Here is a 72,089-nt window from a genome sequence, read left to right on the forward strand (position 1 = left end):
TGTATTTTTCATAAGTCACTCAATAGTTCTAAAAATTAATAGGTTAAAAATAATAAAACAAAGCTTGAATTAAAATGGCTACAGACCTAAATGCCATAGAATCAGTTCATGAATTTCTATTGTTGCATGAAAAAAAAAAAAAGAATTTTTTTCCAGTTGAGCACCTGTTTATTTCAATCACCAGAGCACGGGAGACTATATCTGAAAACTTTGCTTCTGAGCTCAGCATCTAAACTTACTCCACAGATGGTTTTTATGCTATTTCTAGACAGGAAATACAAACTGTTCATAGAAGTATTAAATATTCTTATAGTTGTTATTGAGAATGTTTTATGTTTGCAAATGTAACTTCAATTATAACCGTGTAGGGCTTTAAAAAGCCAAAGGCAGAGGGCCATTCGTGGGGATTATGCCACCGACATTTTCTACAATGATCATTTGTAGATCCCCATGAGTGTGTTTTCATCTGCATGTGCAAAGATGCTGAGAGTTGTTGAGAGTTCCGAGTATTCTGTTAATTTTGAGTTACCAAAGCCAGGACCTCTCCCCTGGTCCAAGGAACTGACTGGGTCTTGGAAGTTGAGGAGTGAGTTTCCTTCCAAGTACCCAATGCCTCTTGTCCTTCTAAGGCATGATCCACACAAACCCGGGGAATAAGGACCCTGATCTCCCATAGCCATCACTGGCCATCTGACTTACCTTTTGCTTTACCTTGGCTTGTTGTTCTGCAACCAGACTCCTCAGTGCTCTGTCAGATAAATAGCAATCAAATGTGATTGTCAAAGTTCTACCTGCTGGTGTCAGTACTGAGGTTTATGACAGTGGTACATCTGACTGCTACTCTGAAAATGACCTAGAAATACCACATTTGGGGCTCTATCCTTCAAAATCAGAGTATTTGACACCAGATATTACAACACAAAAATTAGGTGTAGATAACGAGTAAAATCCTCCTATTGTGAAAAAAAAATTGCATTTTACCCTTTTTTGACATCCCCTAATTTGTAAAAATTTTTAGAGACAGGGTGTTGTTCTGTCACCCAGTCTGGAGTACAGTGGCATGTACCATCATAGTTCACTGCAGCCTCAAACTCCTGGGCTCAAGTGATCCTCCCACCTTAGCCTCCCAAGTAGCTAGGACTATAGGCATGTGTCACCATGCCCAGCTAATTATTTTATTTTTTTGTAGTGATAGGGTCTCACTATGTTGCACAGGCTGATCTGGAACACCTGGACTCAAGTAATCTTCCTGCCTTGGTCTCCCACAATGCTAGGATCACAGTCTGCGAGGCACTGTGCCTGAGCCATCCCCCAATTTTAAAAATACTTTATGGGGGTACAATTTACATACCATAAAATATACTCATTTTAAATGTGTAATTCAATTACTTTTTGTAAATTTACCCACATTTGCAACTATCACCATTCAGTTTTAGAACATTTTGGATTGTTCATTGCTAGTATATTGAAATACAATTGATTTTTGTATATTGATCTTGTATACTGCAATTTTGCCAAACTTTTCAAAAGTAGTTCTAATCGTTTTTTTTCTATGTGTGTGTTCCTTAGGATTTTCTATATACAAATTCCTGTTGTCTGTGAATAAAGACAGTTTTACTTCTCCCCTAATTTTTAACAGATTTCAAATCCAGTCACTTCCTGAGAAGGAGATATTGGGAGAAGATGCTGGTCTTGGCCATAGAGCTCTTGCAGGGTGTCTGGCTGGCAAGTCTGGCAAGAATCAAGAACCTATTCCTTGTTTTCAGGAACAGGACCCCTCTTCGGAGTTCTTTGTTTTCTTATAACTGTGGTTGTAATTACACATATGTTTTTATATATTTATAACTGTGATTATTTAGCACAGTTAATGAGAGTGTTTTCCTTCTTAGGTTAAAAAAGAAAAGAAATGCAAGACTGGTAATTCAAATGCTTTTGGGTGGCATTTATGGACACAACTATACATATGTACTGGAATTTCTACTAGGCGTTTATTGCCATTGCTTCTTATTCAGCTGAGCAATGAAAGAATTACCCCTCACAAAAAAAATTGTCTCCTTTATTTTCCTTTTTTTCTGCACAATTTGTCAATAGCACTTGATTTTGACATCTTCATAAACTCCCTTCAACTTCATATCCATGACCCATTTATTGCTAAATTCTACTCCTCTCTTATCATATTGCCACAAAAGGCTTAACTTTTTAAATTGTCCTTCTCCCTTTCTCTCCTTGGCCACCTGAAAAGCCAAATATATTTTCTCCATTGTTAAAGCTATTTAATATTCTTCCAGATAAAATATCAATCTATACATTTACCATTCCTCATCTTGATTAATGTAAACTTCTCCTGTTGGCCTTACTTATAAATCACTTTCATTTGCCAAAAATTATTTTCCATCTTTGTTCTTGTAAAAGTGTTATCATTACCAGACTCTTTTGTTAACTGCATTCCCCCTTAGGATTTCTGTTATATTATGAATCTTGTTTGTGTTCTATGTGTTCTGCTTCCTGTCATCTTGGCTAATCTTTCAACTTTGAGGACTTTAGTCTCCAGGCAGCTATCCTTTTGAAACGTAACTCCTCTACCCGTTTCAGAGGCTAGCACTCACATCCACACATTTACCAAGCTGGGGGTTTGGAAGTCAGGAAATGTGCTTTGTTTTAGTCATCTGTGTGCCCCCAGCACTTAGCACAGGCCTCTGCGTAAAGAGGCCTCTTCATGTTCCCTGATGACTGAGCATCTTCTAGGCACCCGATGCCCTGCTGCACTCTGGGGACAGAAAGAGGGATTAGAAGCTGTCCAGGGCTTTGATGAGCTCACACTCTAACTTTGAGCATTGTGAAAAGGGCAACTTATTATTCATTGTGATGAGGGCTATGATGGAAGCACAGAAAAATGGCTGTGAAAACATATAGAAAGGACCTGCCCAGGGGTGAAGTTTCATGAAGAAGGGTGCCGCTGGAACAAGGCCTTGAGGGAGTTTTTACCAGAAGAGAATCTAAGCAAAATGGTTCCATAACTGTTGAAGTAAAATTGAAAAAAACAAAAACAAAAAAACGGTATATTAGGAGCAAACATTCTGGGCTCCATTTCTATCTTTGCTATTTTCTAGTAATGTGGTCTTGGGCACAACATTTATCTGTGTTCTGATTTCCTTATCTTTTGAATAGGAATGATATGACAACACACCTGTCAATAATTCTGTGAGGATCACATGAAATCATACATGTGCAAATCTAAAACATTGTATGAAAATAGCTTAATTTCAATATATGCTATACATATGGTATGAAAGTTTATACTCCCTATTGGGAGGCCAATCAATAGTATTTGTGGTTAAAAGTTATTTTATAATATATATTAGCATATATAATATATAATTATTAAAAATTATGATTTAAAAAAATCAACTGAGAAGAGAAAAGCATATTATTTAGAATTTTGGAAGCAAAATCCCAGGGGAATATCTGAAAGTGTTTGCTTTTGGGGAGCGAGCTTTGGAGGGCAAGTTTGTAGTAGCCAGATGTTTGTGTATCAGTTGACTTGTAAAACATTTGGCTTTAAAAAAGGTAAAAGTAAATTAAAAAGAGTGGAGATCCATAGAGAAGGAAGTTTATTTGTGACCTGGAATCCCCTGTTCCCATCATATCCCCAAAGAAGAGCACAGACCCTGCCCCTTGAAACCTGACCTTGTACCCAGACGCTCACTCTGACTTCAGGATGGGAGATTACTGAAGTTCTAGAGCAGTAGCTCCTAATGGGGGATGTATTGTGTCCTCAGAAAAGTTTTCATCTTCTGCTGAGTCATTATTAATTGTCACAGTGACAAGGGGTGGTGAGGTGGGTGAGGGAGGGTCTGGAGTGGGTCACTGGCATCTCCTGGGCAGGAACCAGGGATGCTAGACATCTCGCGAGGTGTGAACAGGTCCACACAGTGTAAGACTGTCCTGACTCTCTAATGACTTTCACATATTCCACTGTACATTCATGTAGTTAAAAAGAAGTCACCTTGTTTATAAGTATCCAAGCCTAGAATCTAACTGTTTTTATGTATTCACACTGAATTTTCTGAAATTTTCTTGCAGTTTTAAACATGTTTAGTTTAGACCTTTATTAAGTATTGTCTGCACCATTTCAGAAACTCACATCACCAATAGTAACACCATTTGAAGACTTTGAGACTTCAGTGCAACTGCAGCTGTTGCATCACAGTGATTCCAAGCATATATAGAAACATATTTATTCTCTATTTCAAAGTTTCGAGTATAAAAGAAGTATGTTGATAATCCACTGAATAGGTTTTATTTTTCTTACATTGTGCATCTGTCTCTTCCATTATGTCTTCTTATGAAGTCATGCCTAAACATCTACATATTAAAATATACAGTTTATTATAAATTACTTAAAAATTTATATTCACTTTACAGGTAGAGCAGTATGTGTTGATTTTGAAATTATGTCTATAGATAGGTTATATTATCTATGAACTTTATTTCAAGATAGTAAAAGAGTTTTGAACACTGCCTAATCAAAAAAAAGTGAAAAGTATACACCCTGTATCTAGTCACTTCAGGATCCACTAACCAAGCCCAGCGTTCCACTGAAAAGACTCCTAGTAATCTTTTCTGATCATTTTCAAGTCTTGGACAATGTTTTCCACCTTAGATTATGGGCGGTACTACCCAGAGTACTGCAAAAATCATGATGTGGGAGTGAAAAAAGCAGCAGCAGCTATAATCCATGAGTATTTCCATCCAGAGTTGCAGAGCATCCACTGCCAGCAAGGACATACTGAAGCGACACGCTAGTGTGCTGATACTGCCACATAACCTGCTACAGCCTTTCTGGAAAGCCACCTAGGAACATGTACTGGAAACCCTAGAGGCTCATAACTTTGATTATTTAATTCTACTCCCAGAATTATACACTCCGCATACAATCAGAAGTGGACTAAGGTACATAAACATCTCACGGTGTTAATCACAAAAATAAAAATTTTAAAACAATTAAAAAAAAAAAGAGTTTTGAACAAATATTTATTACATAAGACAGTAAGTCTGATAGGGCTTGAGTATAGTTATTTTAGGAATGCCTGGAAGTTCTTTTTTGTATTTGACCTGGATCCCTACTGTCACTGTTTAGGGCCATTTTCAATTTTCAGTCACCTTCTCTCTCCCTTTAGAGATGGAAAAGAGCTATTCAGAACCACCTTAAATTTTTCTTTCTCTTTTTAAGTCCAAAGGTGTCAATGATGTAATATTGCCCACTAGGCTTGGCACAGCAAAGCCTTTTCTGGTTATAAATATAATTTTGCATAGTTCACAGTTCAAAATCCATGTTTTTTTGTGGAATTAGCTGCAGGATGGCAGGAGCTTTTCTGCAGTCTTTCACTGCAGACTCTCTGGAGCTTCCCCGACTGGTTATACAGAACTGGTCCTGCTTCCTGATCTGTGGGGCCCCATGTGCCTCTACCCTAGAGCTAGGGCCTGCTCTGCATTCTACCCTTCACATTGCTAATTCACCAAGCTAATTAGGCTGGTTAAGGGTCTGTAAAGGCAGAAATCTGTTGGAGTTTAGTCTCATTCATTTCTTTCAGAGGAACTTGCAAGGAAGCTCCTGTCAGCTTTTGGAACAGGAACAGAATCTCAAAGGCTTGGCATGAGAAATAGCTGAAGGCGCCAACCTTCCAGGCCAAAGATTCTAGTCACAAAGAGTCCCAATTCAACTTTTTCCCTTGAGGCAAACTTCAAAGTATGCAGGAATCAAAAACTCATACAATGAAAATAAACCAAGGGATAACACACTTAGCTAAGACTTGCTGGAAACACTTTTCTCCCACTGTACCTCAGTTTTCTCTGCCTCCAGAAAGACCTCACGGTACTTAATTACTTGCAAGGTGGACAGAGCAGGTTTTCTGATGTTCACTTACTTTATTCCAGTTGCGCCAGTTTTATTAAATAAAGTTGTGTAGCTTACCACCTGCCAGGCACTGTTCTAAGCACTTTAAAAATGTTAATTCACGTAATCCTCATAATAACCCTATGAGATAGGCACTTTTATTATTCTTATTTTTCAGATGAGGAAACATGTACCCATTGTCTATTTTCCTTTGCTGGTAGATTTTTTTCTACCTCCCTTTTTTTTTTTTTTTTCCTTACATAAGGTTTTAGGACAATTCATAATTTTCTTGTAGAACTTTTTTAATGATTAAAAAAATCATAAAATGACTAGAGCAAAGCATAATCTCAAAACATGATGTTTAGAGTTGTGAGTTTTTTTGTTCGAGTGAAATATGAGCTACTTAAGGAATTCCATAGAAGGGCATAAACTAAAACCTCTTAGAGATTCTTTTGACCATTAGGCCTAATTTAGGAGAATGAAACAGCACCAGAGGTTTTAATCTCTTGAATTTCTCATGTTTTTTTTGTGCTCTTGGCATTGCCTAATTTTTTTCCCCACTAGTGAACCTCTAGGCTTTTGGGGGGTGGCAAGAGAAGAATAGCATCCTTACAACCTGTGTAAGGATGTTGTTCACACACCAACGCACATATTAAAAGAGCAAATGTCCAACTATGGTCATTCACACTTTTTGCTTGCACCTATATAGTACCATTTATCTGCAAGCTTTTGTGACAATTTGATTTAATGAATATCCAGCTAGTTGGTTTAAAAAACTATCATAGTGCTAGCAAAGTCTTGAGGCTTCTGGTCTGTTAATATTAGAACCCTCCTACTGGAGCATTTTGGATTTTGAAAAAGAAAAGTATATGGCAGCTTCACTTATTAGATAAATCTTTTGTAATATAATTTCCTTAGGGTATTGCAATTCTTACCACCCCTATTTTGGAATTCTGAAGCACATGCCATTTAAATTTGGATTATTTTCAACTATCAATTAGTGGGGAGAGGTGGGACTACTCTCCCCTTTAAAGCATTTTTCCATGCCACTGAAATTTTACAGGAAGCTTGGTATTAACTGGAATGGTCAGAGAATGTGGATGTCTGGCTACTTGGATAAGCAAAGAGTTAATGAGAAAGCCCATTCTGTTAGAACTCTTAGCCTTCTTTGTAAAACTAACTAGCCCTCCTAATGGCCTTAGAAAACAAAGTATGTAGTACTAAACATCACTGATTCTTTCTTTTAGAGAACAAGGTATTGTTATGCCTCAGGGTCCTCATTCAGGAGGACCATGATTGCTCTGCAGAACTGTAGTTAGAGAACAGGGGGGACAGGACTCAATTGCTTCCTGGACTTACCTACTCTGGAATTCTTTTCACTTGTATCTCTGATATGGTTTTTTTTTTTTTTTTTTCGTTCTTTCTTTTCTTAATCAGCTTCCCAGAGTTTAAATACTAGTTCTACCATTTACTCATTGCATGATGTTGAACAAATTAATTCCCTGTTCCCGAGTTTCCTTATCTGTAAAATAGGCAAAATAGTAGCACCTACAACAACCCATTACTACTCATGTTATGAGTATTAATATTCAAACTAAAACACTAAGGAGAATGTGTGTGTCTGAAATTAGGCAAACTGCAAAGTCTAACAGGACAGTCTCCAAGACTGTCCTCGCTTCTGACACTAACTGCAAGCCCAGGGTGGGTCTCTAAAACCATGCCTAGTTTTGGTAATTCACTGAAAGAGCTAACAGAACTTGCTGAAAGCCATTACACTGATAACTGTTACAGTTTACTACAGGATACACCTTAGAACCAGTTAAAGGAAGAGATACATAAGACCAAATCTAGGAGGGCTCCGAACACAAAGCTTCCATTATCCACAGGATATTCTACTCTCCTGGTATCAATGTGCAACAATACACATCGAATATTGCCAACCTGGGATGCTCACTTGAGCTTCGGTGTCCAGAGTATTTATTGGAGCTTCATTATGTAGGCATGATTGCTTGTTTGCCCATGTGGTTAAACTCAGTCTCTAGTCTCTCCCCTCACTCTCCAATGTCAAGCTAATACCACATGGCTCAAGGGCCACACCATGGGTAACCTTGTTAGCATAAACTACCAGGAGTTGTCTAGCCTGCCATGAATACCAAAGACATTCCTTTCACTTGGAAAATTCCAAGTGTTTAAAGGTTACCTCCCAGAAGCCAGGGACAGGACCAGACCTCTCTTTGGTTCAGGCCAATTTCTTTATTATGCAGAGTAAGCATTCTCCTGATATTTATGATTATCATAGTAATTGCCCTCTTTCTCTTGTAAGAAGATCAAAGAAAAACATTTTTCCCACTTCTCCAACTTTTTCTTATAAAAATACACAAACATACAGAAAAAAAACATTGTAAGAAACACCAATATGACCACCATTAGATCCTACAATTAACATGTTGCCATATGTATCTATCTAGATGAATACATGTATACATATGTGTGCATATATAATAGGTATATTATGTATGGGTAATATTTTTGGTAAATCATTTGAAAATACATTGCAGCGATCACAACCATTTATCCCTCAACACTTCAGCACACAGTCCCTATGAATAACTACAATACCACTGTTATAACTTATAAAACTAACAATAATTTCCTAATATGTAATATCCAGACTATATTCTAATTAAAGATAAAATATGAGTTAATTGAGGGATCCAGTTAGTTGCCAGATTCCTTTTCTCCAGACACCATGCTCATCCTGTATCTCCCTTGTGGAAGAATCTAGGGTGGCTTCATGTTTCTTGCTGATCAAGTCCAAACACTGGTGCCTGACTTTCAAAGCTTTCTATGATCTTGTGGGTCTTTTGTGCGTTGCCTATGTTCCCACATACATTTACATAACATTTCCTGAGTGCCTACTTTGCGCCAGGCATGGTGCTGATTGCTTTGTGTTCACAGTCAGTTCCTACTGCCTCGTACCATCAACCTTCTGCTCAGACATGGTGTCTCCTTATCTTTCTGCAAAAACTATGTGCATTGATCATTGAGAGGAGTTATTCTGTCCTCTCAGCCTTTAGAGTTTCCTGGTTCAGTAGTCTTCAAATTGTGTCCCACGGATTCAGTTGATGAGCCCCAGGAGTGGCCTTGAGGTTGAGGTGATGGCCAAGAGGGTGGGTCATAGATTCCCTATAGCTTCCCCTATTACCACTAAGAAAGAATTGTTAGTATTCTACCACTTTTAAAAAATGGCTTTACAATCCATTAATCTAATCCAACCAAATCCTTTTACAGAAGAATAGTGAATCAATTTGCTCAGATATCCAAAACTTGGGTTTGGGGAGAAGAACCTACTTCAGGGATATTTGAGTACCCATGTTTACCTTTAGCCTTTGGGAAGGTTGTCCACTTGTCTGAACAGTCACTCAAACTCCTCTCAGATCCATTCTGACCTCCTTAAAGCATTGGCAACATCTACCCTTTCTTTACCATTAAATCTCCCCACAAGTTGCCCAAGGTCATATCTTTCTCTGCTCTCCTAAAGCATTTTTAGTCTGAATTGCATACATTTAACATTTAATTCTGTGCTGTTGAAAATTGTTTTTCTTTTTTTGTGTGTTTTAGTTTTTTCTTCTTTCAAGGTCAATGGTACTTTGAACTCGGGAGAAGAACTTCGACTTTTTAGTTCGCCAAGCAAATAAACATTCACTGAATAATTACTGTGCACCAGGCACTAGTTGAGGTGCTTTGAAGCACACAAGGATGAATAACTCCTTGCTTCCAGAGGCTCAAATTCTATTTGTGAAAAGAGACAAGGAAATAATGTTCTACAGTGTGAATGAAGTAAGTACAAATATAGGTCAAGAAAGGTGCTGTGACAATGCAAGAGGAAATGCAGCTCATTGTAACAGAAAAGATCAATAAAGTTTCTATTTGTTTCCATCCATCATGGGGCACCCTGTAGACAAGTGCTGTTGATTAACAGAGGGTTTTATTCTATTTCAGTTTTGATGAATTAGTATTCAATTTTGATGGAAAAAAAAAATCCAGAAGTGGATATGGCCAAAGGCCTGTTTTGCCTTATAAGAACAAAGCCAAAAATTAAATCTCTTTTTGGGGTTGTGATTACTCTTGTAACACAGGGCTCAGACCACAGTAACTGCTTAACAGTTGCTTGTTAAAAGCAGCTTGTGGTGCTTTGTACATACTGAGTAAACCAGTTTTTAAGAGTACCATTCATTGTCAATTTCCTACATTGAATTCCATTAAAGAGCAAAAGCATATTTTAAAATCACCTTATTCTGATTCGATCCTACCTTCAGGAGAGTTCAAAAATTTCTCAGGAAAAAAAGCAATTCTTCTGAAATTCAAAGAAGACTCAGCTCCAAGCATAAAACTACATCAGCTAATTATTAAGGTCAAGCCCAGTTCTATGATTCCCAACTCTGAGGCTACCTTCCTCCTATCATTTATTCCCCCAAAACTCTATTTTACCTCAAATTCAAATTCCAAAGGCAATTTGTGTGCCATTCTAGGGTTTTCTAGTACAAAAATATATTAGTGGAAGAGCCACAAGAAATACTCAGGATGAATTATTTCCTGGAAGTACAACTAAACATTAATTACACCAAACCCAAATTGTCATTTTTGGCAGGCGCTCTCTGGCAACCAGATGAATAATACTCTTAAGATGTTATTCATTAAGTTAACTTATTTAATTTCTTGTGGGTTTGTTTATGGCTAACATCTGTTAAAGTCATGGAGATATAGTTCTCAAAATGAAATCCATTAGAGAAACTACATTAAAGGTGTACCATGAAAGAGGTTAGGATTCCATAATGGCTCTTGTAAATGTATGTTTATTTGTGTTACTATGTAATTAATGTTGGCTTCCCCACCCACTACACTCTAAGCACCATCAGAGCAGGGAAACTAACCTTTTCACTACTGCTTCCCCAGTACCTTGCAAAATGCCTGATACCTAGGAGTTCAATATATTTTTGATGAATTGGTGAACTTGGAAGACAGAGTTTGGTGCACTCCTGGATTACTCTTTGCCCAGTAAAACATACTTCTTAGAGATCAGGATGAACTCACAGAAGACATACTAATCAAATTTGCAGAGAGGGGAACAGCTAGGGAAAGCGTAGGTTGAGCCATAGGAAAATGCTGTTTTTGCAGGTCCAAATGAGAAGATAAATGTTTATTTTGGTTCAACCTAATGTGACAGTTTTGAATATTCCTGCTCCCATTTCTCAACCATCTGAGTTTATAAGACTCATTTAAATGCATCACACTTTTAAGAGACATCTGGCCGGGCGTGGTGGCTCACACCTGTAATCCCAGCACTTTGGGAGGCCGAGGCGGGTGGATCACGAAGTCAAGAGATTGAGATCATCCTGGCCAACATGTGAAACCCTGTCTCTAATAAAAATACAAAAATTAGGTGGGCGTGGTGGCATGCACCTATAGTCCCAGCTACTCAGGAGGCTGAGGTAGGAGAACTGCTTGAACCCAGGAGGCAGAAGTTACAGTGAGCTGAGATCGTGCCACTGCACTTCAGCCTGGCGACAGAGTAAGACTCCATCTCAATAAAATAAAATAAAATAAAAAGACATTTATGTCCTATGACCATAATCTGGAAGGGTAAGAGAAACAGAGTTGTTTTAGGGTGTGATAGACATCTTTAGATATTTGAGCAGCTGTTGGGGGAAGGATCAAATTAGCTTATATGTGCCTGATCCTAGTTTAACTGGAATCAATAATTGGAAGCTTCAAGGAGATAGTTCTTAATTCAGCAATAAGGATGAACTTTCTTTCAGAGCTGTTTGGATGATACTTCTTCAAACTGGATGTATTTAATCAGTCTGAGTAACTCTTTGCTTGATCCTATTGTAAAGAGAAATCTAAGCCACATCAAGGAGGGACTAGATGACCTCAGAGGCTCTTCTCAGCTTCAGAGTTTATGATTTGGCTTCAAGGAACCCAGTGAGACCCATTAATGTAGGTCTAGGTGTATTTATCTCTAAGGGGATATTCTGCATTTAATTGTTAAATATTATATGATTTAAAAAGAAAGGTATTACAGATCATGGTATAATTTTTCTAGAAAAGTGAACTTGGGTCTAGATTAAAAATAAATGTGCGTACACAAAGGTGACCAAGTATTATCACAAGAACAGGACCACAACCAACTGAAATATTTTCTTTTTCACTAATTAGTGGTATTAGTGTTTTAAAAGGCTTTAAATCCAAGCTAAATTAGATAAAGATTAATTTTTGCATTAATTCCAAGGAATACTTGCCAGAATCATGGTTTATATGTTTGGGTTACACCAAACATATAGCTTCCAATTAGCTTCAGTTGGAGATGGATATAGCAGTGGTAACAACCCTGAGCTTGGTTGTTTCCTGTCCATAAAAGACCAAATTCAGTTCCACAAGTATTTACTGAGTCTATTTAATTTGTCATGTCCTAGAGGCACAAGGGAGAATGAGACAATGCAACCACTCTTCAAGGAACTAATATGCTCCATGTTTTGGCTAGAAATATTAATATTCCCTATATTAGTCCATTCTCATGCTGCTAATAAAGACATACATGAGGCTGGGTAATTTATAAAGAAAAAGAGGTGTAATGGTCTCACAGTTTCACAAGGCTGGGAAGGCCTCACAATCATGGTGGAAGCCAAAGGAGGAACAAAGGCACATCTTGTATGGTGGCAGGCAAGAGAGGTCAGAAGCAAAGGCGGCGGGAAGGACCCTTATAAAACCATCAGATTTCATGAGAACTAATCCACCATCATGAGAACAGGATGGGGGAAACTGCCCCAGGATTCCGTTATCTCCACCTGGTCCCTCCCACAACAGTCGGGAATTATGGGAACTACAATTCAAGATAAGATTTGGGTGGGGACACAGCCAAACCACATCACTCCCTGAACACTTAAATCTGTGCCATTTAACACTTCTAAACAGCTTATAAAGTAAGTACCATTTTAAATCCCATTTATATATAAAAATACTAAAATATAAGTAACTGAGTAAACTCTTGTGGTCATACAGCTGGTAAGTAACCAAGACAAGTTTGAACCCAGTCTGGCTTCAGTTTTCACAAGTTTAACCATTATAATATATTGCCTTCTAAGAGGAGCACAATTCCTTTGCATTGTTCAAGGGATACCCACTGCCTCTGACAAAAATACATGGTATATACTCATCAGAAGATGGCTACATAGCCCGTTTGTATTCATCCAATGAGTTCAACTGTTATTTGTGGAAAACCTACTGTATTTTAGATACTGCAGCAGGTGATTTCACAGTGACTATCGCATTCAATCCTAACAGCGCTGTCAAACAGATACTATCTTTATTTTACAGAGAAAACTGAAAGCTAGAACTTAAATGACTTTTTCTGAGTTCACACAATTATTGAGAAATAGTACCAGGATTTAAGCTCAGGCCTCCTGATTCTAAGTCCTGTGCTCTCAGTAGGCTTATGAAAAGTCATTTTTTAAAAAGAATACAAGTCAGTAGTTGTTAGTATATTTATGAAGTTGTTCAAGCATCACCACTATTTAATTCCAGGACATTACAAAAGACACCCTGCACCCTTTAGTAGCCACCTGCCTTTCCTCCCTCCCCCGGCCCCTGGCAACCAATATTCTAGTTTGTGTCTCTATGGATTTGCCTATTCTGGACATTTCATACATGTGGCCTTTTACGTCTGGCTTCTTTTACTTAGCATTTTGTTTCCAAGGTTTATCTGTGTGGTAACATGCATCAATATTTCATTCCTGTTTATGGCTATTCCATTTTATGGACATACTATATTTGTTTACTCATCAGTTGATGACCATCTGGATTGGTTTCCACTTTTTCATTATTAGCAATAATGCTACTATGAACATTCATGTGCAAGTTTTTGTGTGAACATATGCTTTCAGTTCTCTTGAGTATGTACCTAGGAGTGGAACTGCTGGATCATATGGTAACCGTTTAACTTTTGAGGAGCCGCCAAACTGTTTTCTAAAGAGGCTTACCATTTTACAGTCCCACGAGAAGTGAACGAAGGCTCAAATCTCTATATCTTCTCCAGTACTCACTATTTTTCCTTTAAAATTATTATAATAGCCATCCCAGTGGGTATAAAGTGATTCCTCATTACAGTTTTCAGTTGCATTTCCCTACTAATGATGTTGACTATCCTCTCATATTTCATGTGCTTATTGGCCATTTGTATCCATTTTTGGAGCAATGTCTATTGAAATCTTTTGCTTTTTTTTTTTTCTTTGAGATGGAGTTTTGTTCCTGTCGCCCATGCTGGAGTGCAATGGCATGATCTCAGCTTACTGCAACTTCCACCTCCTGAGTTCAAGCAATTCTCCTGTCTCAGCCCCCCAGTAGCTGGGACTACAGTCACGCACCACTACACCTGGCTAATTTTGTATTTTTAGTAGACAGGGTTTCACCATGTTGGCCAGGATAATCTCGAACTCCTGACCTCAGGTGATCTGCCCTCGGCCTCCCAAAGTGCTAGGATTACAGATGTGAGCCACCACGCCCAGCCTAAGTTACTTATTTTTAATTTAGTTTCTTGTGCTTTTGATGTCAAACCTAAGAAATCACTGCCTAATTTAAAGTCATGAAGATATACATGTAAGCATCATTTTAAAACTGGGCTTTCAAAGACTTTCTCTTCTCCCATGAGGGAAGAGATGCATAATCACAAAGTTCCCTTTATGGCTTTAAGTGAGCCCAAGTCTCTATTTGGTGTTGTAAAATTGGGCTTGTTTTTACTAGGGGACAGGAACATTACATTTAGATAAATAATTAAACATTTTCTTCTAAATTAAAATTATTTATGTAAAGTGCTTATTACAGGACCTTAAACACTTTCTGGCTATTATTATCCTAATCATTATAACCATCCTAAGATTTTAAATCAATATTCTGCATAAAATAATAAATAGAAAATAATAAAAGTTTTGCACTCATGATAAAGGGAAACACATTCAAAAAAGAGACATGTTAGCATGTGATAGCTGAGGTGAGACAGTTTTTCTAAGCACACTATTTTTGGTCAACCTAAGGGATAGCATTTGTACCTCTAACCAAGTTATGTCCCCTAAAATCTGGGGATAGAAACCTTCATTTCATACCTGTTTCCAACTTCTTAATTATGTAAACATACATTTAAGATTTTATGGGATGGTTCACCTATTGTTTGACCATTGTATCTTGACTTTTGGTTCAGATTAATTTTTCACAGAACTTACAGTTGGGGATTCCAGGGCCACATGCCCACTCTTGCTGCACCAGAATCCATGGGGTAGCCTCCAGAGAGAATTTTAAGTGTGCAGTAAATTTCAAGTGTACAAATAGTGCAACTCAATTACAGGGGGCACCATTTGACTCAAAGCGATTGTAGATTCATAGGGCTTTTATAATTCTCCAGCAAATTAGCAGACAAGTGTCTTAGAGAAAGAGAACCTTTTCCTAATTTTCTATAAATTCACCAAAGGGGTAGCAGTGGGGCAGTGCATGGAGAGTCCCACAACTTCCATGTAGTTGAAGGTAGTGTGTCCTTATCTTTGGCAGTATATTCATCAAATCTTCAAGTTCTGGGGGACCAATTTGGGGATCCTGGGTTATTGTGGGTAGCTGGGGTCTCTATGCTATCTGCTCGTTTTGTCAATATGGCCATGATAATATATATTGTACTTAAGTAGACATCAATAGCCTATAGACCCCCCGATCTTTGTGTGTTTGATGCTATTACTAATAGTAATAATTGATGCTATTAATAAGAGTAATAGCATCAATGGTTGTTATAAGTAACAATGATTTAAAACACACTGACTCTCCAATAGAAAAAGACAAAATCAGAATTCACAGAAATTCAAATGACCATTAAACAGAAAAAGTTCAACTTTACTAGTAATAGAATACATTTAAAACTAAAAGTGAGGTATATTTTCATTTATTAGACTGACCAAAATGAGTGCTGGCAAAGGTGGAAAGAGATGGTATTCATATGTTGGTGATGGAAGGGGAAATTGGTACATCTTTTTTGGAGGCAGTCAAAATGTCAAATGCATATTCCCTTTGATTCAGACATTCCACTTCTGGGAAGTTATTTAGTTGAGCAGAAGAAATACATAGGTAGGCAAAGCTTTGTATACAGGCATGTTTGTATTGGCAGCACTGTAATATTAGAAATGATCGATTTCTCCAACTACAGATTGAATAAATTCAAAATAGGATAGTGATTCATTCTTTTAAAAATTATATATACATATGTATATGTGTGTATACATAACCCTAACACACACATACACACACACACACACACACACACACGAGAAAGACAAAATAGACAAAATAGTGTGCAGTGATTATCTCTGGGATGTAGGAATGGGAGGAAAAAAGATTTTGACTTTTTGCTTTATGTATTATTGTAGTATTTGGTCTTTTTTTTTTAATCACTGGTATCACTTACATACTTTTTTAAAAAGTAAACCTAGGGAATTTATGGTTCACTTCTGGACTGGAAACTGGCCAGCAATATACTCCAAGTGAGTACTAACTGTATACTGAAAATATTTTTGTAAAGTGTTCACTGGATACTAGTATTTTTCTTCGAGGTAAAGTAGTTTTTAGCATGTCCAAAACTCATGAATTAAGGTATGTTTCATACTCAGAAACCAAGTAAACTATGAACAAGATTATTCTGCATATAATACGGTTGATATATGCAGTCAACTAATGACAGACGTGGGACAAGGAGACAAGTTTAAGTTCTTAGCCCCAAAATATAATCTGGAGGAGGAACTTTGTTGATAAGCACAACATAAAAGCATCTAAGGCCCAAAGGAACAACAGCTTCTTTGCAGGAGTCCCTGAGCAGCACAGGCACTACTTGCCATCTTAAAAGATTCAAGTCTTCATTTAAGCCGAATGCCCATAATTCAGCTTTCCCGGGGTGCTCATGCAGTTACCAAACTTCTCAGGTTGCAAACAACAACAAAAAATAACACGTATAAAATAACTCCTCTGTTCCTGGCACTGCTATGTCCTTTCATAGACATAAAGACACTGTTTAAAATTCAAAAGACTCCAGCCTGGATTTTCTCCTTCCAGTAAGTCAAATACACTCCACATCTCCATTTCTTATCCTAGAAAGGAGCTCTAATACACCCGTGCCAACTCCATTCTCAAACTGATGCAAGGCTGAAACATGCTCATGTTGGGTAAAGCACTTTCAAAGCTGTGAAGTCCTCAACTGAATGCGAAGGATTTTATACAAATGTGACTTAGTATTTATGATTTTGAAAGTGGGAGATTTTCAAAGTTGAGCCTCAGTTTATGGGTTTTTTTTTTTTTTTTTTTTTTACTAGCTTTGATTTAGCAGAACTATATCCTATTTATAAGGATTTTAAAAAATTAGTGCTTTATGAAGTTTTATTATACAGTAATCATTGCTGGCCACTTCTGGTATAAAGTGAATTAGATGTAATTCTTCTACATTAGCATTCATAGATGATTTTATTAAAATAGTAACAATGTTAAAGGCCAGAAAATTAAGAAACAATCTTATTTGACTTATTGGAGATACCGCTATGGCGGTATCTTTATATCTTTATATCTTCTGTAACAATAAATCGAAACACTCCCAAAATGCAGTAAAGATACTAAGAGTCAGGTATTTTGCAGACAAGTAAACCTTTTATTTTAAACCACAAATAGTCAGCAGGTGGCCACAACTATCCATGTTTCATTAAAATCACATAAAACCTAGGTACAAAAGCACCACTGATTATTGCTCTAGAAAAACTGCATGAAAAATTCAAATATGCACAGTAAAAACACCACAGTATGCACAGGACTAAATTTTAAAGCAAGTGCATGGAATGCTGAATCAATCTTACACACAGCTTTCCAATATTTAACTAATATTTATTTTACTTGAGGATGATGTAAATTTCCAAAAAGCATTACTATGAGACGATAAAATGTCCATCCTTATATATTTTTGTATGCCAACTAGTAGAGTCCTAAAAAATTAGCATTTACAAAATACTTGGTAAAAATAGCTTTTAAAAGTTGTCTCAAGAGATACATAAAATCAACCCCAATTTTTCATGACAATTCATTCTCCCTCGTTATCTACAGATTCAGTTTTCTGTGCCTGTGAAAAAGAAAGGAAAAAAAATATATAGTTACTACTAAAACTACTATAAGCAAAGGAAATTCCACCCACCAACACACAGTTTTGAACATTTGTTTTCTTTTTTTCTTCCAGCTTTACTGCAAAACCTATTTCAACTCTGAGTGAAGAAGAGACAAGGCAGAAATATATTACACAAACACTTTGTTGCATTTATTGCTTTCTGCTTTTCAAACAACCACAGAAGCCTTACCTGCAAGCTCCCACTCTTCGTGATAATTAAAAACAAAAAACAAAAAACAAAAAACCATCACACTACTATCTGATTCTAGTCACTGCAAACATGCAGAATTTTCTACTGTACCCTTAACTCTCACTGTTTCAATCTGCCCCTTTACTGACAGTGTGCTGGGTGGGGTGCCTCTGGAGGTTGAGACATTAACAGTTGAGCGAGAGATGTGGATCTGCAATAACATTACAGGCAATAAAAAGAGACATTAAGAACGTGCTATCACCGGCTGAAGGATTGAGAAATTTCTTTAAAGACACTGATTCAATCAGTGGGAGGTATTTATGAAAAGTACCTCTTCAGCTTTAGTTTCACCATTTTCAGATGGTGCAGTACCTTCCTTTCCAGCTTCCTGCTTTTCCTCCTTCTTCCCTTTAGCACCTCTGCTAATCTTTGCTCCAGGTTCTTTCTAACAGGGGATCAAAGCAGAGGGAAAGAGAATGTTAGACATGGTATGATGATGGCCAAAAGCAATCAGCCTCTGTCCAAACACAAGGTGAAGTACAACCATCACCATCATGGTGGCCTTTATGGAGACACGGGAGCCCAATTTTGCTGGGTTTCAGCTGAGTTACACTGCACAAATATGAGTCTCTGTGAAAATGTAATAACAGGTTGCACAGAAAGTCCAGTGTACTTTCTCTTCTGTGGAAAACACAATGATTCCTCTCCTGGATTTGTTCAGTGGACCTCCCCTCCAGTAAGGGGAGAAGTGGTTCTGCCATGGAGACAGCAGCAGCAGGACTTGGGGAAGGAGGAGGCAGAGGCAGAGCTGGGGGAGAACCCAGCCAGGGGGTGGCTCTGCTGCTGCTTTCCAGTGAAACCCCTCACGTGAAGACACATAGCTTGCATGACTAGAAAGCTGGGAAGGTGCCAGGAAATGCAGCCCAGATGAAGCAAAGTTCCTAATTTTAAGACCAAACAACAAAAGTGAGTTCTGTTTCTGAAATCACCTACTCACACCACTATACAGATGTTTCAAACAATTCACATGGGATAATACCGAAGGGTAGAGTGCAGAAAAGCCATTTTGGGTAAGTTCCCTAAGAATTCTGTATTTCAGTTTCCTCATCTGCAAAACAGGATATTTGTATCTACTTCAATAGAGTTTATGTGAAGGTCATATGAGTAAAGCAATCAACCATATCTGTCATACTCTAAGGGCCTTATAAATGCTAGTATTACCTGCTGGCATTATTATATTATTATTATTAGACCTCAGACTGGCCTGCAAAAACCAGTTAGATGAAGTCAGAAGCCCCTTCCCAAATTCCTCCCATAGTGGGGCAGTGCTGCCAGGGCCCAAACTCACCCCTGCTGCGTGCCATGTGAACCGCATGTTCACGAGGCTGCTGCCAAACCCCCTTTGGACACGAGGCTTCTCAGAGCAACATCTCTGACTTCCTGTGCCTCACTGACCAAATGGAAAACACACTCCTATTAAGGCAGAAAACTGTGCTTTATGCCTTTAAGAAAGTCCATAACAGTGGTAAAGGTTTTAGCTTGGATCATTAAATATGGCCTTTCCTTGAATGATTCTGAGGTAGGGAATTATAATTTATTCATTGTTTAAAAAGCCAAAAGTGGGAAACAGCACTTCTTACCTTAGCAGATGTTTTTCTTGGTTTGGGTTCAGGTTTTGGTGGAGCAGGTTTCTGCAAAGATAATTTAAATTACACAAATACTGAAAAAGACAACTGTCAGCACCAAAAGAAACACAAAAAGACTAACAAAGACAACTATCCATTTTGACAAGGCCTTGGTCATTAAAAAGTATTTCATCCTATTTTCAGCACCAGGTAACAGCATAAAGATCTCTGCATTTCATAACTATTTTCACCCTGGGTTCACAAGGGAACTGCAGGTGAGATCGAAAAGCTGACTCCTCATTCCCTGGTCCAGAATAGCTCTCCGGGAACAGGTCTAAGCTTCTATCTCCTATGTGTCTGTTCTTCCTTTTATCACAGCACAGCAGCAAAAGGAATGACTCAGGCCCGTGGCCAAAGGACTCAATGAATTCAGTTGCACTGGCCTTCCTAACAATCTAGAAATGACAGCACAATCACTAGCAAAGCCCAGCTGGTAATGAAGACTGCTGCCTGTGAAGTATTTCAAAATCACTTCCAAATCCTTCCACTTCTGATGTAGATTTCGAGTTTCTGTTGCCAAGCTTCTTCCTACTTTTATTCTCTCCAATGCCAGCTCAAGGTGAGAATCTTTTGCCTAACCAGATATGCTGGGCTCATTTGTCCCTAGAGGTTTTCGTTGAGAACATAATTATAATGATAAAATGTCTACCGTTAGCTCCCAAAGTTTAAAATTTTTCACAGATATTATTAGCCAAAGAGTCCCCTAGGAAACTATTTTTTCCTGCCTCATGTGGTCCTCCTCCAGTTCCCATGAGCAGCACTCGCACACCGTGTGACCACGGTCCCTCTGCCACACAATGCTTCAGCCCTGGCCAGCTTCCCAGGGGCCTGAGACCAGGTGGCACATGCGGATAACTGGAGAAAGATAACCATCTGACTCCAGGAGTTTTCTGTAGATATTTTAGGGTAAATATTTCTCTCATAGAACTAGAAAAAAGTGTACATCTCTCCCGGCACTAGAATGGTTTTAAAATAGAAAACACTGGCCAGGGTCTCCCCCTATGGAGAAAAATACATGTTCCTCCCTACTGCCTCTAGGTAATTCAGGTTCACACTGAATCTGCCCCTTTTCATCAAGTGCATAAAGGGAAATTGTAGACAGTTCGATTTCAGAAGATTGGCTGTTAGAAATGACCTTTCAAATAAAAAAAGAAAATCCAGCTTGAAAAGTAAGAAATGTTTTTATTAATCTTCTTATCACCCTAAATCTGCAGCCCAAATACAGCAGCTTTCATGGTTCTTACATTTTCAGAATTTAAAACATTTTGTTATCCTAAGCTTTGATATACTGTATTAATATACATGTTTTCTCCATTTACAGTAAACAATTTCCTTTTATATTATTTTCTGGAGGGCAGACCTTTCCCTCTGACCCAGCATTCAAGTGTTTTGATGGGACCAGGAAATGAGGTTTTGAAGTCTGTAATCCTGCTGGCCTCTGAGGAGGCTCTGTTTCCGTAGCACAGGGAATGATCTCAGTGGAAGGTGCTTGTATTGCTGGTTTCTGGTGCTCAGGAAAAGCTTCATTTTAAATTTTGGTTTTCACTTGACTTACAAGGTGTGTTCCCTTAACTGCCTGGAGATTCCCAACAGCAACCCCAGCTCTTAAGTCCTCCTAGTGCTCTTAAGTCCTCCTAGTCCAATCACGTCTTCCTGATATGGTTTGGCTGTGTCCCCACTCAAATCTTATCTTGAATTGTAACTCCTACAATTCCCATGTGTCGTGCCAGGAACCTGGTGGGAGGTAATTGAATTACAGGGGTGGGTCTTTCCTGCGCGGTTCTTATGATTGGTGAATGAGTCTCATGAGATCTGATGGTTTTAATAAGACGAGTTTCCCCGCACAAGCTCTGTCTCTCTTCGCCTGCCACCATCCATGTAAGACATTACTTGCTCCTTTTGCCTTTCTCCATGATCGTGAGCCTTCCCCAACCACATGGAACTGTAAGTCCAATAAAACCTCTTTCTTTCGTAAATTGTCCAGTCTTGGGTATGTCTTTATCAGCAGTGTGAAAATGGACTGATACAGTAAATTGGTACCAGAAGAGTGGGGTGCTGCTGAAAGATAACTGAAAATGTGGAAGTGACTTTAGAACTGGGTAACAGACAGAGGTTGGAACAGTTTGGAGGGCTCAGAAGACAAGAAAATGTGGGAAAGTTTGGAACTCTCTAGAGACTTGCTGAACGGCTTTGACCCTTCCTAAAGGTCAAAGGTTGAATGGCTTTAACCAAAATGCTTATAATGATATTGGCAATGAAATCTAGGCAGAGGTGGTCTCAGATGGAGATGAGGAACTTGTTGGGAACTGGAGCAAAGGTGACTCTTGCTATGTTTTAGCAAAGAGACTGGCAACATTTTGCCCCTGCTCTAGAGATCTGTGGAAATTTGAACTTGAGAAAGATGATTTAGGGTATCCGGTGGAAAAAATTTCAAAGCAGCAAAGCATTCAAGAGGTGACCTGGGTGCTCTTAAAGGCATTCAGTTTTAAAAGGGACACAGAGCAGAAAAGTTTGGAAAATTTGCAGCCTGGCAATGCGACGGAAAAGAAAATCCCATTTTCTGAGCTGAGGAGAAATTCAAGCCAGCTGCAGAAATTTGCATAAGTAATGAGGAGCCAAATGCTATGCACAATACAATGAGAAAAATGTCTCCAGGGCATGTGAGAGACCTTTGCAGCAGCCTCTTCCATTACAGGCCCAGAGGTTTAGGAGGACAAATGGTTTTGTGGGCCTGACCCAGGGTCTCAGGGTTCCTCTGCTGTGTGCAGTCTAGGGACTTGGTGCCCTGTCTCCCAGCTGCTCCAGCTGTGACTAAAAGGGGCTAAGGTACAGGGGCTGTTGCTTCAGTGGGTGGAAGTTCCAAGCCTTGGCAGCTTCCGTGTGGTGCTGAGCCTGCGAGTGCGCAGAAGTTAAGAATTAAGGTTTGGGAACCTCTGCCTAGATTTCAGATGTATGGAAACACCTGGATGCCCAGGCAGACGCTGTTGCAGGGGCAAGGTCCTCATCGATAACCTCTGTTAGGGAGTGCAGAAGGGAAATGTGGGGGTGGAGCCCTCACACAGAGTCCCTACTGGGAAACTGCCTAGTGGAGCTGTAAGAAGAGGGCCACTGCCCTCCAGACCCCAGAATGGTAGATCCACTGGCAGTTTCCACTGTGTGCCTGGAAAAGCCACAGCCACTCAATGCCAGCCTGTGAAAGCAGCCAGGAGGGAAGATGTATCCTGAAAAGCCACGGGGGCAGAGTTACCCAAGACCATGGAAACCCATGTCCTGCATCTGCGTGACCTGGATGCAAGAAAAGGAGTCAAAGGAGATCATTTTGGAGCTTTAAGATTTGACTGCCCTGCTAGATTTCAGACTTGCAAGGGGTCTGTAGCCCCTGTGTTTTGGCCAATTTCTCCCATGTGGAATGGTGGTATTTACCCAATACCTGTATCCCCATTTTACCCAAGAAGTAACTAACTTGCCTTTGATTTTACAGGCTCACAGGCAGAAGGGACTTGCCTTGTCTCAGATGAGACTTTGGACTTTTGAGCGAATGCTGAAATGAGCTAAGATTTTGGGGACTGTTGGGAAGGCATATTTGGTTTTGAAATATGAGGACATGAGATTTGGGAGGGGCTGGGGGCAGAATGATATGGTTTGGCTGTGTCCCCACCCAAATGTCATCTTGAATTGTAACTCCCACAATTCCCATGTGTCATGGGAGGAACCTGGTGGGAGGTGATTGAATTATGGGGCAGGTCTTTCCTGCACTGTTCTTGTGAAAGTGAATGAGTCTCATGAGATCTGATGGTTTTAAACATGGGAGTTTCCCTGCACAAGCTCTCTCTCTCTCTCTGCCTGCTGCCATCCACATAAGATGTGACTTGCTCCTCATCTTCCACTATGATTGTGAGGCTTCCCCAGCCACATGGAACTGTAAGTCCAATTAAACCTCTTTCTTTTATAAAATGCCCAGTCTTGAGTATGTCTTTATCAGCAGTGTGAAAACAGACTAATACACTTCCTTATGAGACTCACGTGAAACACTGGCTCGCCTGATCCAAATAGCTGTATTTCCGAACTTGTGAGTGGTCCTAATACCCATTTTTGCTTTGATTCCCTATATTGTACCAGACACAGATTTGGGTTGAGAATGAAATCCATGCTTTCCCGAAGACCAAAGTAGCATGAAGCTCCTCTAATAGCTAGTATGAGGATATACTAATATAGTGTCAGCCAAAATACCAATGCGTTTCCCTCTACCTTCTTAGTGGAAAGCCTGGGCTGCAGGAATTTTAACCAAAATCCTCCGCTGGAGCCCAGCTAATCTCTTAGGAGGGCAGCAAAAGAGAAGAGCATAAGAGCCAGTAGGGAGCACAGGCTGATGAGGAAGAGATGGAGGATGTCCACCTTGGAGGTTCAGCCACATCTGCCCATCTCAGCTTGTATCCTAACCCTAGCAAAAGTAGAATTATTACTGTTACAAAGATTCTTTAGGTCTGAAATGAGGCTACAGTATATGGATTCAGACAACTTTCAAAACATTCCCATATAAACATTCTAAAGTATGAGTTGTGGACAGAGAATCAGAATTCTGTTCACTTCAGTGCATCATAGGTAGAATCTGAAGACTGGAACTTTGCCTAATATACTACTTTTGTTTCAGAGATATAGCAATGTCAAACAACATCGTGCTTTATATTCTTCATAATGGGGCTGGCCACTGTCTGACACATTTGATCAAGTCAATTGCTTGGCAACACTGGTCAAATTTGCTAGATGTGAGGACCCCAGGTAATTTTCAAAAACAAAATAAACTCACGGGAAACCATCTTAATCTTCCTTTTGCTGCTTCACTTTGGACAAAGGGACCATGTACTCATAAGAACTAACGCTGAAGTGGTTCTAAGGTACTTACCGCTGACAATCTGGCAGACCGTCTTGTGGGCTACAAAGGGAATGGAAAATATACATATTTTTTTGGTGATTATACAAAATGAAGTTGATTTCTAAAAATCTGTTCTTAATATACCTTACTTTGTTGAATGACTATAATGTATGATTCCCATCACCTTCTCCAGGTAAGCACAATGAAACATATCCCAAGTCCCCTGGGCACCATGACACTCAAGAGGAAGTATTTCTAAAAAGGGGTAGGTACACTGTTCAAATAAACAACTACTCCCAACTCGGGGTGTGGTGAATAAGTAAGGGACATGAAGATCAATTTAGGCTTTATCCCGAATTAAAACCTCTACTTTTATGACAAAATCAACAGCAAGAACATCGAGGTGCTATTTAAGAGCTAGTCTTCAGTCTGACTCCAGCTCCTTAAAAATGGAACTAAAGCTTTTAAGTTAATACAAGAAGAGACTTATGCAATTGTGTAGAAACCAAAATAGCAGGAGTTCCCCATCTTGCTGGTATGTTAGAAATGAAAATGATTACAAATCTTGGCAGTTAACAAGAAAGCCTTCTTTTTACCTATAACAAAACAAACACATTTATCTAGTAGTATATGTTCAAAGGATTTAACTAGAATTAAAAGTGCATTAATTTTTTCTTTTAATTTCAAAGTTTAGAAAATTTACAGAGAAAATGTGTAGAGATTGATATTTTGGGGAAATCTGTTTTTCTTCAAGGATATTACAAGTTAACAGCAAATGACCCTGCAAAGAAAATCTAAATTAAAAGAACTGTCCTAGGCATTTCAGCAATAACACACAAAATTGATATTCTACTTACCATCCAACCTACAGTGGCTCCCCAAGGGATTTCACATTGTAAAAGTATAATTGCCTTTTTAAAAAAGTGCTCCAGAAATAAATATTCCATACTTTTTGTCTGGTTAATTCACTGCTCCATCTCTAGTACAGTAGTGTACTGGCCAACATATAGCATAAACTCAGTATTTGCTGAATAAATGAATCCAAGCCTTTCCCTAGTTCTCACTTCCTCATGCAGAATTTGCCTCAGTACAATAGCTTAAATGTTTCAAACAATTTTTCCTAAGGGGGACAGCAAAAATGGTCAGTAGGAACCCATGCCATAATTATGAGGAATCATGGAATTCTTGAAGTGGGGCTAAGGTCAGTCTAGGTCAGCCAGTCAGGCCAAACTGGAAGAAATATTTCTTGCCATCTCCACATCTAAGAACTTTATTGCTGAAAATAGCCAGAAAAGCTAAACTCATCTTTCTTTAAACTACAGAAGGAAATGAAGGGCCAGAGCTTCCATGAATACTTTTAACCCTGGGGTCTCGAGGAAAAATCAGAGCTGGACTTAAGGCCAGCTACGAGAATGTGCTGAGAATGAGAGGCTGTGCAGGTTAAGTGGTTGGGTGGGATACACTCACTGCACAGAGTAAAAGCATGTAAGCTCAGCACATAGCCCTGTGAATTAGTACAGGAGGAGTGTGTGTCAGATTCTCCACAGGAACTACAGTGCCTGCAATGGTTATCAAGGGTGTATTCCTGACAGTGCACCCACGAGTCCCTGGGAACCAGAATCCAAATCCTGCAATACTTTTTCCAGGATGGTTTACTGTATTGAGTATACTGAAGAAAAGGCAACATTTTCAAGTAAACCGGGCAACAAGAGGTTATCTTGTGTTTTTTTAACGTACTTTCTGAGCATAGAGGAGAAAAGAGCACCTTCCAATTACCCAACAGAGCTCAGCTCTGAAGCTTCAGTGTGGCCTCAAGGACAACCAATGTCTGACAAACTACAGCAGGCAGAACACCATCTTCTAAGATGAAAGTGGCAGTCTCCATGCTAAAGAGAGGTCAAAGAACCTTATCTGACTCCCTCTCCACTTGATGTCAACTCATGAGCACCATGTTGGTCTTGCCTCACGTTCACTTCATCTGACTCATGTCTTCATCCCCTCTTGCACAGGACCACCTTCTCTTATATTTCTGTGGCTCCAATATGGATCAGGGGCCCTCAATAAGTGTTGAGATGAACAGAAGGGGTAAGCACCAGAAACATACAGCAACTGTGAACTTGTGGGGAGGGGAAGAAGTCCTAGAGCCACTACTCAGTTACTCTTTAGTTTGGGGCCTGAAAAGGGGCCAAACATGTTAGCCGTAACTCAAAACTGCCTCCCTATCTGCCATCTAGTTGTCTTGAATAAAATCTCCATGAAGTGAGGCAAAATCAAGAGAGAAGCTCCCCAACTATGACACTGTTGTTCCTCTCCATGTGAACACCTGAACATGCTGAATAGACTAAGTGATGCCAGAGAGCTCTTTGGGATTTCCAGAGACATTCCAATCTAAGCACTGCTTTGCAGAGCCTAATAGTTGTTCTGATCCAAAGGACTTAATACCTTTTAAAAATTCAGGTCCAGTACAGGAGTTCCAAAATAAAAAGCCTAGGGGCCGGGCGCGGTGGCTCAAGCCTGTAATCCTAGCACTTTGGGAGGCCGAGACGGGCGGATCGCGAGGTCAGGAGATCGAGACCATCCTGGCTAAGACGGTGAAACCCCGTCTCTACTAAAAACTACAAAAAACTAGCCGGGCGAGGTGGTGGCACCTGTGGTCCCAGCTACCTGGGAGGCTGAGGCAGGAGAATGGCGTGAACCCGGGAGGCGGAGCTTGCAGTGAGCTGAGATCCGGCCACTGCACTCCAGCCTGGGTGACAGAGCGAGACTCCGTCTCAAAAAAAAAAAAAAAAAAAAAAAAAAAGCCTAAGCTGCAGCCAGTCCCTAAAAATCCTATCTTTTATTATAAAATCATTTTATGACTTGCTACCTAAAATTTCCCAGCTCTTCTTTCTATGCCATTAAAAAAGACCTTTCTTACATTTTCTTTTCCAGTAGCCATCATAAGACATTTTCGTTTTCACTACAAACAGTGGAGGCTGAGACGAACGTTTCACTCACAGTCAGCAGTACTGATTATGCATGCAAGTATGGACACCTTCCTGGAAAGTTCCATCAGCTTTCACAGCCTTAAAATCTATAAACTATGGGACTATATTTATTGGATATGAAATAGATGAGACTGCTATTTTTTCCTTGTTAAAACACTAACATGTGAAGTACTCATTTGAGACTCAGATTGGGTGGGACTGCTAAGGAAAAAAAAAAGATACTAAGAATTTCTCTCTTTTTTTTTTTATTGTGAATCCTCAGGAAAAGTGGTCCAGAGACTGCTCCTCAGCACTTCTCCGACATTCACTATTCCCCTTCCTTGCTTTGTTTTTCTTAATTGCCAATATCCAATTATTTTACTACCTCTCAGGGAGGGAAGGAGGGCTTTTAGAATGAAAAATCATCATTGATAAATATGACAAACAGATATGACAAATGTGAGGGTTTGTCACTACGGTATATAGGTGCTGGTCACAATGGAATTATCACATAGGCATCATCTCATAGGCATGATCATCCTTTAAGTTGGGGAAAATTCTGGTGAAGCCTACTCTGAAAGACATGAAATCTTCTACTTTAATATCCTGGTTGCAAAAGCAACATAGAAGTCTAATCTCCCAATGACAAAGTACACGGGGATAACTATATTCAATAGAATCACTGTACTTGGCTGGATACTGCTTGAAACACACGGATCATTCCTTTGGAATGTGGGAGTATTTTTATTTTTAAGAGATTTTTTTGCTCCTGAGCCTGACCATGTACCTCCAAGCAAAACCCAAAAGTCAAGTTGCTTCTAATTCTATTAAAAAAAAAAAAAAGCTTAAAAAGAAATTGCCTTCTTTTCAAAACTGGGAAGTAGAAAAGTTTGTACCTCAGAGCCTTGGCTGGGAATAGACAAGAGAGAAAAATGGATACTGGATTACCAGATTTTTAGGACTGCCACAAAAGGGCCATAGGGATAGCGGATTTTGGAGCAGGAGAGGCAGATATCTATCCTGGTTCTGCTATTTACAAGTTCTAATACCCAGGGAAAATCATGTTTCTCTGAGAACTTTGCTCTAGTTAAAATAGGGATAATATCTGCCAATCTGTCCTCCAAAATAGCACTTCTCTGACATTCACTATTCGCCTTCCTTGCTTTGTTTTTCTTCATAGCTAATATTCAATCATTTTATTTTACTCTCTCTCTCACTAAAAGGAAGTGTCATGAAAGCAGGGATTTTTGCTTGTTTTGTTCACTGTGGGATCTGGAGAGCTTAAAACAGTGCTCGGCATATTATAGGTGCTTATACATTTTTGTTGAGGAATAATCTGCTTCCTCTCATTTTAGAATTACTATATGGACCAGACAAAATAATGGATGTAAAAGGGTTTGTAACTGTTGATGGTAATGACTATAATGTATTATTTTGGTTGTTTACCGTCCAAGTCCCCTGAAGTACTATCTTCTGCACAATGCCTTCTAATATGGCAGTGGAAAAGGATTTTCAAAAGAGAATCCCCCTTAGTAACTGTTATCCATTTACTATAGTCAAGATGGTGCATACTCAATGACATAACTGAAAAGTTCAGTCAATCCAGTGAGAAAGAAAAAAAAAAATCAATATATTGACAGTTTTTACCCAAAACCATCAGCAAACTAACTGACCTTTTCACTTTTTAAATAACTGTGTTGATGTCCTGAAGTCATTATCATGAGTTTTAATCTGGCCTTGGCTTAAATGACAGGTAGAGCCTTGTCTAGAAAGCATTTTTATTAACAAAAAATATGTAAAATACATAGAAATGATATAAAATAAAATATAAAAATAACAAATAAAAATAAAAACATAATAAAAAAATTAGCCAGGTGTGGTAGCATGCACCTACAGTCCCAGCTACTAGGAGACTGAGATGGGAGAATCACTTGAGCCAGGGAGATAGAGATTGCAGTGAGCTATGATCTCGCCACCTCACCCACGCCAGCCTGGATGACAGAGTGAGATGCTGTCTCAAAAAATAAAATAAAATAAAACAAAACAAAACAAAACAAAACAAAACAAAACAAAACCAAAACAAAACAAAACAAAACAAAATAAAATAAAAATAAAATAAAATAAAATAAAATAAAATGTATAATACAGCTGTACAAAACTACACACATATCCTTTATATATATATTCTCAGCAGCTTGATTTGCTTTTGGTGTAGTGGAATTGGGAAGACAATCAAAGATTACTGGGTGCCATGGTGTTCCTAGGTTTTCTGACTGACAAATCAATTTAAATGCCAGTCCCTAAGGAAAAACCCAAATGCTTTTGTTTTGGCATCCAAATCTTAAAAACATTAAGGTTAGTTATACTTAGCCAACTGTTCTAAAAATCACATTTTGCCATTTCCCAAGAAAATTCAAGCATTTATCACTTTTTGGTTAGTTCTTATCATTTTTTGGTTGGTTCTCACATGTGTGTGGTGACTCTGCTTTGGATAAAAAACTTCATGATTATTCCAAACTCTGTTAAACAGTGAATGCTCGGTACATGGATCATGGGGACAGACAGTTTTGTTTGTTTTGCTTTTAACTTATTTCTTTATAGGTTCTGTTGAAGATTTTCCACTTGGCAGAATGAATTTCCTTGTACAAATCTTGTGCAGGGGTTTTGGTATCATGATAAACTCCTCTGAATTATTAACCACATTATGAATCACCCAATCAAATAACCTGTAACTAGATATTGTTTTTGTCTCACTCATGACCCCTTTTAGTTGATAAGTTCAAGGGTAATAGCTGCAGTTTTCCACCTATTCTAAAGCTCTGTGCAAAGGGAATGGTTGCCATCAAAGTTATATCTCATTTCCTACTATTTCGCCCATCTTTTCTTAGAGGTTCATGATAATAACCACAGAGGGTCAAATCCAAGAATCTCTTCCAAGTTTCTGGACTTTTGGAGGTTTCTGAATTTTAATACAAAACATCTTTGAATCATTGCCTAATTAATTATCCTAATATCCTAAGAGTGTTCCCAATTAAAAAAAAAAAAAGCTTTAATATTTTGACACATTGTATATCCCTCTATAGTTTTTTTTGTTTGTTTGTTTGTTTTTTAGATGGAGTCTCACTCTGTTGCCCAGGCTGGAGTGCAGGGGTGCGATCTCGGCTCACTGCAACCTCTGCCTCCAGGGTTCATGCCATTCTCCTGTCTCAGCCTCCCGGGTAGCTGGGACTACAGACACCCGCCACCACACCTGGCTAAATTTTTATAGTTTCAGTAGAGATGGGGTTTCACTGTGTTAGCCAGGATGGTCTCTATCTCCTGACCTCATCATCCGCGTGCCTCAGCCTCCCAAAGTGCTGGGATTACAGGCGTGAGCCACTGTGCCTGGCCTATAGTTTTTGATTTTAGAGATGCTCCTTCTCAGGCAAAATATTCAGAACCTAAAAACTGATTTATAATCTACTCATTGGAGCATAGAATTTATGAGATCTACAGTCTTTCATTTTCTTGCTGTGAAAGGCAGACTTTGTTCTCCTTGATGAATTTACCTACTATATTACTCTTTGCCCAGAAGGAATTCTCAGTATCTGCTTTAATGGAAAGCAGGGCTGACAGGTAGAAATATAAACAACACAGTAAGTGGAAAATGCCTCATCAATATATCCAACTGAAACATACCTAGGCCAAGCGAGACTACATATAGACACTTATCGCTGTTTTATGTAGTCTTAACAACCTTGTTCATTCATATTAAACTTTGTTCATATGACTGTCCGCAGTTCATTCAGATGCAGACAATCCTAACGATATTAAACATTTTAATGCAAATAATTAAATATAGGACGTCAAAGATATACTTACCTCCTGTTTAGTTACTTTGGATCCATCTTTGCCCTCTGTATTCTCTGGAGACTAGAAAGAAAACATTTCAGTGAATTGTATTTAAATTGTAAAACACACATCAGAAAAATGTTTTTAAAAAGTTACCTCATTCCCAGGACAAGATAAGCCAACAGATTTTTTTACAGAGAAAAACTAAGTTACAACAGGGTATGTCTCGTACACACCTATGTGCATGCATGCACACACACGGTAGATAGATGTGTAACTGCTCGACTTTTAAAGCAGAAACGGTGAAAGAATGATGCGATTCCCTGTTCTCAATGTGCATTCACCCTAAGCGACTTTCATTTATCTTTGACGATTCCAGTTAAAGAACAGGGGCCAGAGGTCAGTGGCAGGAATGCCTGGGAGCCACCCTCTTGTTCCACTTGCTTGTTCCAGTCACTCCATTCCTTTAAGATAAGGGCAGGATGCTGGTAAAGCCCAGGCCAACCACAAAAGCACATTTTCATCCCATCCTTGCCTAGCCTTGATTTCTAGCCCATTTCTTGATATGAACTGACAAATTTATCATAGATTACTATTTTTCCATTATCAGCTCCAGTATCTCTACTAAACTCCCAGCCTCGGCATGACAGCCAGGCTACGTGCCACCCACAGCTGATTTATTTCCAGGTTTTGATCCATCCCCTGGGGCGGCACCTGCCTCCTCTTGTGACAGCTCAAATCCGACTCCTTTACAGGATGTGTATACTATGGGAAAAAACATACTTTATATTTTCTTTATTTTTAAAGTAAAATATACTTTGGATTTATTGGACACTCCACATGTCCCAATATTTTTTATTGGCTAAGAGTTATTAAATAATATTAAAACAAACTAATTAGAAAACTAACATTTTAAAACTACATGAAGTTGGAAAGTGAATACTCAGTCTCTATGGCACAAATAGGCTGCTGATCTGAATAGAGCACCCGTTAGAAAAAAATACAAATAGCAAACTGACATTTGACACGATGTTTGGCTCAGCAAAATAAAACAGCTATGTGGTAATGCCTCATCTGATAAAATGAGAACAAAATTCAAGAGATCATAAAACCTACTGTTTGAGGCTAGTGACACTGTAAATTAATATAATCATTTCAAAGAACAACTTAGCAATATGAAAAAGACACAGAGAACTAATATGACCTAGTAATTTCAATTTTGGAACCCGGACTCAAAAAAAGAAACTCTTCATAAAAATATGGCTTTATTTGTACTATTTCTAATATGGAATAAGTGGAAGCAATTCATCTATCAGTAAATAATAGAGAAATGATTAAGTAAACTATTATTTGCATATTTATGTAACAGTGAATGGCATTAAAAAGTTAGGCAATGTGAATACATGAAAAGTCCACATAAAATAATGCTAAATTAAAAAACTTAGGTCATAAAAAAAGTATGCAAAACAAAAGTCCTAAGTATACATAAAAGTCTTTAGGAAAGACAAAAGCTTTTCTTCAAGGCTAAGGACCCAAGGACGTTTCTCTATTACCTAGAGCTGCCTGTTACCCATAGCCTATCATATGCCCTCTTTCCAGAACCTCACATGTCATGGATTTCTCTCTTGTTTCCAAATCAACCATCTCCCCTCCTCCATGGAACCTTCTCCATTATGAAGAAACAGTTTTCTCTTTTTTGTTCCCCACTCTCTTGCACAGGAATATTTCATTCATTGATCTTGTGTTAATCAGTCAGTTGTGGCAAAATCTTAGTCTGAGCATACGAAGATAATTCCTAGGTGGACCACTGGTCTTTGCTCACTTCCATGGCTACAAACTTAACCCTTCTGGCTACAACAGATCCTTGGTTGTCTAGGAGTGCTGGGCTTTCATTCAGACCTGTCAGGTCACTCAGTAGATTTCAGTCTAGGGTACTCTTTACCTGCAATTGATAGGCAGTTAACACAGCACTACATAGCTATTGTAAGAAAAACTGATGTTAATGACATTATTTTCATATTTTTCTATGCAGTGGATTAGTGACAGGCAATATGATGGAGTTCAATCTCTAAACACTGACCTAATAATGTTTGTATGGGATGCAAATTATTCAAAATAGAGAAACTTGGAAAGGCACTGCATAAAAAAAGCAGGTACACTGAAAATGTGAATGCCTTCAGATGAATGAACATAAGGCTTTGGATGTGAAGAGCTAGCAAAGCTGGTTTCTCTGGCAATCTCCCACAACGGCTTTCTATTAACAAGCATTTAATACATCTGCAGTCAGGAACAATCCATCTTTACCGGGGATCAGTGTGATACAATGGTATGAATGCTGGATGTGAGCTCAAGACACCTGGCTGGAATCTTGGCTCTCTACCTAGAAGCTGTATGATCTGGGACAGTGATTTGATCACAGTGGCTCAGTCTCCTTCATCCATGATAGATGATAATGACAGCTAACTCAAAGGGTACTGCTTATGATCAAGTGAGATACTGGAGAAAGCATTTCATAAACTGTAAATTGTTATACAGAGGTTATGCGATAAAAAAGATCTTTAGTCTTCTGAATTATACAGTATGAAACTATATTCAACAGAGTCTTAAAGTTGATCACATTTCCTTACATCCAGATTCCCTGCAAACTGGTTATCTGTTTTTGTTGCACTGAGTAACAGGTAGACTATTTTGGAAAGACCTACCATTATAAGCTGTCTTATCACATAACCCTCTCTATCAATTAACACTAAGCCACAGGCCGGACACAGGAAGAAAGAGAGCGTGGTTTTAAGGGATTAAAACAGAAACCCAAAGCTTTTTGTGCCAAGGGATTGCGAGGAATAAAAACAAAGAAAAGGGGGAAACAAAAGGTTGGGGGTGGATATAGGGGATCTCAGATGTACTTCAACCTTCTGGCAGGTGGATGTGAAAGATGAGGAGAGTTAGATGGGATGCAGGGACTGCGAAGGCAAAGGGAGCTCTTGCTCCATTCCCCAAGACACAATAGGCTTACACTAATCCAGTTTGAACCAAGAATGGTCAAGAGGGCCCAAATCATGGTCAAATAAAAAGGTCTCATGCACATATCCACCTCTGCAAGAGATGTTTTAACTTTCTGTTGTTAGTTTCTTGTGTCTTTTAAGGAAGCTGCTTATGTAAGGATACTCCTGTATGTTCTCTCACCCTGCACCAGCCCTAAGCTTTGTTTCTCATCCCCTCTGGCACACCCCAAGAAGGAAAACAATGGGGAGTGGGGAGGGAAAGAATGCTTGCTCAATCAGATTTTACGACTTAAAAATAATACACAATATAGGTAACTAACACTTATACAACAATATGATACTTAAAAGAGACACCAAAAACTCAAGGATATAGAAAGCATGAAAATAAAAGGATGTTGAAAAAATACATACTTAGCTAAAATTAAAAAGTCGAAACAACCTAAATATATGTCATCAGGAGGATATATACACTGTGGTATATAATAAAATAATATGTAGCAGTGAACACAAATGTACTATGTGTATGCACATCAACAGAGATGAATCGCACAAACATAATGTTGGGCAAAAAAGGGAAGTCATGGCATGATTTTAAATAAAATTTGAAAATACAAATACAAGGAAAGTCTATAAAGAAAAGCATAAAAATGATAACTGCAAAATCATGACAGAGGTTACCTTTTGCTGAGGAAAGGGAGGGTAATTTGACTGGGAAAGACAAAGTCATTGGTAAGAGGTATATTTCTTAAGCTAGATGCTGGTTTATTATTATGTAAATCATATTTATTTAGATACTACATATGCATGTTTTATATTAAAATGTTTTTGATTCATACAAAATAGAAAATGTGAAGCAAATAAAAGCAGGTTCATTGAAATAAAAAACTCAAAACATGGATAAACTCTAGACCAGACACAGCAGGAACTGCCATAGACTGCTGAGGAATTAACCCAGAATGCAACAAAGAACAACAAAAGGACGAACAAAAGAGAGGTTAGGTGACGTGGTTAATTGAGAAGCTCCATAACCATCTGATAGGCATTTCAGAAGCAGAGAAAGAGGTTATCAGTAGGAAGGAAAAGACATAATGACTATATTCCCAAAGTAAAGTCTTGACTCTCCGATTTGAATACTCACACCAAGGAACAAAGTGAAAACAAATCAAAACAAACAAGACAATACAGCAGGATATATTATAATAAAACTACAAAGCATCAAGGAAAATAAGAAAAATCCTTAAAGTTATCAGAGTTAAGACCGATTACCTATAAAGAATTACTTCAACAACAACAAATGTATGAAAATATAGAGTACTATTCAAGGAGTTGAGGAAAACTGTCAACCTAGAATTCTATACCTAGCTATCATTCAGGAGTGATGGCAAAATAAAGCCATTTCAGAATATAAACATAAGGAGAGTTCACTTCCAACAAAGTCTGTCTTTCAACAAGAATCTATTACTAAAGGATCAAATTTAGTAATAAGAAAACCAAATCTAGAAGGAAGGAAAAGTATGTAAGAAAAAAATGTAAAAAATATACTAATAAGTCTAATTAACTATACTAATTGTAGATAACATTACCTATTGCGCTTTTAAGTTTCAATAGAAATTCTAGAGCAGTTCTGTCCTACAGAGAAATACAACATATAATTTTAGATTTTCTAATTGCCACATTAAAAAAAGCATGAAAACAGGTGAAATTAATTTTAATGTTATTTAACTGAATATATCTAAAACTTTATTGTTTCACCCTGTAATTAATGCAAAAAAAAAAAGATTAATGTGACATTTCAGACTTTTTTGTACTAAATCTTTAAAATCTGGTGTTCATTTTATACTTAGAGCACATCTTTATTCAAATGCTAAATTTTTATCAGGAACATCTAATCTGTATTTAGAATTCATAAAATTTATAGTAGTTTCACCCAGGTTGTTCCAAACATTTATAATTTACCAATCGCTGATTCTAATATCAGTTTTTAAACTTAAATTGATTAAAATTAAATAAAAAATTCAGTTCCTCATTCTTAAGTGTTTAATAAACTCATGCAGCTAATGGCTACCATATAGCACAGCTTTAGACAATAACAATCATGAAAGATAGAAGTGGGGTCGGTAGGTAAGAAGTTAAAGGATACTATGCTCCTGGTTTTGTTCTGGAGGATGATACATATAGAGAGTAATTTTAGACTTTGTTAAAATAAAATTTAAAGTTACCATTAAAAAATGTAAGAACAGAAATAGGATCTATAAACTTCCAAATCAGGAGGGGTGGAACAAAACATATTTACCAATAAAAAGCAGAAAAGTAAAGAACAAAGGAAAACAAAGGACAGAAAACATAAAAAGTCCAAATATATCAGCAATCACAATATACCTAGACATAGTATACCCTTCCATTATAATGTCAAGTGACAGAGTGAAGAAACAGAGTATACAACAGGACTACACTTCTACAAATTTCTTTTTTTTTTTTTGAGACGAAGTCTCGCTCTGTCACCCAAGCCGGAGTGCAATGGTGCGATCTTGGCTCACTGCAACCTCCACCTCTTGGGTTCAAGCAATTCTCCTGCCTCAGCCTCCACAGTAGCTGGAATTACAGGCGCACACCACCACACCTGGCTATTTTTGTATTTTTAGTAGAGATGGGGTTTCATCATGTTGGTCAGGTTGGTCTCGAACTCCTGACCTCAGGTGATCCACCCACTTTGGCCTCCCAAAGTGTTGAGATTACAGGTGTGAGCCACCATGCCCCTCCACTTATACAAATTTTAGAACATGCACAAATCAGTATTATGGGTGGATAGATGGATGTAACATAAAGGTATAAAAACAAGAACTGGAATAATACACAACAAATTCGTGATGATGGTTATCTTTGGGAGGGTTGACAAGGAAAAAGAACGAAGGGGATGTTTCAAAGGAAACTGAACTTTATCTTTAATAATTTATTTTATTTTCTAGAAAGGCCTGAAATGAACAATGATTTTTAAAAGATTCCAATTTGTGAATTCTCAGTGATTGGTAAATAGGTATGTTATATTATTTCCTGGATTTCTCTGTATTTACATTTTTTCCAAATAAAAATATCCATACTGGGGGGAAGAAAAAGACTAGAAGCAAACCTGCTGTATTAAACCCAGTTAAATAGTACCATATCTATTCCCTAACACAAATTACATAACTACGTTTACTCAGCATTTTTTCTATTTCTTCAATGTTATATCAATCTGGTTTATATTGCCTCCTCTTCTGAACAAGACATGTAGTACAACTGTTTCATTTGTACTGATAATGAAGGCACTGGACTCAGAACTCTTGAAGGAGAAAAAAGCAGTCCAGTATTAAATTGGTTAACAAGAAAACCACTCTGGGACCAAAAAATTCAAATAACACACCAAGAGAAAGGTCTGAAATGTGCCTATACCTAACTGTCACTCTTCAGCTAAAACGAACACAAAACTACGTAACACAAGGTTAATTCTCTCCACAAATGATGGTACTGTACGTGAAATTCTTATAAGGTTCTTGAGTTAAAAGGCAGTCTCCTGAAATTCAAATACTTCTATGACACATGAAACAGACACTGGAAGTTTTACTCAAAACCACCAAGCCATGTTTAACAACGGCTTGGTTGTTTTTCATTGATCCTGTAGTTGTATGTATGGGATCCTCTATTACTGCATTGCTTTTAAAGTAATCTTTAAATATCCAATACTTGGAATTGAGAGGTCCCTTCATGGGATTAATAATCAAACTTATGTTAAATTTATTTTCCATATGCTCCCCTGCTTGGCTTGTCAATTCCAACAGGTGATTTCTATAAACTCAAATTACATTGATTAAGGTCACTGCAGGCTACTAATGTCTTTTGTAAATGGTATTTTACTGTTCAACATAAAAGTAGTAACAAAAAACGCTTCTTTAGAAGACTTTGAATGAACTGAAATAAATAGCAACTCTCTCTTTTTTTTTTTTTTTGAGACGGAGTCTCGCTCTGTCGCCCAGGCTGGAGTGCAGTGGCCGGATCTCAGCTCACTGCAAGCTCCGCCTTCCGGGTTTACGCCATTCTCCTGCCTCAGCCTCCCGAGTAGCTGGGACTACAGGCGCCTGCCACCTCGCGCGGCTAGTTTTTTGTACTTTTTTTTAGTAGAGACGGGGTTTCACCGTGTTAGCCAAGATGGTCTCGATCTCCTGACCTTCTAATCCGCCCGTCTCGGCCTCCCAAAGTGCTGGGATTACAGGCTTTAGCCACCGCGCCCGGCCTCCAGACAACTTCTTAAACACAACAGGGTGGTTAAAAGATATAACCCCCAACCTTTTAAATCAAACAACACTCTTTCTCAGTGTTTCTACTTTGGACATTCAGCCTGGACAAACCTTTGAATGCTCACAGCTCATAGCTTCTCTTGTGGCTCATTATCACTTTCTGGCATGAATTACAAATACTTGTGTATGTGCTCTACCTATCCCATCAGACTGAAAAATCCTTAAATACAAGGGCATTTACTCATTCGGGTTGAAAAAAACAGTAATTTTTCATTTAATTTCCCAAGGTGATGGTATCTTGCATAAAGGTGATGCCCAATGAATGTTTAACATGGACTGAATGAATAATTAAATGTACAGCCCTACCATTTTGGAGCCTTTACTCAAATATAGATTCCATATCAATATTTAACTCAATCAAATGCAGCAAGCATTTATGGATGTCAGGCTCTTTCATATTCAGACTAGGAAACTCAATATTGCTAAGAAAGCAATTCTTTCCTAACTGATTTATAGATTCAATTCAATCTCTATCAAAACAATGGCAGGCTTTTTTTCTTTTTTTTTGTAGAAATGTATAAGGTGATTCTAAAATTTACATGAAAACTTAAAAGATCGAATAGCTAGAAACAATTTGGGGAAAAAATGACAAAAAGTGAAAGACTGACATTACCAGATTTAAAATCTTACTATAAAACCATAATAATCAAGATACTAAGATAGTGTAGTTTTAAAATTTTTTGTAGAGATGACGTCTCGCTATGTTGCCCAAGCTGGTCTCAAACTCCTGACCTCAAGTGATCCTCCTGCCTCAGCCTCTCAAGTTGTTGGGATTACAGGTGTGAGTCACTGCACCTAGCCAAGATAGTGTAGGATTAATATAAGAAAAGACATACAGGCCATAGAACACAATTGAGTGTCCAGAAATAAAGTTTTACATTTATGAAGGAGCTTCAACAAAAGTACATAGGCAATTCAGTGGAGAAAGGATGGTCTTTTCAACAAATGGTGCTGAGATAATTGGATTTCTACCAGCAAAAAAAGAATTTAAACCCTTATGTCATACGATACACAAAATTAACTCACAATGGATAACATACCTAAATATAAGAGTGAAAAGTATAAAACCTCTAGGAGAAAATATACGTAAGCTTGAATTAGGCAAAGATTTATTAGATGTAACACTAAATGGATTTCATCAAAATTAAAAACTTTTGTTCTTCAAAAGACATCACTAAGAAAAAAAAATATTTTTAAGTCACAAACTGGGAGAATATATCTATGAATCATATATCTGATAAGAGACTTGTATCTCAGACTTATAAAGAACTCTTTCAATAATAAGACAAGCCAATTAAAAATGGGCAAAATATCTGAATAGACATTTCACATATGATACACATTATGCTAGTAAACACATGAAAAGATGCTTATTGTCAGTAGTTATTACAGAAATATAAATTAAAATTCATTAGAATCTCTATAAGCAAAAAATCAACAATACCAAGTATGAACAAGTATGCTGAAACTAAAACTCACACACTTTGGAAAACAGTTTGGAGGTTCCTTAAAATGTTAAACATAGACTTTCATACCAACCACCACTTCAACTCTTAGAAATCTTCCCAAGAAAAACGAAAATATATGTCCATGCAATAACTTATTTACAAATATTCACAGCAGCATTATTTATAATAATCCAAACCCGGAACAATCCAAATGTCCACCAACTTGTGAAAGGATAAACAAAAACTAGTATATCCATACAATGGAATACTACTGGACAATAAAAAAGGATGATGTACTGACACATGCTACAACACAAACTAATCTCAAAAACATCATGCTGAGTGAAAAAATCAGTCACAAAAGACTACATATTGTATCATTTCTTTCATATAAAATTTCCAGAAAAGGCAAATCTACACACAGCAAAAGTACATTAGTGCCTGGGGCCAGGCTGGGAGTGGGGATTGGCTATAAACTCCATGAAGGACCTTTGTGGAATGATGGAAATGTCTCAAAACTAGATTATGATAATAGTTGCACAACTCTATACTTTACTAAAAATCACCGAATTGTATACTTTGAATGGATGAATGGACTTTATAGTAAGTAGATTATATTCAATAAACGTTTTAAAGGAAATTATATTCTCATAATTGAGAGTGCTGAGTGTCTATATCCCTCAGCACTAGCCAGTAGGTACTTTTAATCTTTTTTTAAACCAGATTGGTTATTTTAAAAATTATGTCTCATTATTCTTAATAATGTACATTTCTTTGATTTCTAGTAAAACTAAGCATTTTTGTCTACTTGAGTCTTATTTTCCTCTAAAGATATACATCTTTTCTATAAGGAAATGTGAAATACTATCTTTTTAAAATAGCAAACATTTTTCAGTGATATGTGGTACAAATATTTTTTCCCAGTTTTTTATAAATTTAAAAATTTTGTTAAGTTTTTTCATATTGAAATATTTCATGTAGCCAAATTTGTCTGTGTTTTCATTTACAGTTTCTGTTTTTGGTGTTATGACAAGTAATATTAATTTCAAAATTAACTATCACAAACCTTGATCATGGTTAGTTAAGCATCCACTGTGCTAATAAGCCCAATGCTACTGCTACTGGGCCTTCCATTTTAAAGAAACAGATAAAAACCTAATTTTGAATTTCAAAGCTACAGGCAGATGGGCTTTCCTTCCTTAAACCTTTAAGTGTCAAGAGACATGGTTGTTTACATGCTCCATTCATGGAAAACTGCCTCATTAGAGAATTTCTGATGTGATACACTAGACATTTTAAATAGTTCTAGTGATAAGGAACAGGAAAATATTAATAAAAAGAAAGATGTAAGCGTGTTTCCTGTTGCTAACCATGCCAAGACTGTGATTCTAGGCCTCGCTGGCTCATGTCTCTGTTGAACATCAAATCATCACATAACAACATGACCACTGCGGGCATTTGCGGATGTCTGGCCAGAACAGTCGAGAACTCCATCACTCATTGTCTCACCACTGAGTCCATGAATGTTATCAATTCCCCTGTAATTTCACTCACCCACCACCCATTACCTAATAAATACAGGAAACTGACATTTATATCTCGCAAACTTACAGATTAATATGCACTGAAGAACTCTTCACTAAGTGCTTATTACTTCACAAAATACTATAGCATTTATAAAAAACCATTTGGCTTAATGTAGCTATGACTATCACACACAAAGGTACACATAAAACTTACAAAGAAATGCCATAAGAACATTTTAATATTAATTGAAATGATATTGCAGCCCTGAAGTTGCCAAACTGAGGCCTGGTCATGTTAAGATACAATCAGGAGACACATTTAAATACCTGGTAACAAAAAATGACTCTGACTTCTTTTGTATATTTGAGTCCTGCCTACACTTTTTAAGACTAGCCTAAAGTGAACTTTCCTTATGTATCCTACTGGTTGTGGAATCTGTAACTACACATTCTGGAACATAGACACAGTTCTAATGTTATTCAACTGTTTTGTGCTGCTAGTCTTATCACCTCATTGAAGTAAACACAAGTTCCAAGAGAGGCAAAAATTGTAATGTCCCTACAGTATTACAACAGGGCAAGATTCCAGATATTTTCACTGACTTTACTTTGTACCACTTCTTGCTCTGCAGAACAGCTTACTCAGATGTTCATTAAATAACATTTCTTGATTTCTAGGGAAAGTTGATACAAGGAGCTAAGAAGGCAAAAAAAGTACTATGGGGACATTTTTAAGGCTTATTATATTGTTTCTTTAGACAGTTTCTAAAGAATTGTCTGCTCTACAAGCAATCAAGAAAAATACTGTGTAGTATGTAAACGCTTTGGCAGTTACCCCAACTTTAAAGATCTTGAAGAGCTATGCATGGATTGTCTCCAGTTCTTTTTTGTATCTAAGCAGGCTTTACCTAATGACAGTGGTTCCCCACATAAGTTCCACTGAACTTCAGGATTCCATGAGGCTGCTCTAAGATTTGACTGGTAGATGGGATGGCCATGATAGCTGTGTTTAATCTGAGGTTGTTCCTGCCCAGGTACCAACTGAGGTCATTAGGCTTCAGGTATAGATGGAAAGTCTTCCTATTAATCAAGGAGAGATTTTCCATCACTGGAGAACACTCTGACGTCCTGAGGGATGACACACAGGTGCCTGTACAGTTTTGCCCCTAGTCTCAGGACCATTGGCTAGCTTATGCATGGGGGGTTCCCTGCCTTCCAGGGAAACAAAACCATAATTGTTATTTTACTGTTTTTTGTTTGTTTGCTTTTTCCTTCCCTCTGTCTGCTTGAGAGAGGTAGACAGGGGAAGTAAGAATAATGGTTTCAGCAACTCTGGCCCTTGAATAAACAGCAAGGAAGGGTTTCATAGTCAGGGTTCATTATACATAAAGTGTGCACACCTAACCTACTGTTTATGTAAACATTTGTTTAAAATTCCCAGGAAAAAAAGATGGCCCCCAGTTCACTTACTCTGTAACCCATATCTTGATGATTAGTTCCTTTGTCTCTACTAGAATTTCCAATCCATCATTAACCATCAGTCAAAATGCTGAAAATGGTGACATCACTTAATATCCTAATTCTAATAAAACAGGGCTAGAAAATACCTTCATAAAAATTAAGTTTAAATAATAAATCTCAAGTATTAGTGCTCTTAATATGCCATCTGTCTTCTTAAACTGGGAGTACCTTTGGATTTCCTTAATTCCTCTTGACCCACCCTTTCGTAAATGAGTACGATATGGGTGAGAATAAGACTTTGGCATCTATAGCATCTGATTAAATCTTTACTAGTAGTTATTGGTTGGTGAGATGCAGGGCAATTTATGTCTTTAAGTTCCAGCTGAATGGGGTAACACCACTCAAGCTATTTTCAGGATTAAATGAGATAATGCAAGTCAAATTGTGCACAGCGTGAGGCACACAGTATGTGCACAACAAACTCTACGACTTTTGAACACTTCCAATTATTATCATTTTTAAAAAGTGGGGTAGGAGACAAGTTTCCACCCAATTCTTAGTAATAACATATAAGAAGGGAAAAGCTTTTGAATTTTTAAAACTTCAGTATTTTAAAATAAAGCAGTCACTCTTACACACAAATTAGTCCATGTTCTTCGATAAAGCAGGATACTAGGTGTAATTTTGCTTCAAATTTAATACCCACACTGGTTGACACTGTTGGAAACATTGAGGCTGGCGGTGGGAAGGTGCAAAGCACTTGCTTAGGAACCAGCCATCACACACTGGTTTCTCAGGGAGGAGGAAAGCCTTCTCTCCCCTTCCTGGGACAAGTCGAAGCCCCACCCCGAGGGAGATTTGAGTCCCCGAATGTGGTAGTTGGTGTCCGGGGACTGCGCAGAAGGGGACAGTCCGCAAGGAGCAGAAGACAAGACAAAAATGACTCCAGTTCGCTATACGCGCAGAGAGGCGGATAGCGCGCTGACGCCGCCTTCCCCAACTGAGCGTGAGTTCCAGTCGCTGGGGAGGACCTGGTAGCCCCCTGACCTTGGACGAGCCATACTGGACGCCCCGGCGCCGTCCCGTCTTCCACGCTGCCAACTCCGCTGCTCCCGCCCCGAACTGCGGGTAGGTCCAGGCCGCCAGGCCGCCAGGCCCCGCCTCGCCGGCCCCAGCCCTGATTGACACTGGAGTTGGTACATACGGGTCTGCCGCGGAGGCGAGCAGGAGGGTGAGCGCTATTTTAAACATGGCTTTCTCTCTCCCTTAGCCTCGAAGCCACCGCGGCGCACCTAGCCCACGGGCACAGCCGCATGGGAATAATCTCAACATTTGCCTGATTTATTTTCTTCCCTCTCCATACGCTTGTACTTGTTTTTCTCCTCTCGCTGTTTTCCCTTCACACTAATTCGCAACCTGGCAGTTTGCAAAGAGGAAACTCCCTTTTGGAATGGAAAGCCGCTTTTGCTTCTTGTTGTTGGGGGTGGAAAACATTCCGGCGTGAATGAGTTCAAAAAGAGGGGAAACCGCGTCACTGGAGAGAAAGTAACATTAAGAGATCCATGAGGACGGGGCGGAGGGGCGGGGGAGAGAGGGAGAGAGGAACGTCTGCAACAGGCATCTAAAAACAAGCGTGGAGGAGCAAAGAGATTCCCAATCCCCGGGTTACCACCGCGCGCGTTCTGCGCGAGCCATTGCAATGCCAGGATTTACTGTAAGCACAATTTGAAGGCTTTTGAAATCTTTTTTGGTAAGACTTACCTTTCTCTTCGGCATAATGACTATGTCGGTGAAGCAAAAAGTAAAGCAACGGGCTGGAACTGCTGGCGCCGCCGCTGGATGCTGCCTCTGCCGCTGCAGCTGCTCACGCGCAGGGCACGACGTAGCGCGGCCTCTTCGACCTGCACCTCCGCGGCTCCCTCCGGGGGCCCTGTGCTAGCCTCCCTGCTGCTCCAATGAGGAGCCCCGCCAGCCAGCTGCGAGGCCCCATTGGCTGAGGCAACGTTCTAATTTCCACGAGGGCACGCCCACCTCCGCGCGCTGTACGCGCTGTTGTAGTTTCCACTTCACCGAAAAAAATCTGCCTGGCGACTGAGCATGCCCAGTTCAACTAGTAGCCTCCAGGCCACACAACCCTGAAGTTTCATTGTTTCGCTGCTCTCTCTTTGAGATTGTAAGAATAAGAACAGTGTGTGCCTTCATAGGAAGGAAAAAGAGTAAGAATGAATACGTAAACTTTATAATGTAAATATATACAAAGCAATTACTTCATACATTTCCTACCCATAAAGGCTTTTAGTGAATGTTACATGATGGGAACCTGTAAAGCGTGGGAAGGTACTCTGTTCTGGAAGAGCGTGGCAACCTCTAAAGGCCTCAATTTCCCCCTCTAGATATATAGTGACAATAGTCCCTAAAATCACTTAGCTCTAATTTTCTAAAATCTGTGATTATAAATCACTCACTAATTCAACCAACTTCAAACTAGATGTGAAGACGAATAGGACATGCTTGTTATGGAAATTAGGAAAAGAAATAACAAGGTAAAAACTGAATATTTTATATTTGAAACATATATTTGAATGACACCTGTCATGTTACACTTTATGCATAATGTTTCTCAAAGTTCTGCAAGGCATAAAATGAGCATTGCAAAAGTATTTCTGAATTCATTTTATGAGAACAGATTTACTCTGATACCAAAACCAGTGAAAGACTTCAAAAGAAAAGAGACTTACAGACCAATATCGCTCATAAACATAGACACAAAAGCCGTGAACAAGATTTTACTAAATGAAACTCAACATTTAAAGGGACAATACATCATGACCTGTGGGGCTTATCTTGGGAATGCAAAGCTGCTTTTTTAAAATCTGAGAATGAATCAATGTAATTGGCAGAATTAATAGAATAAAGGGCAAAAACAATCCTTTCAGCAGATGCAGGAAAAGTGCTAGTGAATGGGTAAGCAAATTGTGATGAACACATACAGTGGAGTACTACTCAGCAATAAAAAGGAAGAAATTTTCCTACATGGATGAATATCAAAAACAAAGTGCTGTATGAAAGAAGCCAAATAAAAAAGACCACACTGAATGATTTCATTCATATGAAATTATAGAAAAAGCAAAATCGGACAAAGTTAGTTTCAGAATCATCTTAGCAGGCAAAGCTCACATCATAGGAAAATGTGTTGAAGCCTTACATTATGAATATGACCAAATCCACTTTGGTAACACAGAGGCTGCAAATATGTACTAAAAATATCATCAAGCAATGAAATTTAATATTTCACTTTTTCTTTAGTGATTTTCAGAATATATTAATTCATCTAGCACACTCCAGAGGTGGTTAATTACTTTCTTTTTTGGAACATCTTTATGAACTCATGGATTTTTACATATTTGGTGTGCATCAGTGTATTGCTATCATTATTATTACCTTTTTAATGCTCCTTTACCACATCTTAGCCAATGCATGCCCTTTCGAATTAGTGCTTGCGTCCTTTTGACATGATCTCAATTATTTTTGATAGATTCCCTGTTCTCAGGCATTCAGTGAATGACAATAGCATACTGAAATGAACTAAGATAAAAACTAATTGCTTACAGCTAGATAAAAATTTACAGGTTAATAATTTTGTCATTAAAATAATATTTATAATGAAGATGTCTTGCAAGAGATTAATTTGCCAAGTGCTTGATAGTTAAATAAAGAAAAAGTCAGTGAAAACATTTTTAGTAAGATATATGTGAGAAGGATACTGAGTAGCACTTGCAATCTGGACCGGATGGCTATTTTTCTTTAGGGAGGTGGAAAGATGCCACAACAAAGGTAGTTCTAAGGTGAATATTTCTCCTCTGTGATGAAAAAAACTCAGAAAATTGGCTTATTTGTTAATTTTTTTTTTTCAAAACCAAACAGATCAACAACAGCAAACAAAATTTTGAATGTTTTTACTGCACACAATAAAAACGCTACAATGAAACTGAAGCTTGCTTGTTGGATGAGGAAAGCTGATTGTGAGGACCTTGAGTCCTTGGAATCTTTAGTTCATTTGCAAGTTATGAAAATAACAGCTTTGATTGAAAAACAACAGCATCGCTTATCTTTCCTTTGATGTAGATTGCACCTGACTGAGCACTACTCTAGGAAATGAAGTGTTCTCCCTTATACCTTTGGTAGCCTTCAAGATCTAGAAAAGTCAGAGCAAACCTCTACTGGTGGTCCTGGAAGTAAGAGGAGTAGGCAAAGAGAATGATTTGGCGAGTAGCTAGAATTCTAGGTTAAGAGATAAAGACATCTGTACAGAAATGAGCATGTCACATACAAGACAGTGAGGAGGTCAAGCTGGTAAGAAGTACAGACTCATTTATTTATCAATATATTCCACTGAGCGTTTCTACTACTTTGGAATATCAGCTTCTAAGACAGTAAAAGTAGGATGCGTATACTATCTTAGCTAAGGTAGACTTGGATAAATTAACGGGAGTCACTAAGAAAGAAAGAAAAAAAAAATAGTGAACAAACTTGTTTTCCAATTCCAGCTCCTCTCCTCTTTTTTCTTGCTCAAAACTGTTGGAACTGTACACCTACTTCACATTTTTCAAACAGCAGGGCAAAACCATTTATGGTGTCATGACTATTATTAAGGAAAAGAAAGAGATAGAGACATTGACAGACACACACACGCACACAGAGAGAGAGAGAGAAGGAAGGGAGAAGGGAAGGATAAGAAAAGCAAAGAAAGGGCCAAGCATAGAAAATAGCAGTGTATTTCACATCGTAAAGGTAAGTAATGTTTCATAAGATAATTGTTTCGATTTTCCATATGTGCTCATATAAACACATACACAACACACATATGTATGTGTGTATGTTGAATTGTGACATGAAATATGTTTTTAGTATGGTCTTGGTCAAAAAAATTGAATGCCACTGCTAATAAATATTGTGACTCTTTGACGTTCCAAAACAAATGCTTAATATTAATCTTTTTTTTTTTAGAGGTATGATCTCACTCTGTTGCCCAGACTGGCATGCAGTGGCACAATCATGGCTCACTGCACCTCAGACTGCTGGGCTAAAGAGATCCTCCTGCCTCAGCCTCCTGAGTAGTTATATAAGTGCAGGCCACCACACCAGGCTTAGAGGAAGTTTTCAGAGGAAAGAATGACTTGCAAATCACCTCCCTCTTGAACTGTCCCTCTTTTCCTCTTTCAGGCAGACACAGGCAGGGTCCCTTAGGCTTTTGCTGTAAGTAATGACAAATTACTGGAGAAGTCAGATTCAGAATCTACATATTGTTGCTTCTGATAGTTGCAACTGAACACCTACTTTGCATTTTTCAGACAGCAGGGCAAAACAAATGATAGTCATGACTATCATTAAGGCAAAGAAAGAGACAGAGACATAGACAGACACACACACAGAGAGAGAGAGAGAGAGAGAAAGAGAGAGAGAGACAGACAGACAGACAGACAAAGGGAGAAAGGAAGAAAGGGAAAAGTGAAAATGATAGTGTGTTGCTTCTGATAGTTTGTAATTCCAGATTAAGTTACTATTCTTCCATAAATAGGCCAAAAAAATATGCAGTGAAGAATTCAGTTATGTAACAAAACACCATCAAAAACAACAAATAAGAGATGGCAAAAGAATATTTTGTTTGTATTTTCCAGTCAAGTCTCTACTTTGATTGGGTGCTAACTTTTGAAGAGACCAAGGTTAGTTTTTACAAAGCAACAAGAAGAGTCCAAGAACCAATGGTCCCAAATCAAATGAGCTGCCTGATAATAGTGCAGATCCCCAGGCCCCAAGCCCAAGGTATTGAATGGCTAGGCTTGGAAATCTGCATTTTCAAACAAGCTTTTCACGTGTTGCTTACACTATAATTTGAAGACTAGAGTAATTAATGGACTAGGCCCTTGCTTTCAACAAATATTTGCTGAATGCCAGTACCTAGATTCTGATGACAGGTATCTATAAAAGCCTGTGGAGTTCTCAACACACTTCCAGAGCAGGAGCATAATTCTGTGGGTGAAACTTGCCCCACAGACCTCACTTTGTGCTTTTGCCCCATCTCAGTTTTGCTGGGCACAACCTGTTGATTTCACATTCTTCCTTTTCTCTAGTTGCAAGGAATCTGAAGAGTGATTACAAACTGCACATTTCCAGATACCTAGAAGTGTCTTCTTCTTCCCAGGCAGCCCCTCTAGGCAGCTTCTTGGGCCCCTGGGAGATGAAAATCCCTGACCCCAAATCCTCAAAGGGAACTTACCTTGGCCAAAGCCCTATAAGCCACACCCTTTCAAGGCTAAATGTCAATGATTGCATAAGCATACCTCACAACTGCATTAATAGCAAGAGGAACCAGGGCATTCTGTGACCTTCCAAGGAAACCACTCTTTGTTTTCCCAACCTTCAATCAAATTTAACATTTGTGCAGATTCTTTACCCCAGGTATGTTTTACACAGTTTTCCTACCCCCGGTACTTTTCAGGTTCAATCTCTATGCTATTTACCTCTGCTTCTTGCTCTTGCTGCTTAAACTCACAGGAGTGTGATTAATTTGCTTTTTGTAGTTCCCAAATGACAATTTGGGGATGAATTAGATATGCTCAGTAGATAGAACCAGGGATTGGGCTACATTGGTTTAGCCATTCCTTTTTGTCAGATTGTTAGCATGGCTGGTGCCAAGAGCCATCCAGGCTCAAGGAGGTGAGAAAGTTAAGGGAAGGAAATCCCCAAAGTTCATGGTGAGGACACAGCAAAGTTAGGACTCCATCCCATCCCCTTAGGTAAAAAGCCACAAGCTGCAAGGTGCCAAAGACCAATTAGTGGTTGTTGCAGAGCTCTCTGACTGAATTGCACATTCTTGTAAACTACTGTCAGTGCCAGTACACTCTCAAATAGGACCACACCCTCTTCTTTAAGCTAGTGATTTTGACTGCCTATTTTTGGTGTCTTCTGCATGTCCTTCAAATCTCAGAATCCCTGGGAGCTTGTAAGAAACATCCAGTAACCCCATCTCTGTCACTACTCCCAGTGGTCTTGCCTTTCAGAGATATCATACCATTTTCCTTTTCTCAATGAAAGCAAGAAAATGCTAGTTTGGGGAAATAAGAGTCGAATGAATCACTCTGAAAAATACTATGTACCAACTGGAGATGATTTTCGGGTTAGCTTGGTTAATAACTCTTATAATTCTCAAGCACTAAGAAAGAGTTATCCAATAAAATGAGTTTGACCAGGTCAGAATTAATTCCAGCCACAAGGCAATAAATTTTTGCCCAGCAGTGGAAAACTAGCCTGGAAATATGCCATAATCTTTAAGGCTGCTTATCTGCATAGGGTTTTTGTTGTTTTTAAAACACGGAATTGTGCTACTCCCACAGAAAATCTCTCATCCTTTTCCGCCTTCTCATTCCCACTCCTACTTCTGCTCTCTGGAATCTTAAGCAAATGCATTGTTTTTTCTTTTTTGTCCCCCCTATATAATCCAATTTACCTCTTAACATGTCAAAAAAAATTAAGTTTCAACCATTTTAAAAATAAATATTTATCAAAAAGTTTGGAATTTGCAGTCATAGGCATGAATTCAAACCTCAAGCTATTGAGCTAGCATTACGTTACTTAACCTCTTTGAAACCTGGTTTCCTTATTGTAAAATGAGAAAAATAATGTCTATTCAAGGCAGATACTGCTAGTTACCTGCCCAATATTCACACTAGCTTTCTTCCTACTAACAGATTTCTGATTTTGGCAATAGGCCTGGTCAAACCAAAACAAAACAAAACAAACCAGTCTTTTGTTCCTCCAGCTCCTGGCAGATAGAGGTTGCTTTGTGACACCTCTGGGACTAATGAAATACATGCAGAAGTCACAAGGTGGTTGTGTAAACACCACCAAATAACAGGGCAAACCTAGCCAGGTAGCTAGATGCCTCATACCTTTGTTCTTCCTCTCCTTCTATCCTGGAAGTTGCTAACAATGTCTAGAAGTAGAATAGCCATCTATATCCAAAAAGAGAAGGGCCACAGTTTAGGGTGAAAGAGCAGAAAGGCAGGCCTCGAGGTCTCTGCAGTGGCCCCAGATTGTCCAGCTTTAGTCTACCTTTAATGTTTGGAAAATAAACACTGTGTTTGATCAAGACACTTTAAGTGGATGTTTGTGACATGCAGCTGAATACTATCCCTGATACACTGCTTCATGGAATTGATGTGAAAATTGAAGATGATAAACCACCAAACTATGGGAATGTGCATATCCTGGAAGGATGATGCTTAACATATTTCTTTTGAAGCAAATATATTATACTCCCCCTAAAATGATAAAAGAGAGCACAGAAAATTTTTAACTTTTCCTGAATCCCTAAGGGCCTGATTATGAACAGTTAGCATAAACCTCTTAAAATTACTTTGAAGTAGGCAGGGATAAAAATGATTAAAAGAGGTATTTTATTGTTGCTATAGAATGGGATGCTCCATAATATGGCCTGTTGCTATGTTTTACCAATGTAGATGCTGGATTGTTGCCCAACTCCATCTCAGTTTTAGTGTGACTCCCTTCACTCTAGATGCTGGAGTCCCCACTACAGCTGAGGTTCTGGATGTAATTTGCATTTGGCTAATTAGATGCACTAGCATGAGGTATAGACAGTGAAGGTTAGGAAGAGGCTACGCTTTTGCTACATCTGCTGTGTCTTTTGCTTCTTGTTTTCCTAAAAACAACATCAGCAAAGATCCCAGGCACCAGCATTGTGGATTCGGAGAGGCACATCTCCCTGCATTCACTCTGTAGGCATAGACTGTAGCAGGTGAGGTGTGATCTGAAACTGGCAGAGACAGGGGCTTTATGATTGAGAAAGTATTTTTATTCTTATGGAGTCCTGATACTAGTGGATTCCTGCTTGCAAAAGAGACACAGCTCCTTTGACGACCTTGTTCTGAGTGTGATTTTGGGAGACTTTTCTGAAAGCTCAACCTACAGTCTGTCTCTTTCGTCTTCTGAGCTATCCCATAGGCTATTGAATCTTTGAAACCTTTTCTCCTTAAATTAGATAGAGTGGGTTCTGTTCTCTACAACTGAATCCAGAACCACAGAGCTTCCTTTAGTGTTGCTTACCAAATATTTCCAGCTTTCGGAGACATACTTGGCTGGGCTCAATGGCTCATACTTGTAATCCAGCACTTTGGGAGGCCAAGGCAGGTGGATTGCTTGATCCCAGGAATTCGAGACCAACCTGGGAAACATGGTGAAACCCCATCTCTACCAAAAATAAAAAACCCACAAATATTAGCCAGGCATGGTGGCATGTGCCTGTAGTCCCAGCTACTCAGGAGGCTGAGGTGGGAGAATTGCTTGAGCCAGAGAGGTTGTGGAGGTTGCAGTGAGATGAGATTGTGCCAGTGCACTCCAGCTTGGGTGACAGAGCCTGACCCTGTCTAAAAAAAAAAAAAAAAAAAAAAAAAAATCAAAGAACGACAACAACGAAAACAAAGAAGAGTCACACTCTCACTGGAGCTGATTATGGAAACAGATATTGATATGGAGATTGCCCATGTGTTTCTTTCAGTGATCACAGTGAACAGAACCCTTTGAAGACCCCCTTCCAATGGACATAGAGCTGTCAAAGCTAAAAATGAACTTGGTATTTAAGCTGCTGAGATTTGAGGGAAATTTGTTTCCGCAGGATTATCTATCTTATCCTGAAATGATATAGAACTTAGATCCTAAGAGAAAGGTTCTGCTTCAATAATAAAACAAACCCTAAAATGAGTGACATTGGCTTAACAGCTGGTCAGAGGGAATCAAGCAAACTATTACTGAAGCCTGGAAGAATGGAAATTATTTTTCTAGTGGGGAAAACTTTGGTAAGACTGTTGCCTACAGTAATTTGAAGGCAAAAGGCATATCTAATTTTGGGGAAGAGGTTGAAAACAGATTATCATTACTGTTTATTGCCTATTATTAATTGTATTTAATAAGACATTATAAGAGAAAGATATGTTCAGAGAAGACTTGGTCAGTTTGCTAGGATAGATGAAAGAGATTTAGAGAGTCTACAAAGTCAAGAACTTGTAAGGCTGGAAAAGGCAACTGCTTCTCAGTCTAAATAATGAAAAGTAAAATCGATCCTTTGAGCAACAAAAGCACATTAAAACTCAGCTTTGTGGCAAGGATCAGATCACTGATCATGAATTAAGGTGTGGTGCCCAGTCATTCCTTCAATTAGACCAAATGGCCCAGAATGACTTACACTGGTTCATGGGAAAAGGCGTAGCTATCACTGCTAGGCTCAAGGAACCTATAACTAGGGGAGAGGGGACAGAGGGAGAAAAGAGAGAGGGAGGGAAAACAGAACTGCTGGAGCAAGAAAACACGGAAATATAGCAAATAAATATGTCTAGAAAGAAACATGCAAGTAAGTCAGAAGACAACCAAGGTTAATTTTGTAAGACAATTTTACTGCTAAACAAAGTCTCTAACCTGGATTAAATGTGATTGTTTCAATTTGAGACTTAACATGGCTCTTGGACTCTCTACCATTCATAAGCAGGAAGCAGAGTGCCTATTCAGAGAAAGCTGAAAGAGGACTTTCCCAAAGGGAGAATCCAAGAATCACAGAGATCAGTGGACAGGGGAGCTCCTTTCAGGAAAGCCAGCCTGTTCAAGGAACATTTCCCATCCTCTGGGTAGGAGGTTTAAAACATCTGCCCAGTCTAATATTAAAAGGCCAACGACTGCCAATGACAGGCCAATGTCTGCCATATGTTTCCCATTCTTCTGCTTTTTTTTTTTTTTTTTTTCTTTTGAGACGGAGTCTCGCTCTGTCGCCCAGGCTGGAGTGCAGTGGCCGGATCTCAGCTCACTGCAAGCTCCGCCTCCCGGGTTTAAGCCATTCTCCTGCCTCAGCCTCCCGAGTAGCTGGGACTACAGGCACTGCCACCACGCCCGGCTAGTTTTTTGTATTTTTTAGTAGAGACGGGGTTTCACCGTGTTAGCCAGGATGGTCTCGATCTCCTGACCTCGTGATCCGCCCGTCTCGGCCTCCCAAAGTGCTGGGATTACAGGCTTTAGCCACCGCGCCCGGCTCTTCTGCTTTTTAATGTGAGTATTTGTTGGAGGTATCTTGACTCTGTTCTACCACTGGATAATGTGTGAGTGGGAGGTGGGAGGGTCAGGTCTCTGGATCAAAAGTATATATACACAGACCTATTTTACAGGCTCCTTCACATTATCTCCTGACGTAAAGACTGCCATGCATCTTCCAGGGATCCGGGGTTTTAAAGTTGATGCCATCACTGAGACTTTTGAGTTTTCTTCCCTTGGAGGAAAGTAAATGAATGCATTTTGTATGTGGGAAGAAAGATGAAGGAAATATTTCATGCCCTGAAGTGAAGACTTCAATTATTGTTAGTACTATTCACCAAATATTTCTGCTTTACTCCCTCATGACAGGATTGCACTTCACCTCCCCATCTTTTAAAGGTAGGCATAACTATGTAACTTGCTTTGGCTAACTAAATGTGAACAGAAGTGATGTGTGTCTTTTCTGAGTATCATTTTCTTTATTGTGGCAAAAAAACACATAACATAAAATTGACCATCTTAGCCATTTTTAGTATATAGTTCAGTAGTGTTAAGTAAATTCCCATTGTTGTGAAGCCAATCTCCAAAACCTTTTCATCTTGCAAAACTTAAAACTCTATACCCATCAAACAACTTCTCTTTTCCACCTCCTCCAGCCCCTGGAAACCACCATTCTACTTACTGTGTATGCATTTTACTACTCTATGTCCCTCACATAAGTTAAATCATACAGTATTTGTCTTTTTATTGACTGCCTTCTTTCACTTAGCATAATGTCCTTAAAGTCCATTCATGTGGTAGTATGTGACAGAATTTCCTCCCTTTTTTGAGGCTGGGTAATATTCCATTGTATGAATATACGATATTTTATTCATCTGCTCATCCATCAGTGGACATTTGGATTGCATCTACCTCTTGGCTATTGTGAATAGTGTTGCTGTGCTGAGCACCATCATTAAGAGCCAGTGCATGATTCACCATACTGCCCCTTTTTTCGCTGCCATGAGCAAGGAAGCACATGCAAAGATGGGCTTCTCTCTGCCTGGGCTTTTGAATTATTAAAATGAGCAGAGCTCCCAACTGACCAAAGATGAACATGTAGAGTGAATGAGAAATAAGCCTTTGCTGTTTTGAAGTCACAGAGATTTGGGAATCCTTTTTCTTTTCCTAGTGAAAACTGATAAGGTTTAAAATTAAAACTTGACTGTTCCAAAGTTTGCAGAGAAGAACTTTAATGAGAGACTCCCATAATGGAGAAGGCTGATGTATTTGAGCCCTGTAATTCTCTTGTGTCCTGCAGTTACACCTTCTTGAGTTTGTGGGGGTGGGAGGGTAGGGAGGATGGCCATACCCATAGCTTCTCCTTCTTTAACTGGCCAATGTCTGGAGAAATCTCAAATCCTGTTTTCTCGTTCCTCATCCATTTATCTCACTTTCTATACACTGGACCGGCAACTTTATTGTCCTTTGTATTTGATAGGATTAGCTTTGACTGTGAGTATCAAAACTCCCAAGTAACAGTGGGTAGGAAAATAGACTTAATATTTTCCCTCACATTAAGAACACAGGATTGATATAATGATTCCATAACTAACTGAGACACACTCTTCTGTCTCATTACTCTTTCACCTTCATTATGCACCTTCTATATCTTGGCTAAAGATGTCTAATCCACCTTCATTCCTCATATGTCCATTTTGGCCAGCAGGAAGGATAAAAGATAAAGAAATCCCCTCCCTCTTTAAGGCAACTTCCAGAAGCTGCATATATCACTTTCATTTACATCCCATCATAGAATTTAGTCACATCAAAGGAAGTGGAGAAACATGGTCTTTATTCTGGGCAATGATATTCTCAGTTTTTAGTAAATGACATGGACATTTATAGTGATATTCCCAGTTTTTAGTAAATACTTTTGATGAAGAAGAACATTAATATTGAAGTGTACTTAGCTATGGTAGGTAGAATAATTGTCCCCCAAAGATGTCTACATCCTAATACTAGAATGTTTCTGTAAATATATTATCTTTCATAGGAAAAAGGATTTTTCATATGTGATTAAGGTAAGGACCTTTAGACAGGCAGATTATCCAGGATTATCCCAGTAGGCCCAATCTAATCACATAGATTCTTAAAAGCAGATAATTTGTCCAAGCTATGGTAAGAAGGGAGCTAAGATGAGAGTCAGATATTCCATGTGAAAAGGACTCAACCCACCATTGCTGGCTTCGAAGATGAAGAAAGGGAACCATTAGCCAAGGAATGTAGGTGGCCTTTAGAAACTAGAAAATGCAAGGATATAGATTTTCTCCTAGGATCTCCAGAAAGGAACTCAGCCCGGCTAACACCTAATCTTAGCCCAGTGAGGTCCATGTCAAACTTCTAGTCTATAAAACTGAAAAATAATAATTTTTTTTGTTTAAGCCAGGTGTCCCCAATCCTTGGGCCATGGATCCATAGCCTGTTATCTGTTCATTCATCTGTTATCTGTTAGGAACTGGGTTGCACAGCAGGAGCTGAGGGGCAGGTAAGCATTACTGCCTGAGCTCCACCTCCTGTCAGATGAGTGTTGACATCAGATTCTCATAGGAGCATGAGCCCTATTGTGAACTGCATATGTGAGGGATCTAGGTTGCACGCTCCTTATAAGAATCTAATGCCTGATGATCTGAGGTGGAACAGTTTCATCTTGAAACATCTCCCACCCCACCCTTGAGTCCGTGAAAAAATTGTCTTCCACAAAACCAATCCCTGAGGCCTAAACAGTTGGGGACCACTGGTTTAAGTCACTAAGTTTATGGCAATTTGTTATGACAGCAATCAAAAAATAATACATTAGCAGCTTTAGCCACAATGCCCTCCACTTTGGTCACCCAAATATTCATACTCCTTTTTTGACACATAGAACATACTCACCTTCTGTCCAAAGGAGAAACCCATCCACATCTTCCAGTTACAGTGTTTAGCTCAAAGTCTAACACCTCCAGGAAATATTTAGTCCTTTCCATCAGGTCTGGATGTAGCTAAGGTATCTGCTCCCCAAATACCTAATATACTGCAACGAAGTAGAAAGATTCATTCTCTCTCTTTTTGGTAACTTTTTTTTTTAAAGATAGAGACAGGGTCTTGCCATGTTGCCCAGGCTGTTCTTGAACTTCCAGACTCAAGTTATCTTTCCAATTGGGTCTCCCAAAATGTTGGAATTAGAAGCATGAGCCACTGTGCCCAGCCAAAAACTTATTCTCTAGCACAAAGTTCCTTGACTGGCTCATTTAGCAGACTTAATGACAGGTTTTCCTCTTCAGGATGATTAGCTATGGAAAACCATTATTTATCAGAATATGCAACTTCAGAAAGATACATACCCTGCCTAGCTTCAGGCATCTGCAACCTGTGCCCCACACAGGGTGACTATACATGGACATTAGAAACTAGAGCTTCTTCCTAGATCTTTGATCTCATCTAGCATTTTGGCTAACATCTCTTTCTGGACCAAAGAGAAAAGTCTTGAATGAGGTTTCACATCTGCTTTTGACCCTAAAAGGAAACTATAGGAAATTTTAGTTCAAAGGCATGGATCAACTGACTTTACATAAGTAGAGTTTAAAGAGCTTAAGCCCCACAATTTGAGAATCAGCGTCATCCCTAGTGTTGGAGCCCATTTGTAAGAAATACATTTGTTCCTTTCCCCTATATAGAGACCCTCTTCAGAATAAAGTGCCTAGTGTGTCAGTGTCTTTAGCCTGGAGACATAATCTTCACCTCAGATACTGATAGACCCCTTCTTCTTTCTCAAATATGTAGAATCCCCATATCCTGTTAATTTTTCCTCTCTATCAATATGGCAACATTAAAATAAATAACATTCTGCTCCAGTTAGAATGTAGAAAGTTATGATAGTCACTCTCACTTTTAACTGGAAAAAAATTGGATAAGCTAAGAAAATAATTTTTAAAATGACAGCTGTTAAATACGAAAAATCCTAAAGGAACTAAATTCAAAAGAGGTGTCAAATCCTAGAAATTTATATAAATATGTAAGAATGATAGAAATGTAATCAAATTTTTGAAAAATCATTCCAAGGTATTATTTTTCCAGCCAAAATAAAAATATTAAATTGATTTCTTAAAAACTATTCTTAATAAGTTAACTTTAGGCTTATGCTTGATATGAGAATATAATGTAGTTGCTAGATTTTATTCAGATACTGATTTTTTTAGCACTTGATATAACTAATAATGGATCACATGATATTTTTCAGCTTAAACAATAAAATGTAAACTATTCTTGTTTAATTCTCAAAGCCCAACTCACACACAAAAGCATGAGGAACAAATATAAACAACATCCACAGGCCAACAGCAACCCATAGCCATGAGCAGGCCACTTCTTGAAACTCTGAGGAGTCTGAGATTGAGCCATCAAGCGAGAGAAAGACTTCAATTCGCAGCTGTCTATGTGTATAGTTTTGTAGCATTGATCTGGCATGTATTTTGTGTACCTTCGGTGAATTCAGTGCCCATGCTGCTCATGTGATACCTCTCTCAAATCCAAAACCCAATGAGAGGAATTAAATAGAATTAAGAAATGAGATTTTACCAGGTAGGGTTGAGCTTTGGCGGCCCATATACCATTGCAATATTAAGATTTTTTGAGCATCCCCCAAGAAATAGTTTTTGCCCAATTGAGTGTAATAGTGTACTCACTGGGAATGTATAATGTAAATGAATTTAAACCAGTGATAGGACATATTTATACAATTAATATTTTGAATGTGTATTTGCAGGACAGAAATATTTTCCCTTGAATTGTATGACTTTTTTTAAACATGTAACTTACATTTATAAGAGATAACTCCCCTTGTCTGGCCCCCCACCCCAAATTTCCCTAATTTGATTTCAGAAGTCGGTGACTCAAAACTCATTTAATAGAAATTCATTTTGAAGCACACTTTTCCTAGGCACCTCAGGAATCATCTTGTGCTATAGTGTCCAGCCCCAGATCTTTGGATAATTACAAAGGTAATAATGGGTGTTATAAGCTAATTTTAATATGTCAAAATACCTAGAGAAAATCCTACTTTTGCTGGAGTTTGTTTCTCTAACGTACTCAGTCATATAGGTCTTTGTTCTATAAAAACAGGACATTAATTCCCTGACATCTCCTTCCAGCCCATTCATGTACCCTGTCTTCTGCCTCCCACAGCTCCCCTTTTCTGTTTGCCACCATTCCTAACCCCCTTAGATATTTGTCAGAATTTTTAACAAAACAAAATTTACTGCTCAGTAAGTGAATTTTACTAAATATAATATTTTGAAGCACAAGGTTTATAGGTTAAAAGTTATTAACAGGAGAGCTTAGTAGTGAAAATGTTTCAACTACTGATTTATTCTAACTTTCTACTGAGGTATAAAGAGGTCAAATGCATTTTCCAAGATCATCCAACTGGTTGATAATGGAGGCAGGATTAAGTCCCAAATTTCTGACTAAAACCTGTTACACGTTTCACTACATTATTGCTGTCCTTAGCAGGAACAACGCTGAACACTTGTACCATAAATGGCATGAAGGCCATTTTCTATGGATAGAGGTTAGTGGTTGCCTTATCCATTTCCCATGGATAAGGCTTGTGAGAGCTAATTTTGCCTGCTTGGTGTATGCCAGGGTACTGTCTTCAGCCCAGAGCACAGTAGAAGGCTGAAGTGCAAAATGCTGGTGCAGCATTTTTGACAGATCCTGAAAGCAAGCCTGTGTTGTCTGTGACTGCTGAGTTGTGCTATGATAATTGTGGTTCACAATGATGTCCCTAAGGCACTACAGGTTTTTAGGATGTGATCTGACGTATCGAAAAGTAGTTATATTTAGAACAGTCTTAGCATTCACTACATATGATGGCATTCTAAAGTGATGATATGGCAACCTACACAATTTATTTAATTGGACTTGAAAATAAGATTCCTGGAATACATATTGTTATTATAGTTTATACTTATTGTAATAGTTTTACTTTTGCCTCATTAAGCCTTTGCTGAATATTATGGTATGGATGTCATTCACTTTTTACCTCTTTGAATTACTCAAGTTCATTAAAACATAATTAATTCATCAATTATGCATTCATTTAATAAATTCATTGTGCATCTACCATGTACCAGACTTGTGCTAGATACTGGGGAGATACTGATGGGAAAAAAACTATAGAGTATAGCAACTATAACACTTATAGCACAATAAATATAAAATTACAACTGTGATGAGTGCTATTGAAGGGAAGGTATGCCTGTATCACAGTTTATTAAAGGCAGATTTGATGAAATTGAAGATAATAGTAAAGGATTCCTTGAGGAAGGAATGATTAAGCAACAATCTGAAGAAGTAGCCTTTAGCTAAACAAAAAAGGCAGAGATGCGGCTTCTGCGGCTTCCAGGCAGAAGAGCAGCATGTATGAAGTCCCCGTGGCATGAATTGGTTCAGTGAAATGAAGCCTAGTGCTGGTGAAGTGCAGAGAGGGTTGGAGAATGTTGTATGAGATGAAACCAGAGTTAGGACCAAGTTATGCATGATTTGTAGGGAGCATTGGGCATTGTGGCTTCATTGTGAAAGCACTGAAAGCATTGAAGGAGGTGGGGTGATCAGATTTATGTTTTGAGAAATCATGTGACAGCATTGTGCAGAACGGAGCAGAGAGGAAGAAAGGAGGTATTGAGGCCTACCAGGAGATTATTTTAGAAACAGGAGTGACAAATGATACTTATTTAGACCATGACCTCTCAACAGGGGTGATATCACCCCCAACAGGGCTAAAATTGGTTCATGGAGGGAAAAAAAAATCTTAGCTATTACAATGATTTGTAGCCCTACAAAGCTCAACCCTAAATAATAAAACCTTATTCCTTAGTATTTAATTCCTATTACTGGTTTTTGCTGTTGTTTTGGGGTGTCACATTAGCAGTATAGAAATTGAATAATTGAAAAATACACAAAATGTATGGAAGATCAGTGTTACAAAACTATGTGGAATAGATGGCTGTGATTAAAGAATTTTCTAATGCATGATTATTCCATCTTAAAGTCATATTGCAAGAAGATGGCCCAAGCATGGCTATGGGCTGCTATTGGCCACATTGTGGATGTTGTTTATATTTGATCCTCATGCTTTTTGTGCGCATTGGGCTTTCAGAATTAAACTAAAATATTTTATATTGCATTATTTAATTTGACAAAAGTTAATCAACTCATCATTCATTTTGTCAAATGTTAAAAGGAAAAAATGCCAACAATATCTGAATGGATATCTAGCAGCTAAATAAGCTAAAAGATGTTCTCATATTGAGTAAAAGTCTACTAAAAAAGTTTACTAAAAATAATTTTTAAGAAATTAATGTTATTAGTAGTTGTACTTTCGCTGGAAAATATGCTTTGAAATTTTTTTAAATTGATCCTGTTGCTATTATTATTGTGTAATTCTATATATTAACTATTTGCATCTATAATTTGATATAATTTATTTAAGCATATAAATTATATTTGAAGCTACTCAGCATATTCAGTTTTACAGTTGAGTTAAATATTAATACCTTTTTAATTTTTTATTTTTAATTTACTTTAACTTGAAAACTTTACTTCTCATTCTGCATTATATATAAAAAGCTTACTCTTTTTTTTTTTTTAATTATACTTTAAGTTCTGGGATACATGTGCAGAACATACAGGTTTGTTATGTAGGTAGACACGTGCCATGGTGGTTTGCTGCACCCATCAACCCATCATCTACATTAGGTATTTCTCCTAATGCTATCCCTCCCCTAGCCCCCGCCAGCCCCCTACCTGCCAACAGGCCCCGGTGTGTGATGTTCCCCTCCCTGTGTCCACATGTTCTAATTGTTCAACTCCCACTTATGAGTGAGAACATGTGGTGTTTGGTTTTCTGTTCCTGTGTTAGTTTGCTGAGAATGATGGTTTCCAGCTTCATCTGTGTCCCTGCAAAGGACGTGACCTCATCCTTTTTTATGGCTGCATAGTATCCCATGGTGTATATGTACCACATTTTCTTTATCCAGTCTATCATTGAAGGGCATTTGAGTTGGTTCCAAGTCTTTGCTATTGTGAATAGTGCCACAATAAGCATATGTATGCGTGTGTCTTTATAGTAGAATGATTTATAATCCTTTGATTATATATCCAGTAATGGAATGGCTGGGTCAAATCGTATTTCTAGTTCTAGATCCTTGAGGAACTGCCACACTGTCTTCCACAGTGGTTGAACTAATTTACACTCCCACCAACAGTGTAAAAGCATTCCTATTTCTTGTCAATATCTGTTGTTTCTTGACTTTTTAATGATTGCCACTCTAACTGGTGTTAGATGGTATCTCATTGTGGTTTTGATTTGCATTTCTCTAATGACCAGTGATGATGAGCTTTTTTTCATGTTTGTTGGTCACATAAATGTCTTCTTTTGAGAAATGCCTGTTCATATCCTCCACCCACTTTTTGATGGGGTTATTTGTTTTTTCTTGTCAATTTGTTTAAGCTCCTTGTAGATTCTGGATATTAGCCCTTTGTCAGATGGATAGATTGCAAAAATTTTCTCCCGTTCTGTAGGTTGCCTGTTCACTCTGCTGATAGTTTCTTTTGGTGTGCAGAAACTCTTTAGCTTAATTAGATCCCATTTGTCTGTTTTGGCTTTTGTTGCCATTGCTTTTGGTGTTTTAGTCATGAAGTCTTTGCCCATGCTTATGTCTTGAATGGTATTGCCTAGGTTTTCTTCTAGGGTTTTTATGGTTTTAGGTCTTATATTTAAATCTTCAATCCATCTTGAGTTAATTTTTTTATAAGGTGTAAGGAAGGGGTCCAGTTTCAATTTTCTGCATATGGCTAGCCAGTTTTCCCAGCATCATTTATTAAATAGGGAATCCTCTCCCTATTGCTTGTTTTTGTCAGGTTTGTCAAAGATCAGATGGTTGTAGATGTGTGGTGTTATTTCTGAGTCCTCTGTTCTGTTCCATTGGTCTATGTATCTGTTTTGGTACCAGTACCATGCTGTCTTGGTACCAGTACCATGCTGTTTTGGTTACTGTAGCCTTGTAGTATAGTTTGAAGTCAGGTAGCGTGATGCCTCCAGCTTTGTTCTTTTTGCTTAGGATTGTCTTGGCTATTTGGGCTCTTTTTTGGTTCCATATGAAATTTAAAGTAGTTTTTTCTAATTCTGCGAAGAAAGTCAATGGTAGCTTGATGGGGATAGCATTGAATCTATAAATTACTTTGGGCAATATGGCCATTTTCACAATATTGATTCTTCCTATCCATGAACATGGAATGTTTTTCCATTTGTTTGTGTCCTCTATTATTTCCTTGAGCAGTGGTTTGTAGTTTTCCTTGAAGAGGTCCATCACATCCCTTGTAAGTTGTATTCCTAGGTGTTTTATTCTCTTAGTAGCAATTGTGAATGGGAGTTCACTCATGACTTGGCTTTCTGTTTGTCTATTTTTTTTTAAGTGAAAGCATGTTTATTAAAAAAGTAAAGGAATAAAAGAATTGCTACTCCATAGGGAGAGCAGCAGTGTGGGCTGCTCAGCTGTCATTTTTATGGTTATTTCTTGATTATATCCTAAACAAGAGGTAGATTATTTATGAGTTTCCCAGGAAAGGGGTGGGCAGTTCCCAGAACTGAGGGTTCCTCCCTTTTTTAGACCATATAGTGTAACTTCCTGACATTACCATGGCATTTGTAAACTGTCATGGCACTGCTGGGCATGTCTTTTAGCATACAGTCAGATGTATGCTACATGATACAGTCTGAAAGTATCAGTATGGCCATAGCATTATAGCATTATAATTAGCATGTAATGAGCAGTAAGGATGACCAGAGGTCACTTTCGTTGCCATCTTGGCTTTGGTGGGATTTGGCCAGCTTCTTTACTATATGCTGTTTTATTGGCAAGGTCTTTTTTGACCTTTCTGTAGGTTGCCTGTTCACTCTGATTTAATGTTATTAATAGTTTTACTTTTGCTGGAAAATATAATTTGACCTCCTATCTCATCTGGTGCTGGGAATGCAGCCCAATAAGTCTCAGCCTTATTTTTACCCAGCCCCTATTCAAGATGGAGTAGCTCTGGTTCGAATGCCTCTGACATATTTCCTCCTTCCTTTTTACAAGAGAACCCTTAATCCTAAGGGTTGCAGAGTGGCAAAGATCTATCTTCTGTAACTTCTTCAGGCTGAATAGGGGTGATGATATTCTTGCTTAACTATTAGGGTCTCTTGTATTTGGGGTAGAGAGGAACTCAGTCAGAAAGTATCAGTATGGCCATTTATAATTCCAAGTTCCAACAAAAGTTGATATCTGGAAGATTAATAAGTGTTCGATTTAAGAAAATGTTTGGTAAGTTTATCCTGCATTCCTGCACAACAAGTACAACAGGAATATATTCCACAATAGTAAAGCAAAGTAAGTAAAATTATCCCAAGTAAATTAAATAACAAGGCTTTCTATGAACTAGGCCACTGTTGTCAACAAGCTGATGTGGGGTTGCTGGCTGATACCAATACATACCCAGAATTAGAATATGAATCCAGATTTTTACATTACCCATTCCTCCTGTTTCTTTTGAGCACTGGCCAGAGATCACTGGTTGGTTCACAGGAATAAGCAGAACTAGTCTAAATTGCTGGGGGAAAAAGCCCTCAAAAACAACTGATGAGACTAGAATCAAATAACAGGTATACCTTAGTTCTTGAAACAAAATTTTCCTCTTTCCAGTTTCCCATTTTTACTAAAGACATATCATGGTAAGACCAATTTGCTTTATTATACGTGGCCTGATTATTGGTATAAAGTACAGCAAGAATAATTATTTTTCACATAGGCTTTTTACATTGGCTTTGATGGAACTTTGTTCCATAAAAGGAATCTCAGATAAGATGGTTTTTAAACCTGAGCCTAGCCATGAGTTTCTATCATCAAATACCTATGAACTGGGTAAATTCCTTTCCTTTCGAGGTCCCAAGATAACTTGGAGCTCATGGGCCTGTTAGAAAGTGACATTCTTTACTTACCACAGGTCAGGAAACCAGTACAGGGACTGGGTAGATAAGGTATGAGGCCAGTCTTCCCAAGAGGCTTTTATTGACTCTACAAGTCAAGTTTGATTCCTTAAAAGAAAGCAAGCCACTCCAGTCAAAGCCTTTGTAAAATAACCAATTTCTCCAACTGTGACTTGTTACAAAAAACAATTCATTTTTTTGGTAAAGTATTTTTTTTTAAATTTTATTTTACTTTAAGTTCTGGGATACATGTGCAGAACGTGAAGGTTTGATACATAGGTAAACACATATAATTGATACATAGGTGTGACATGGTGTTTTGCTACACCTATCAACCCATCATCTAGGTATTAAGCCCCACATGCATTAACTATTTGTCCTGATGCTCTTCCTCACCTCTCTCCCCTGACGGTCCCTGGTGTGTGTTGTTTTCCTCCCTGTGTCCATGTGTTCTCATTGTTCAGCTTTCACTTATGAGTAATAACATGTGTTGTTTGGTTTTCTGTTCCTGTTTTAGCTTGCTGATGATGATGGCTTCCAGCTGCATCCATGTCCCTGCAAAGGACATGATCTCATTCCTTTTTAGAGCTGTATGGTATTCCATGGTGTATATGTACCACATTTTCTTTATCCAGTCTGTCATTGATGGACATTTGGTTTGATTCCATGTCTTTGCTATTGTGAATAATGTTGCAGTAAACATACATGTGCATTTATCTTTATAATAGAATGATTTATATTCTGTTGGGTATATACCCAGTAATGGGATTGCTAGGTCAAATGATATTTCTGGTTCTAGATCCTTGAGGAATTGCCACACTTTCTTCCACAATGGTTGAACTAATTTACACTCCCACCAACAGTGTAAAAGCATTCCTATTTCTCCACAGCCTTGCCGGTATCTGTTGTTTCTTGACTTTTTAATGATTGCCATTCTGACTAGCATAAGATGGTATCTCATTGTGGTTTTCATCGCATTTTTCTAATGATCAGTGATGTTGAGCTTTTTTTTGTATGTTTCTTGGCCACATAAATTTCTTCCTTGGAGAAGTGCCTGTTCATATTCTTTGCCCACTTTGTTTTTTTGACCTTTGTTAGTTTAAAGTCTGTTTTGTCAGAGACTAGGATTGGAACCCCTGCTTTTATTTGCTTCCCATTTGCTTGGTAAATTTTCCTCCATCCCTTTATTTTGAGCCTGTATGTGTCTTTGCATGTAAGATGGTCTCCTGAATACAGCACACCAATGAGTCTTGACTCCTTATCCAATTTGCCAGTCTGTGTCTTTTAATTGGGGCATTTAACCCATTTACATTTAAGGTTAGTTTTGTTATGTGTAAATTTGATTCTGTTATCATGATGCTATTTGGTAATTTTGCACACTAGTTGATGCAGTTTCTTTATAGTGTCACTGGTCTTTATATATTAATGTGTTTTTGCAGTGGCTGGTACCAGTTTTTCCTTTCCATATTTAGTGCTTCTTTCAGGAGCTCTTGCATGGCAGGCCTGGTAGTTACAAAATCCCTCAGCATTTGCTTGTCGGAAAGGATTTTATTTCTTCTTTGCTTATGAAGCTTAGTTTGGCTGGATATGAAATTCCGGGTTGAAAATTCTTTTCTTTAAGAATGTTGAATATTGGCCCCAATCTCTTCTGGCTTGTAGAGTTTCTGCTGAGAGGTCCACTGTTAGTCTGATGAACTTCCCTTTGTAGGCAACCTGGCCTTTCTCTCTGTCTGCCCTTAATAGTTTTTCCTTCATTTCAACCTTGGAGAATCTGATGATTATGTGTCTTGGGGTCGACCTTCTTGTGGAGTATCTTAATGGTGTTCTCTGTATTTCCTGAATTTCAATGTTGGCCTGTATTGCTAGGTTGGGAAAGTTCTCCTGGGTAATACCCTGAAGTGTATTTTCCAGCTTGTTTCCATTCTCCCTGTCTCCTTCTGGTACTCTAATTAATCGTAGTTTCAGTCTTTTTATGAAGTCCCATATTTCTTGGAGGCTTTGTTCATTTCTTTTAATTCTTTTTTCTCTATTCTTGTCTGCATGTCTTATTTCAGTAAGGTGGTCTTCAAACTCTGATAGTCTTTCTTCAGCTTGGTCGATTCCACTGTTGATACTTGTGTATGCTTCACAAAGTTCCCGAGCTGTGTTTTTCAGCTCCATCAGATCATTAATGTTCCTCTCTAAACTGGTTATTCTAGTTAGCAATTCCTCTAACTTTTTATCAAGGTTCTTAGCTTCTTTGCATTGGGTTAGAACATGCTCTTTTAGCTCAGCATAATTTATTACCCATCCTCTGAAGCCTACTTCTGTCAATTCATCCATCTGATCCTCTGTCCACTTCTGCACCCTTGATGGAGAGACATTGCAACCATTTGGAGGAGAAGAGACACTGTGGCCTTTTGGTTTTTCAGCATTTTTTCATTGATTATTTCTCATCCTCATGCATTTGTCTAGTTTTGGTCTTTCAGGCTACTGACCCTTGGATGGGTTTTTAAGGGTTTTTTGTTGTTGTTGTTGATGATGCTGTTTTGTTGTTGCTTTCTGCTTGTTTTTCTTTCAATAGTCAGGTTCCTCTTCTCTAGGACTGCTGCAATTTGCTGGAGGTTCACCTCTGGCCATATTCATCTGATTTGCTCTCTGGAGATGTCACTCAAGGAGGCAATAGAATGGCAAAGATGGTGCCTGCTCCTTCTTCTGGTACCTCTAACCTCGAGTGGCACCAACCTGATGTCAGTAGGATTGCTCCTGTATAGGGTGTCTGACAACCCCTGTTGGAGGGTTTCACCCAGTTGGGTGGCACAGGGAGCAGGACCCATTTAATGAAGCACTTCTCCCTTGGTGGAGGGGGTGTGCTTCACTGGGGGAAAACCCATTCGTCTGGGCTGTCTGGATTCCTCCGAACTACCAGGAGGCAAGGCTAAGTCTGCTGGTCCATAGAGACGGTGGCCACCCCTCCCCCTAGGGGCTCAGGCCCAGGGATATCTGAATTCTGTCCCTGAGCCTCTGGCTGGAGTTACTGGGGTTCCTGCAAGGAAGCCCCACCTAATGAAGAAGGATGGGTCAGTGTTAGGCCTGAAGAGGCACTCTGGCTGCAGACTGCCACAGCCAGTGTGTGGGCTGTGGGGACAAGTCTTGGGACCAAACCATCCAGCCTCCCTGCCTCCAGCAGGAGAAAAGCACAGCTTGGAGCTATAGAAATGGGTACCGCCTTTCCCCTGCCCAGGGAGCTTAGAGTGTTAGGCCCAGTGCTAGTTGCTGCCCCTCCTGCAAGGAGCTCAAATGGCTTAGACAGCAGGCAGCCCCAGCAGGTGCTGGTTGCCCTTCGCCTCAGGAGTTTGGTAGGCTTAAACAGATTCCAGCCGAGAGGCTGTAAGAATCTGCATTTTCCAGGGTTTGGATGCTAGGACCCAGTGGCATGGGTTCCCGAGTGGGATTTTCCAATTCGGGGATTGCACAGTTCCATAGAAATAGCACAGTTTCCCCGGCTAGGCAGCATGCTCACTCACCACCTCCCTTGGCTGGGGGGAGGGGGTTCCCCTGCCCCTGTGGCTCTTAGGTGGGCCGCAGCAACACACTCTTCTTGCTCTTAGGTGGGCCGCAGCAACACACTCTTCTTCCTTCTCTCCATGAGTCACACCAGTCTTCTAGTCAATTTTGATGAGACAACCTGAATACCTTGGTTTCTGGTGAAGGATTCACAGGCTTATTATGGTTTTTTCAATGGCAGCCTCTGAATACTGCTGCTTCTAGTCACCCATCTTGGCCCTGAAGGTCCTATTTTTTTTTTTCATTTTTTTATTATATTTTAAGTTCTAGGGTACATGTGCATAACGTGCAGGTTTGTTACATATGTATATTTGTGCCATGTTGGTGTGCTGCACCCATCAACTCGTCAGCACCCATCAATTCATCATTTATATCATGTATAACTCCCCAATGCAATCCTTCCCCCCTCCCCCCTCCCCATGATAGGCCCCAGTGTGTGATGTTCCCCTTCCCGAGTCCAAGTGATCTCATTGTTCAGTTCCCACCTATGAGTGAGAACATGCGGTGTTTGGTTTTCTGTTCTTGTGATAGTTTGCTAAGAATGATGGTTTCCAGCTGCATCCATGTCCCTACAAAGGATGCAAACTCATCCTTTTTTATGGCTGCATAGTATTCCATGGTGTATATGTGCCACATTTTCTTAATCCAGTCTGTCACAGATGGACATTTGGGTTGATTCCAAGTCTTTGCTATTGTGAATAGTGCCGCAATAAACATACGTGTGCATGTGTCTTTGTAGTAGAATAATTTATAATCCTTTGGGTATATACCCAGTAGTGGGATGGCTGGGTCATATGGTACATCTAGTTCTAGATCCTTGAGGAATTGCCATACTGTTTTCCATAATGGTTGAACTAGTTTACAATCCCACCAACAGTGTAAAAGTGTTCCTATTTCTCCACATCCTCTCCAACAACTGTTGTTTCCTGATTTTTTGATGATTGCCATTCTAACTGGTGTGAGATGGTATCTCATTGTGGTTTTGATTTGCATTTCTCTGATGGCGAGTGATGATGAGCATTTTTTCATGTGTCTGTTGGCTGTATGAATGTCTTCTTTTGAGAAATGTCTGTTCATATCTTTTCCCCACTTTTTGATGGGATTGTTTGTTTTTTCTTGTATATTTGTTTGAGTTCTTTGTAGATTCTGGATATTAGCCCTTTGTCAGATGAGTAGATTGCAAAAATTTTCTCCCATTCTGTAGGTTGCCTGTTCACTCTGATGGTAGTTTCTTTTGCTGTGCAGAAGCTCTTTAGTTTAATTAGATCCCATTTGTCAATTTTGGCTTTTGTTGCCGTTGCTTTTGGTGTTTTAGACATGAAGTCCTTGCCCATGCCTATGTCCTGAATGGTACTACCTAGATTTTCTTCTAGGGTTTTTATGGTATTAGGTCTAACATTTAAGTCTCTAATCCACCTTGAATTACTCTTCGTATAAGGAGTAAGGAAAGGATCCAGTTTCAGCTTTCTACTTATGGCTAGCCAATTTTCCCAGCACCATTTATTAAATAGGGAATCCTTTCCCCATTTCTTGTTTCTCTCAGGTTTGTCAAAGATCAGATGGCTGTAGATGTGTGGTATTATTTCTGAGGACTCTGTTCTGTTCCATTGGTCTATATCTCTGTTTTGGTACCAGTACCATGCTGTTTTGGTTACTGTAGCCTTGTAGTATAGTTTGAAGTCAGGTAGCGTGACGCCTCCAGCTTTGTCCTTTTGACTTAGGATTGTCTTGGCAATGCGGGCTCTTTTTTGGTTCCATATGAACTTTAAAGTAGTTTTTTCCAATTCTGTGAAGAAACTCATTGGTAGCTTGATGGGGATGGCATTGAATCTATAAATAACCTTGGGCAGTATGGCCATTTTCATGATATTGATTCTTCCTATCCATGAGCATGGTATGTTCTTCCATTTGTTTGTGTCCTCTTTGATTTCACTGAGCAGTGGTTTGTAGTTCTCCTTGAAGAGGTCCTTGACATCCCTTGTAAGTTGGATTCCTAGGTATTTGATTCTCTTTGAAGCAATTGTGAATGGAAGTTCATTCCTGAATTGGCTCTCTGCTTGTCTGTTACTGTTGTATAAGAATGCTTGTGATTTTTGCACATTAATTTTCTATCCTGAGACTTTGCTGAAGTTGCTTATCAGCTTAAGGAGATTTTGGGCTGAGACAATGGGGTTTTCTAAATATACAATCATGTCATCTGCAAACAGGGACAATTTGACTTCTTCTTTTCCTAACTGAATACCCTTGATTTCTTTCTCTTGCCTGATTGCCCTAGCCAGAACTTCCAACACTATGTTGAATAGCAGTGGTGAGAGAGGGCATCCCTGTCTTGTACCAGTTTTCAAAGGGAATTTTTCCAGTTTTTGCCCATTCAGTATGATATTAGCTGTGGGTTTGTCATAAATAGCTCTTATTATTTTGAGGTACGTTCCATCAATACCAAATTTATTGAGCGTTTTTAGCATGAAGGGCTGTTGAATTTTGTCAAAAGCCTTTTCTGCATCTATTGAGATAATCATGTGGTTCTTGACTTTGGTTCTGTTTATATGCTGGATTATGTTTATTGATTTGCGAATGTTGAACCAGCCTTGCATCCCAGGGATGAAGCCCACTTGATCATGGTGGATAAGCTTTTTGATGTGCTGCTGAATCCGGTTTGCCAGTATTTTATTGAGGATTTTTGCATCGATGTTCATCAGGGATATTGGTCTAAAATTCTCTTTTTTTGTTGTGTCTCTGCCAGGCTTTGGTATCAGGATGATGTTGGCCTCATAAAATGAGTTAGGGAGGATTCCCTCTTTTTCTATTGATTGGAATAGTTTCAGAAGGAATGGTACCAGCTCCTCCTTGTACCTCTGGTAGAATTCAGCTGTGAATCCATCTGGTCCTGGACTTTTTTTGGTGGGTAGGCTATTAATAGTTGCCTCAATTTCAGAGCCTGTTATTGGTCTATTCAGGGATTCAACT

The 72,089-nt window shown here is 38.7% G+C and overlaps 1 protein-coding gene across 5 annotated transcripts; it reads right to left on the minus strand.

Annotated features, from left to right (window-relative positions):
* Positions 1–17,600: 17,600 nt before the first annotated feature.
* Positions 17,601–45,494, minus strand: HMGN3 (high mobility group nucleosomal binding domain 3). Of its 5 annotated transcripts, none has more exons than XM_010370066.2 (7): positions 45,200–45,494; positions 31,701–31,751; positions 24,904–24,933; positions 19,956–20,006; positions 18,647–18,760; positions 18,440–18,526; positions 17,604–18,083 (listed from the first exon to the last, which is right to left on the minus strand). In XM_010370066.2, the coding sequence occupies exons 1-7, from the start codon at positions 45,212–45,214 to the stop codon at positions 18,045–18,047; spliced, it is 387 nt and encodes a 128-aa protein (XP_010368368.1). In that variant the 5' UTR covers positions 45,215–45,494; the 3' UTR covers positions 17,604–18,044. The 5 variants fall into 5 exon arrangements, with proteins under 5 accessions (XP_010368371.1, XP_010368368.1, XP_010368369.1 ...); XM_010370067.2 differs by having other exon boundaries at positions 18,427–18,526; XM_010370069.2 differs by lacking the exon at positions 18,440–18,526 and having other exon boundaries at positions 17,601–18,083; positions 18,688–18,760.
* Between the last annotated feature and the right edge of the window lie 26,595 nt (positions 45,495–72,089).

Source organism: Rhinopithecus roxellana, chromosome 4, assembly GCF_007565055.1.
Source record: "Rhinopithecus roxellana isolate Shanxi Qingling chromosome 4, ASM756505v1, whole genome shotgun sequence".
Taxonomy (NCBI): domain Eukaryota; kingdom Metazoa; phylum Chordata; class Mammalia; order Primates; family Cercopithecidae; genus Rhinopithecus; species Rhinopithecus roxellana.

Coding starts and splice junctions, on each gene's coding strand:
- HMGN3 (XM_010370065.2), bottom strand. Junction 20,007..24,903: donor GGTCTGCCAGATTGTCAGCG/GTAAGTACCTTA, acceptor TTATCTTTGCAG/AAACCTGCTCCACCAAAACC. Junction 18,761..19,955: donor CAAGAAAAACATCTGCTAAG/GTAAGAAGTGCT, acceptor ATCCCCTGTTAG/AAAGAACCTGGAGCAAAGAT.